This window comes from Narcine bancroftii, unplaced genomic scaffold (assembly GCF_036971445.1).
Source record: "Narcine bancroftii isolate sNarBan1 unplaced genomic scaffold, sNarBan1.hap1 Scaffold_52, whole genome shotgun sequence".
Taxonomy (NCBI): domain Eukaryota; kingdom Metazoa; phylum Chordata; class Chondrichthyes; order Torpediniformes; family Narcinidae; genus Narcine; species Narcine bancroftii.
The window spans coordinates 3-72,091 of record NW_027212069.1 but is presented as its reverse complement, the minus strand read 5'-3'; the positions used below and the strand labels follow the sequence as shown (position 1 = coordinate 72,091).

At 45.7% G+C, this 72,089-nt stretch overlaps 1 protein-coding gene across 1 annotated transcript; it reads left to right on the top strand.

Annotated features, from left to right (window-relative positions):
* Positions 1–24,241: 24,241 nt before the first annotated feature.
* LOC138750979 (sperm flagellar protein 2-like) lies at positions 24,242–70,966 on the top strand. Its single transcript, XM_069913076.1, has 7 exons — positions 24,242–24,339; positions 40,609–40,861; positions 61,100–61,270; positions 62,056–62,196; positions 66,956–67,035; positions 69,549–69,741; positions 70,655–70,966. Exons 1-7 carry the CDS (start codon positions 24,245–24,247, stop codon positions 70,964–70,966), a joined length of 1,245 nt encoding a protein of 414 aa, XP_069769177.1. The 5' UTR covers positions 24,242–24,244.
* Positions 70,967–72,089: the final 1,123 nt, after the last annotated feature.

The following is a 72,089-nucleotide window of genomic DNA, read 5'->3' as shown; positions in this document are numbered from 1 at the left end:
GTTCTTGTCAAAGCCTTCCTAAAGTCCATGTAGACAACATCCTCCTTTCTTTCTTTCATGAACATACGCGTGTAACCTCCCTCAAATAACTATAAGATTGGTTAAACACAACTTGCCACGCACAAAACCACATTGACTGTCCCTAATCAGTTTATGGCTGTCCAAATAATTGTATATTCTGATATCTTTGAATGCTTTCAATAATTTACCTACTACTGATGACAATGTCACTGGCTTATAATTTCCAGGGTTACTTTTGGAGCCTTTATAAAAATAGAACAATCTTCCGGTACCACGCCCGTGCCTAAGGCCTTTTTAAATATTTCTGCCTGACCCTCTGCAATTTCTACATTAGCCTCCCACAAGGTACAAGGGAATATCTTATCAGGCCCTGAGACTTATTTGCTTTAAGACTGCAAGCACTTCTTCTTTTAATCTGTATAGGTTCCATGACCTCACTGCTTGACTCTGCCCATTTCCTGAGTGGAATACTGTGCCATCTCCTTTGGCTCTAGACAAAGTCAACCACTCTGATCTACAAGGGGATCAATTTTGTCCTTATTATCCTTTTACTTTTAATATACCTGTAGAAAACCCTTAGGATTTTCCTTCACATTGTCTGCCAAAGCAGCCTCTCGTCTTCTTTTACCCTTCCTGATTTCTTCTTGAGGATTTTCCTGCAGTTTTTAGACTCCTCAAGTAACTTCATTTGCTCCGTGTTGCTGATACCTTTTATACCCCTCTCTCTTCTTCCGAACCAGATCCCCAATATCCTTGAAAACCAAGGTTTCCTATACCTTATAACCTCGCCTTTAATCCTGAGGGGAAACATACAAACTGTATTCTCAAATTTCACCTTTGAAGGTTCTCCACTTACCTTGCACATCCTTTCCTGTAAACAACTTATCCCAATCCACACATTCTAGATTCTTTTTCATTTCCTCAAAATTAGGTTTTCTCCAATTTAGAATCTCAACCCGAGGCCCAGACCTATCCTTCTCCATAATTAACTTGAAACTAAAGACATTATGATCACTGGACCCAAAATGCTCCCCTACATTTTCTTCTGTCACCTGGTCCCTGTCCTGTTCCCTAATAGGAAATCCAATATTGCACTCCCTCTACTCGGTGCCTCTATATATTGATTTAGAAAACTTTCCTGAACTCATTTGACAAACTCCAAGTCATCCAGCCCTTTTACAGGATGGGATTCCCAGTCAATATGTGGAAAGTTAAAATCCCCGACGATCACACCCTTATGTTTCCTGTTACTGTCCACTATCTCTCCAGATTTGCTCCTCCAATTCTCACTGATTATTGGACAGTCTATAATACAACCCCATGAGTGTGGTCATACCCTTCCCATTCCTCAGCTCCACCCATGTAGCCTCAGCTCCACCCATGTAGCCTCAGCTCCACCCATGTAGCCTCAGCTCCACCCATGTAGCCTCAGCTCCACCCATGTAGCCTCAGCTCCACCCATGTAGCCTCAGCTCCACCCATGTAGCCTCAGCTCCACCCATGTAGCCTCAGCTCCACCCATGTAGCCTCAGCTCCACCCATGTAGCCTCAGCTCCACCCATGTAGCCTCAGCTCCACCCATGTAGCCTCAGCTCCACCCATGTAGCCTCAGCTCCACCCATGTAGCCTCAGCTCCACCCATGTAGCCTCAGCTCCACCCATGTAGCCTCAGCTCCACCCATGTAGCCTCAGCTCCACCCATGTAGCCTCAGCTCCACCCATGTAGCCTCAGCTCCACCCATGTAGCCTCAGCTCCACCCATGTAGCCTCAGCTCCACCCATGTAGCCTCAGCTCCACCCATGTAGCCTCAGCTCCACCCATGTAGCCTCAGTAAATGAGTCCTCTGGTCAGTCCTGCCTGAGCCCAGCTGTGATATTTTCCCTGATGAGCATGCCACTCCTCCCCCTTTCATTTCCCCCACCACCCAACCCATTCTATCACGTCTAAAGCAACGGAAGCCCAGAGCATTGAGCTGCCAGACCTGCCTCTCCTGCAACCACGTTTCTCTAATGGCTACAATGTCATAATTCCACGTGCCAATCCATGCTCTAAGCTCGTCTGCCTTTCCTACAATACTAATTGCTTTGAAATAGATGCACTGGAGAACATTTCCACCAAATTCAACCCATTGACTTCTAATGGTGCAAGCAATTTTCACATCATCCTTTACTCTCCTCCACTCCTATCTGCTCTGGCCCTCTGGTTCCCCTCCCCTTGTAAATCTAGATTAAACCCACTGGAGCAGCACTACCGTACCTTCTCGCAAGGATATTATTCCACCTCCAGTTCAGATGCAAATGGACCTGTCAGAATAGGTCCCACCTTCCCTGGAAGAGAGTCCAATGATCCAGAAACCTAAAGTCCTCCCTCCTGCACCATGTCCCTCGTCATGTGTTAATCAGAATCAGGATTTATTGTCATGAACAAATCATGAAATTCAGTGTTTTATGGCAGCGTCACAGTGTAAACATGCATATTATAACCATCTTATGACATTATTATAAAATATAAAATAAAAAAATAATAAAAATAATAATGCAGGAAAAGTAAGGGGTGTCTTTGGTTCATTGATCATTCAGGATTCTGATGGCAGCGGGGAAGAAGCTGTCTTTGTGCCACTGTGTGCTCATCTTTAGGCTCCTGTACCCTTTCCCCGATGGTAGCAGAGTGAAGAGGGCATGGCCTGGGTGGTCGGGGTCTTTGAGGATAGAGGATGCTGACACAGCCTCATGTAGATAAGCCCTCTGGAGTTTATTTTTGTCCTGAGAGTTGACGCTTCCATACCAGACAGTGATGGAACCAGTCAGAATGCTCTCCACGGTACACCTGTAAAAGTTGTAGTGCGCACAATACGGTGGTGCTGTGCAAAGCAAGGAACGCATTTGCACAAAGCTGAATGAACCAGTAACTGACTCTATTCAGAACCCACCCACTGCGCTGGCTCATGGGAGTGACATTGGCGCACAGTCTTAGGAGCAACTCTCACTCCTGCAGTCTGCTCTTTAACCCTGGTGCTCCTCCTCAGTGAGGAGGTGGTCTCTGTGCCATTGTGTGCAGGCTGTGTGCTGTGGCAATTCAACCCCTTGTGCACGGGGCCGGACCAGACTGCGACACAACCTCCCCCCCTTCAGAACTGCAAACAGTTCTCATAGACTTTGTTTTAGAATCCTTAGGGGGGGGGTCTCTATGGCCGCAACTGAGGGGCAGGGAAAGATCCATAGTGAATATGTCCTGTCTATCCCCAAAGTCTGAGTAAAAACCACCCCATCCCTCTTAAGCACTTTAAAAGGTCCATTGTAAGGGCATTGTAAAGGGGTTCCTGGCTGGCGCCTACAAATGAAAATAAAATCCGCCTTTTTCAAATCTTCTGTGGCATGACAGGGTGGTGTGCCATGTGTGGTAGTAGGGAATTGGTGTGGGTTGGCTGTGCTGTTCTTTAAACGCTGCAGGACGTCCATGCCATTGGATTGAGGTTCAGTGGAGCTGAAATGGAGATCACCTGGAATGGCGAGTGGCGTCTCGTAGACTATTTCAGCTGACGAGATGGGGATCCTTCTTTGGATGCGAGCAAGACCTTTAACCAAATTGACTTTAGAGAAGATTCAAGTTCCCCAGAGTCGAGCAACGAAATCTTGCAATTTGGTATTGGATACCGGTCTGGCACTTTTGCATCAACCACCGGGTAGTCTCCACACGGGGACCACACTCCAGAGTTCTTGGGGACCATATGTAGGGGGGAGGCCCAAGGGCTGTTCGAGTGGTGTATGTTACCCAACTCCTCCATGGTTGCAAAGTCAGTTCTGTCCAGGAGGAGCTTGTCCTAAGGGAATTGTCTTGCCCTCGCGTAAACTGGTGATCCGGTGGTCTCAATGTTGTGCTGCACACCGTGTGCGGGTTCCACATTGTGAAAATCGGCTAGTGGTGAGGTGTACTCATTCAGGTTGGAGGTGTGGACTCCCATTGGCTAGAAATTTCATTGGCATACGGTGAGGGGAAAAACCTGGAAGATTGCTGCGTTCACTGGGTGGCACCTGGTCAAATCCTCCAGCCATTTGTTAGCCTGTAGAAAGTCTGCCCCAAGGAGGGCCTGACCTATGGAGGCGACTGTGTACTCCATCAGAAAACTGTGTCCTTGATGTGGATAGTCACGAATCGAGTTCCGTAGCTGGGGATCGTAGAACTGTTGGCTGCCTGTAAGGGGAATCCTTGGGGGTTGTTTCTCTGCTCGAAGAATATGGGCGGTATGAGGCTGATCTCGGCACCAGTGTCCACTAGGAACAGTCACCCAGTTTTAAGGTCCCATGGGTACAGGAGCCCTTTACTGGTGCAAATCACTGAGGCCACTAACAATGGCTGGCTTGCTCATTTCTCAGCGTCGAGCTGGGTGTGGATGTAGGGAAATTACAGGGGGTGACGCAACATCAGGCATTATGGCCCCATCGACAGTGGTAGTAGCAGTAATCGAGGCTAGACATTGATTGAACCTGGCTGAGGGGCTCAGAAAAGCCAGTTTGCTTCCTTGGCCACGAGGTCCGGGTGAGCAAAGTCCACATCAGAGATGGCTGAGGCAACATGGACTGGCAACTTCGACCAGAATAGGGCTTCAAACAGGAAACACTTGGTGTGTTCGTCTTTTAACACCACGAGCTCCTACATAAGGTCGGAGGGGTTGCGGTCCCTTAGGCCTGTGAGTTTATGCGAACTGCACGTTCGTGCTGGCTGAGTTTGAAAGAGTTGAGTAAGAACCAGTGTTCCATGGGTGGGTGGTTCACAAAAAAACTGACTAATCTTGCTGCTGTGACTGGGTCTATGGCATTGATAACGTGCCAGAATTTGGTGACTTCAGTGTTATGCCTCTTAGCATGAACTGTGCATCAGCTAATTGCAGCCAGCTGTGTGGGTGGTTGGCCCAAAATGGCAGCAAGTGGATGCCTACAGTGTTCACTGCAGCCGGGGCGTGGGCAGAAATGGTCGTACCTGCGGCAGGTTCGTCGCTGGCAACTTCAGGAGATACTGAAAAACTGGTAGGGTCGATGCTGTGTGCTCAGTAGGTCTCAAACCGTTGAAACCTATGCGGGGTCACCACTGTAGCACCCACAATACTATGGCACTGTGAAAAGAAAGGAACACGTCTGCACTGAGCTGAGTGAACCAGTATCTGACTCTTTATTTAAACAGGCTGATCTACAAAAGCAGTACTGCAAAATCCCCACCTGCTGCATTTGGTCATGAGAGTGACGTCAGCGCACATTCTCAGGAGTCCGCTCTTTAACCTTGGTGCTCCTCCTCAGTGAGGAAGTGGTCTGTGCCATTGTGTGTAGGCTGTGTGCTGTGGCGATTCGGCCCCTTGTGTATGGGGCCGAACTGGACTGCTTTAAAGTTTACAAGAGTCTTCAGTGACACATTGAACCACCTCAGTCACCTCGTAAAGTACTGCCTCAACATGGAGACTCCAGGACAGATCCTCGGAGATGCTGACCCCCAGGAATTTGAATTTCCTGACCCTCTCTGCTACTGAGCTCTTGATGAAGACTGGGTTGTGTTCTCCTGACTTCCTCCTGAAGTCCACAATTATATCCTTGGTTTTGTTGATGTTGACCCCAAGATTATTGTAATTACACCATTCAACAATTTGATGTCCCCCCCCCCCACCCCCTGTCGCTTCCTCATCGCTGTTTGTGATTCTTCCGACAACTGTGGTGTTGTAGATGGTATAGGAATTGGGTCTGGCCACACAGTCGGGTGTATATCAAGTAGAGCAGTGGGATAAGCAGGCAACCTTGAGGATATAACCACATTACAGCACAGAACAGGCCAGTTCGGCCCTACTAGTCCATGCCGTAGCAAATCCCCACCCTCCTAGTCCCACTGACCAGCACCCGGTCCATATCCCTCTAGTCCCCTCCTATCCATGTAAAGATCCAGTCTTTCCTTAAATGTAACCAATGATCCCGCCTCGACCACGTCTGCCGGAAGCTCATTCCACATCCCCACCACCCTCTGCGTAAAGAAATTTCCCCTCATGTTCCCCTTATAATTTTCCCCCTTCAATCTTAAACCATGTCCTCTAGTTTGAATCTCCCCCTTTCTTAATTGAAAAAGCCTATCCACATTTACTCTGTCTGTCCCTTTTAAAATCTTAAACACCTCTATCAAGTCCCCTCTCAATCTTCTACGCTCCAGAAAAAAAAAACCCCAGTCTGTACAACCTTTCCCTGTAACTCAGACCCTGAAATCCTGTCAACATTCTTGTGAACCTTCTCTGCACTCTCTCTATTTTGTTTATATCTTTCCTATAATTTGGTGACCAAAACTGTATGTCAGAAGTACAAATTCTCACACATGAGTCTCTTTAAAGTTGGTGACACGACAAGCTTTATTTACAAATCTGCAGAGTTGGACTCAACTGGCTTCTCGCCAAGTCAAGCCCCGATACATACAGTGCATTGATTTTTATACCTTTTTTGCTTGTCCTTCCCCTCCTCTTTAACACTGTTTTAATTGGTTAGTTTGTGCAAAATCATTCTAAGTACACTTGCATTTGTAATTATCGTGTTAGTCACGTACACTACGAACTCTGCACACACTAAATTCTGTTTTTCACTCTTTTATCAATCTTTGGCTCCTACATGTCTCTTTGTGACCATGAAAGATCTCTGTTTGTTATAACATTGTCCAGCTAAACTTTTATGGTAAGCTCCCTGTCTATTCGGGCTTCCCCTTTTATGATTAATCATCACATTTTAACTTAAGCCATTTTTAACCTAAATTCTCTATCTATAACAATCCACCCCTTTCTTTCTTTAAAATCTGTGTACTATTTCTGAATGGGGGCCTTAACCCAGGGAAGAGAACCATCTTCTGATAAATCAATTTTGTGCTGAAGTAAAATTCTAACTGGGTCTCCCAGGCCCCCTGGCTGCATGGTCTGCTGGACCATCGAAATCACTAGGCTGCGCAGACAGGGAATAAGACAGGGTAAAACAAGCAGGAGGAACAAAACACCCCCAATGACCCACAATAAGGTGCGCCACCAGGTTCCTCCAAACCATTTGTCCAACCAATTTAATTTTGCGAAAGGATGCCAGGTCTGGACTGGTACATGGGACAAAGTGCGAATATTATCAGCGATTTTGCGAACGGCTTGGCCATTATCATCAATCTTTAAGCAGCAGTTAGTCAAATTAAGCTTTCCACATACACCCCCTTCTGTGGCCAGCAAATAGTCCAGGGCCAGACAGTTCTGATAGATGGCAGAGCGCATCTGACCCTCCTGGGATGCAAGCAATTGCAGGGCTAGAGCCGTTTGGTTTGTAACAATCTCAAGGACCGCCTGCAAGCGAATAATGCGATTTAGCATATAAATAGGAGTACGGTAACCCCAGGATCCATCTTGGGCCCATGTAGCGGGACCATAATATTCAATTATTCGTTCCGGAGGCCAATCATCTCCCCACTGTCCCAAATGCACCGTGCTGGAGTGGGGTCGACGGTGTAATGCATCAAAAACCTTCACTCCCAATCTATGACCGTGATCGTGGGGTAGGAAGAAAAATTCTGGGCGGATTATTCCCAGGAAACAAGTTCCACTCCACTGCAAGGGGAGGCGGGTATACGCTTTATCACCAAACACCCAGAATAACCCATTTGGGGAGACTCCATATCCCCGTTCCCAAACCCTTTTAAGGGTGGGGTTTGATTGGTATGGTCCTGTGATGGTGGAGCTGCTACAATTCCAAAGCTGAAAACTGCTATTAGACAGGGGTAGGCAATCAGTCTTAAAAACAGTGGATAGGAACCAAGTCAGAGGTTTAGGAAACCAAGTGAAATTACCAGGCGAAATGCGGATCCATACAGCCTTGCAGGGACTTTTTCTTACCGGGTACTTGCCGGCTCGTGAGAGGCAATAAAAACCGGAGGGGACGTTGGAAAGAGACCAATTCTCCCTTGACCTTGTTCGATTAGTGGTCCAAACCCGGGAGATCATGGTCCATGGGTCGAGGGACTCCCCCCACCAAGGCCATTGCTCTGACATCCGTGGACCTCCGCAGACCCAACAATTGGTTACATTAAAAGTTCCTGCAATTCTAGTTGCAAGATCAACAAAAAGGTTGTCTCCCCCAACTGCGTGGCCAAAACTTTCATGGCCATTTGGATGGACCCGAACCAAGTCCGGATGCCCCAAAGGGGCAGGCACTCCCGAGTGTGGAGTGGGACTCTCTACTGGAACAGTACGCTGGTGTATGCAGAACCAGAGTCCATCAGGGCATGGTGGGCCTGACTCACCCTCCCAGGGCCAACCGTTAAGAGGGAAAGGAGTACTATTAGGAATCTGTATATAATGACCCACACTACTTCCCTCATTCTCCGTACAAGGGCTATATGGATGTTGGGTGGTATTTTCTGCCCAGCATTTCTTAGGAACTGAGGTATGGCTAATGAAACTACCCTCCTTTCTTTCCCAAGTGCGGTCCTGAAAAAGGACTACTGTGTCTCTGCACTTCTTACACTTCAGACCTGACAAAGACATAGGCAAACCAAGAAAAACCAAAACATATAACAATAACATTGTCAATCAAGTCTTCCTGCGAAATCGCAAAGTAAGAGGTTTGTCTCCAGGAACACAAGTCCAATCTGAGTCCGTATCAGGGTCCTGAGGCGCCTCTACAGGTCCCTTAAATCTGGATGCGTGCGTCCACCCCTTCTCTCTTGTTCGTACTGCAGCCTCTGTAGTCAAGAGAACTTGGAATGGACCTTCCCACTGTGGCTTGAGTTTTTCAGTTTTCCAGGTTTTGATGAGAATCCAGTCTCCCGGTTCCACCTTGTGTAAAGTCTAGAGGTGGTGTTTGTGCCAATAGTCCCCTCTTTCGTAAATCTGTAAGAGAGCGTGACAGTGCCTGTAAATAGTTCCTAACAAAAATATCCCCTTCCCCCAAGGTGGGACACCCCTCAACTGTACTCCAGAAGGGAAACCCAAACATCATCTCATAAGGGGACACCCCCACATCCCTGCGTAGGGCAGTACGAATTCTCAATAAGGCCAGGGGCAGACACTTTATCCAAGGCATTTTAGTCTCCACCATTAATTTTGTCAATTGCGTCTTTAGGGTTCCATTTATACGTTCAACCCTCCCTGAGCTTTGTGGATGCCAAGGGGTATGCAATTTCCAAGAGACCTGCAATGCATCACAAATCAATTGCTGGACTTTGGAGCAAAAATGTGGACCCCTATCCGAGTCTATAGAATCCATTATGCCATATCTGGGGATCACCTGCTCTAGGAGGAGGCGAGCTACTGTGGAGGCTGTAGCTATTAGACAGGGATGGCTTCCACCCATCGAGTAAAGTGATCTATCACCACCAACAGATACTTCCATCTTTGGACTTGAGGTAACTCCGTGAAGTCAATCTGGATTCTTTGGAAGGGGCGTATGGCCAACGGTTGACCTCCCACGGTACTCGTCCTCATTACCTTCTTATTAATTCTTGTGCAGATGTGGCATCTACACCAACAGATGTGGCATCTACACCAACAGGAGGTGTTGGGCCAAGGTGTAGATCCCCTTACACACATATTCTCGAAGCACTGTGTCGCACAAGGCCTGGGTGCCCCAGTGGCTCTGATGATGCAGGTGTTTTAAAATATTGCGAGTTATTTCCTTATTTAGAACCATTCTTCCATCCGGTGTCTTCCATGTTCCATCAGGCAGCTGGCTTGCGCCCACCTGAGCCATGTCCTTTTCTTCCTTAGCAGTGAAAATGGGAGCTTTTTTTATACCTTGTCTTATTGGGATTAAGGTCAGCAAACGGACTTCCTGTTGCATGGCCGCCCTTTTGGCCTCTTCATCAGCCAGTCTGTTCCCAATTGCGGTCGGGGTATCTTCCCTCTGATGGCCTGGTATGTAGACCACTGCTATTTCCCGGGGTAATGTCAGGGCTTCCAGGGTCAGAGTAATCATCTGTTCGTGTGCTAATTCCTTTCCTCTTGATGTAATCAGACTGCGCTCCTTCCAGATCTTACCAAAGGTATGCACTACCCCGTATGCGTATTTGGAGTCAGTGTAAATTGTTCCAGTTTTCTCTGCCAGTACTCTGAGGGCTCTCTGCAAGGCATATAGTTCGCAGGACTGTGCCGACCAGCTTCTGGGTAGCCTCGCGGATTCTATCACTTCCCAAGCATCTCCTTCTATTATGGCATACCCGCTTCTCCTCATTCCGTCAACACATCTGGCGGAGCCGTCAATGTAGAATTCATATCCCTCTCCCAGGGGAGTATCGCAAAGGTCCTCTCGGGTCTTGGTCTGGAGATCTGTCAACTCGACACAGTCGTGCTCCACTTCTTCCCCTGTTTCACCGCTGTATAAAAACTGAGCTGGGTTGCAACTATTATTCTTAGCAAACTGTAGGTCTTCTCCGACCATTAAAATGGTCTTGTACTTTAATATGCGGGAATCAGTCAGCCATCAATGGACGGTTTGTGCTAATAGAGCACTCACAGAATGGGAGGTGTACATAGTCATCCTTCCTCCAAAAGTGAGTTTGCGTGCCTCCTCCACCAACAGAGCAGCAGCTGCTACTCCCTGGATACACGTCGGCCATCCGCGAGACACTGGGTCCATCATTTTGGACAGGAAAGCCACTGGGTGTCGCTGACCGCCTTTTTCCTGCGTCAAAACTCCCACAGCTGTTCCTTGGTTATGAGTGACAAACAGCTGGAAGGGTTGTTTTAAAGAGGGCAGAGTGAGTACCGGGGCCCGCGTCAGGTGATGCTTCAAGTCCTTAAACCATCCCTTCTCCTCCTGGGTCCATTTCAATGGATATTCATCTTCATTTGTCAGCTTTTCATACATAAACTTCACCAACGCTGAGTAGTCCTCTATCCATAACCTACAGTAACTTAAGAGCCCCAGGAATTGTCTTATTTCCTTCTTATTACGGGGTAACGGCATTCTGTTGATTCCCGCAATCCGTTCAGGGGTAATCCGTCTCTGTCCTTTACTTATCTGGTGTCCCAGGTATACCACAGTCCTCTCAACGAACTGTAACTTGTTCCTGGACACTCGCAGACCCTTTTTCCCCAGATAATTCAAGAGTCTAATTGTATCTCCCCTCATTTCCTGTTCCTTGGGTCCTGATAACAGCAGATCATCCACATACTGCATCAGTTGGGAATCATCGGACCGTGGATAGTCCGCCAAGATCTGTTCTAGCATTTGTCCAGACAGGTTCGGAGATTCAGTGAACCCTTGGGGCAATACGGTCCACCGAAGCTGCCTCCGTCTACCTGTCCATGGATTCTCCCATTCAAACGCGAACATATCTCTACTTCCCTCTTCTAGTGGGCACGTCCAGAAGGCATCCTTCAGGTCGATAACACTAAACCATTCATGGTCTGGGGGAATCCGACTCATGATAGTATAGGGATTGGGCACCACCGGGTGGCGGGTTTGAACAATAGCATTCAAACTTCTCAGATCCTGAACTAGACGATAGGATCCATCCGGCTTCTTTACTGGGAGTATAGGGGTGTTATAGGGTGACATGCATTCCTCCAAAAGTCCGTCTCGTATTAGGGTCTCAATTACCGGCTGTAGCCCCTTCCTCCCTTCCAAAGAAATAGGATACTGACGTTTCCTTACCGGCTGATGACCTGGTATTAATGTGACATGTAAAGGTGGGATGTCCAGACCTCCTCGATTTCCCTTCTTATACCAGACTCTCTCGTCAATCTGCTGTTCATCCTCCTCCTTCAGAGCACAGAGGTGGACTCGCACTTCTCCGTCCACGGGGAGAGCACCCAAACCTAGGAGAGCCTGTAAATCTCTTCCTAGGAGGTTAAATCCGGCCGACGGTAACAACAAGAGGTCCTGTACCCCTTCTCTCCCTTCCAGCTTCACTGTGACTTGGGGAATTATCGATACCGTTCTGGGAGCCCCTTCTATCCCAGAAATTTTCAAATTGCTTTTTACAGGCTCGGTCCCAATCGGCACAGTTATTACACTACTTCGTTCCGCTCCCGTGTCCACCATAAACACCACCTCTTCTCCCTGGGGACCAATTTTCAGTTTTACCAAGGGTTCCCTCTTATACTTGGACCCCAACACCCGGAACCCCTGACCCCCCTAATCTTCTTCCATGAGTTCGAGGGTCCGCACTTCCCTCTTATATCGGGGGCATTCCCTCTTGAAGTGTCCTTCCTCGTTACAGTAATAGCACTTAGCGGGTCTCCTGGGTCTCCCCTCTCTTGGATATCTTGGGTTGCTTAGAGGAGGGTTTTGTTTCCTTTCCCCTCTAGACTCGGCATTTATCTGTCAGATAGTCTGTACCATAATCTTCGCTGCCCTCTTTTGACCTTCCTCTTCCCTCTGCACATATACTCTTTGCGCCTTTTTCAACAGGTCGCTCAAGGGTTTTTCATTCCAGCCCTCCTCCTTTTCTAGTTTCTTCCTAATGTCCTGCCACGATTTGGACACAAATTCAATTCGAATAAGCTGTTCACCCATTGGTGTACTAGGGTCCACACCCGCATACTGTTGGACATTCTTTCTCACCCTCTCCAAGAAATCAGTAGGGGACTCATCTTTCCCCTGGTGGTTCCCAAATGCCTTGGCGAAATTGTGACCCTTTGGCACAGCCTCCCGTATTCCTTTAATCGTCCACTCTCTGTATTGTCTCATACTTGCCAATCCCTCGGGTGTACGTTTGTCCCACCTGGGTTCATTCAGGGGATATTTTTGTTCATGGGGTCTGGGGTCCCCAGGTTGTTCACGTTCCCACATGAGGAGGGCAGCCTGTCGAATCATCTGCCTCTCCTGGGGTGAGAATAATGTTCCCATTATTGCGTGCATCTCTTCCCAGGTATATGTGTTTGGTCCCAGGAACTGGTCGAACTGTTCGGCCAGTCCCATGGGATCTTCCAATAGACTTTTCATTTCCTTCTTAAATCCCCGCACCTCAGTACTGGTTAGGGGAACGTTTACATATCCCGTTCCCCCTCCCGGTCCTCCCATAGGAACTTCCCTCAGGGGATTTAGGCTTACTGGAGCCTTCGATGGTCCTGGACCAGTCTGGGATCTGGTCCAGGGTCGGTTTACCGGTGGAAGTTAAGGGTCCGACTCCCTTAATTCATCCCTTCGTTCCCGGCCCCTTCCGGGACAATCAGATTCATCACCTTTCCCCTCCAGCAGCGAGCTTCCCTCGGAACATAAGGAGGGGGGAGGTTGTCCAAAGGTTCCCACTTCTTTTCTCCCGCTACCCTCAATTTAAAAAATTTTGTTAAGGATCCTGGCCAGGGAACCCAACAAAATGCATACGCCGACTCTTCTTGATTCACCTTTTGTCTCGAGTTTACATATATGTTTAATGCTTGTCTAACCCAATCCTCATCAGATCCAAATTTCGGCCACCAGACCGAGGAACCTTTGATAGGCTGTTTCGACCAAAGAAGACAATATTGAACCATCTTTTTCTTGTCTTTGTCTCGATATCATTTACTATCCCAATTTTCAAACATTCTCCCCAAAGGGCTGTCAAGGGGAACCCCCGGGAAAAGTCCTGATCTTTCAGACGAGCCCTTAGATTTTGATCCTCCCATTTTCCCGCCTAGATCCGTTTATCGTTGCTGAGGACCCCTCCGTTCGGGACCCTACTCCCTTTCGTCTCGGACGCCTCGTCGGAGGTACTATCCCTCCGCCAGTTCCTGCCGAGGTTTCCCTGGGGTCTATCCTAAGGTCCCACGACAGGGTCCTCACGCCACGACAAAGGCTCTACACCTGATTTATCGTTTTATATTTTTTAAAATTCCGTCATGACCGTTACCTGGGTGGTCTCGTCCGTCAATCCCCACACCACAATCGTAAGTCGTCACTGTCTTGGGTAAACTTGTACCTTTCACTTTGTTCGTTTTAGATTGGTCACAGTGTTTGAGCTACCGAAAGAAAATAGAGACACACACCGAGAGCAGTTCAGTCTACACAAATGTTTATTACAAATATAAAGCAGGTTTCAAACTACAATATGCAAGCCTGCCTAATCATACTTAACAACGCCTGGACTGGTCCCAACTGCCGAAGCGAGGCAATGACGGCACACTTGTAGTAGGCTGCCGGGGCGCCGGTAGCAGCTCCTTCACCTCCCCCGACTGGGACGTTGCTCGGACTCTAGCTGTTCTTCCTTCTTGATAAGGGATGTTCCTATCCCTTGGAGAGTCTAAAACTTCAGCAGCAGGACCACAGACTTTTATACCCCAAAAACGATTAATCATGCACCCACTCCCTCTAACATTTGTCAGTCAAAATCAAAGCTGAGCATACTATTCTACAATTAAAAAAGATTAATTATTATGGAGCAGGATGCTATAATATCCTGGTTTATCTCGTAGATACAAAGACTTATTGAAACTTCTAAGGCTTTAGCAATACCGTGCCATCCTGCGTTTAGGGGAGAACAATTAATCATGCACCCACTCCCTCTAACATTTGTCAGTCAAAATCAAAGCTGAGCATACTATTCTACAATTAAAAAAGATTGATTATTATAAAAAAGATTGATTATTATGGAACCAGGATGCTATGATATCCTGGTTTATCTCGTGGATACAAGGACTCATTAAAACTTCTTGAGCAAGACAGGTTGTGACCAATACGTCAATTTCAGAGTGTCGTATTTGACAACTGCTTTCCCTGGGCCTCACGGTGGAATTCCATTTCAAAGTGTATCTTCAGATAACTCCCCATGGCTGAGTTTAATTACATCTGCTAATCCTGAAAGTAAGGTGACCTGAATGTGGCCCCAGTGTTGTTAGTTTCAAACAAGCAAGGAAGCATCTGAGCACATGGTTTTAACCCTTCATTACATTCCACCCCTTGGTCACAATCTGTCATTTGCGAGGCCCAACCAGTATTCGAGTACAAAGGGAGCGAAAAAGAGAAATTAAAACAACAACAATTACAAAGATAAGCAATGATGCGAGCAACCAGCGGAGGATAGTGTGGCCCACTCCCCCAAATGTAGCAGTCAGCCATGAGAAAGGATTCCACCCGAAGCTCATACTGTCCATATGGGCCACAGTACCCAGACGCTGAAGCTCACGAACAGATTTGGAAACATGCTGAACAATATTAGAAACATTACTGGATACATCAGGGACATATGAGCAACATTCAGAGCCAACAACGGCGCATGTGCCACCTTGTTTTGCTAAAAGGAAATCCAGGGCCATACGGTTCTGTAAAGCCACTGTCCTAACTGCAGAAAGCTCGTGGTTAAGGTCATCCAGGCCCCGGTTGACAGATGAAAGGGCAAAGGATGTCTCATTGGCAATAGAGCTCATTAGATTATATAATTTATGAACCTCTCGGGAAAGGCGAACAACGCCGTAACCTGGGATCAGGGCGCCAAAGAAAAGTTCGGCACCTGAAAGGGCACGCCTATGCCGCAGGACAGAGGACACACGCATAAGGGAGGGATGGTTCTGTAAACGGGAAATATGATGCATGTAGGGCACAGCATATGCCAGGTAGCAGCAACCACCCCAGGTAAGGGGTAACCATGCGTAGGCGCGGGACCCACACACCCAATATGTTCCATTCATCGGGTGCTTGGAAATAAAAGAGGAATATGCTGGACAATCGCTGTATCCCAAAGCATCAGCAGACCTGTTAGGGAACTTACAGAAGCAGACAGAACCCTTCACATGTTGAGAAACGGTAAAATGGGGGGGTACCATATTATAAGGAGGGGTCGGAATATGCCATCCTTGAAAAATACCCAGAATGTCACGTATATTAAAAAACTGGGCCTCCTCAGGCGCAGTCTCAGTTTTATCAATTTCAACCCTGCCTGTGGAGGGATCAAAATATTTCCATGCAGCAACCTCCTTCCGGGTGAAAGGGATGGGGATCATGGGAATACCTGAACCGGAGTGCAAAGGGCCTATGGTACAAACCCAACAATCAGAAACATTCAATCGGTGAGCGTACGCATAGGAAACATGAAGAAAGGAATTGTCGGATAAATTTGGAGGAATGTTTGATGATGAAGGCCACCAATCCTTCACGGACCCGGAATCTGCCCACCATTTAGTTACAGACGGTGCAGAGGCATTACACGATGCAAAGTGGATACATGCACGATCATCACAGAAGTAGGGGGCGATTCCATCAGTCGGTCCATCCACAAACAAAACAAAGGAACCGTGATCGGCAATAACATATTTATACAAGCTGCACTTAAGGCGGGTGACCGAGGACTTCTTTGGTGTAACGCATTGGGCCGTGTCCCCCACAGGCAATTCCTTGGGAACGTCTTCCACATTGCAAATCCAATTACTGGCACCAAAGCAGCTGTTAAGCCAGATCAACAAGAACACAGGACAGAGAACCTGGAACAAAGAATTCTGACACAAGTCACTCACGACGCCGTAAGCGTTCAGTATTTAAACACATCAAGTCATCCTGTCCCGCAATAGCAACCCACCGAGTGTTACCCTGGGCCGGTGTCACTATTTCCCCTTTTACGGGAGGGCCACTAACTGGTGGTGCCACCCATACTTTTTGTCCGACGTTCTCTTGTTCGGGGGTGGGGGAAGGAGGCACTGACCGTTCCTCTGGAATAGGCTGTAGTTCAGAAGCGTGAAGAAGCCGATGGAAAGGTGTACCTCCCTTTAAAGGGCGATGATTCAAATTGTCGACTGCCTGCTGCAGCACATGGTACCACCCCTTCAGAGTTCCCTGTGGTGTTAACAAACGAATTTGTTCCTTCAATAAGCCGTTCATCCGTTCAACTAAACCTGCAGCCTGTGGGTAATAAGGAATATGATGAACCCATAGGATATCGTTGTCATTTGCCCAATCACAGATTGTCTTCCCGGAGAAGTGGGAACCATTATCAGACTGAATTTCCTCTGGTACATCATAACGAGAAAGTAGATGGTTTAATCCTTGAATAGTGCTAGCTTGGTCAGCTGTCTTGGTGGGAAAAGTAAAGACCAAGCCCGAAAAGGTGTCAACCATTACCAGGACGTAACGCTTACCCATACATTCTGGCAGGGGACCTATATAGTCAATTTGCCAGACGGCAGCAGAGCGAGCTCCCCTACTTATTCGGCCATGCGGACCAGGCGGAACGGTGCGGGACTTTGCTAGCTGGCAGGCTGGGCATGTACGTACGACCTCGCGGACATCATCCTGATGGACGGGTAAGGCATGGGTACGGGCCCACATAGCTGATCCCTTCTCCCCCAGGTGGCCACTCTGTTCATGCGCCCATCGAGCCAGGGGAACAGTATCGGTGCGACTGATCGTGGCAAGCTGATCTGCCACCGCATTATGTTGGGCCATGTTTGTCATCGCAGTAGTATGGGCGTCAACGTGGTATACAGTTATCTCCCGATGGTGGGAGGCATCCCACAACAGCTGCCACAGTTGTTTGCCCCATACAGGACGGTCATGTATCAGCCAGTCATTCTGCTGCCAATCAGACATCCATACCACAAGTCCATTGGCCACAGCCCAGGAATCGGTATACAGGCGGAGAGGGTGGTCATAGGGGTCTAGTGGTAGGGTGACCGCCTTCAACTCGGCATACTGGCTAGAGCCACCATCCCCTTCCTCCGATAAGTGAGTTCCTGACTTGGGGTGGTATGCTACTGCCTTCCACTTCTGCTTTCCTTGCACCCACCGGCTGCTACCATCAGTAAACCAGGCATCCTCTTGTTCAGCTGGAGTGAGTGAATCATATGGTTTACCCCATTGGACTGGTGAAGGGGGTAAAGGAGGGGGCAGGGCGGGTTCAATGTCCTCACGAAGAGACGGAAGTTCAGCCACCTGTTCGTGTATGTGGCTCACCCCTTCAGGCCCACTTGTGGCGCGACTCTGAATGTACCATTTCCATTTAACAATAGAAGACTGCTGAGCCCGTCCAATCTTTAAATTAGCATCATTAGCCAGGACCCAGTTCATTATGGGGAGCACAGGTCGCAACTGAATACCTGCATCGCCCGTCATTCTTTCCGTTTCCAGCAGGGCCCAGTAACAGGCTAGTAGCTGTTGTTCAAAAGCAGAATAACGAGTGGCAGCCTCGGGCATAGTTCGTGACCAGAATCCCAGCGGGACTCGGCGACCCTCTTGTTTCTGCCAGAGGCTCCAGGATGCCACCCGATCAGTGACGGAGACCTGTAGCTCAGAGGGGGTATTTGGGATGCGGGGGGAGATGGGCAGGGCCTGAAGAATAGCCTGCTTGGCGGACTGGAATGCCCTCTCCTGATCGTCACCCCATACAAAGTCTGTTTTCTTTCGGGTAACCTTATACAGGGGGCGTAAAAGCAATACCAAGTGTGGAATATGACGTCGCCAGTATCCCAATAACCCCAGGAAACGCTGGGTCTCCTTTTTATTCGCAGGCCTGGCTAGGACTGCGATCTTATTGCGAACCTTATCAGGAATCACCTGTTCTCCAGCATGCCACTGAATACCAAGGAAAATAACCGTCTGGGACGGGCCCTGTATCTTGGTAGGGTTAATGGCCCACCCCCTCTGCATCAGGGCACCTTGGACATTCTCCATACCTTCTCGTACCATCTCTTCTGAGGCGCCTTGGATCATCACATCATCAATATAGTGGTGGATCGAGAGGGAGGGCGGCACTGGTACTGCCTCCAAATCACGAGCAATTAGGCCGTGGCAAATAGTGGGAGAGTGTACGTAGCCCTGAGGGAGGCGGGTGAAGGTATACTGGCGCCCCTTCCAGGTAAAGGCGAACTGATCCTGTGAGACTTCGTCTATAAGAATACTGAAGAAGGCGTTAGCGAGATCAATGACAGCATACCATGTGCCTGAGTTCCCAGTAGCAATGTTTTCAATAAGGGTAACAATGTCCGGAACTGCCGAAGCAAGTGGTGGGGCATGTTTATTTAAAAAACGATAATCAACCGTCATTCTCCAGGAGCCGTCCGGCTTCTGGACAGGCCAAACAGGGCTATTGAAGGGCGACGTTGCAGGCCTCACTACCCCTTCTTCTTTCAAAGCATCAATGGTGGCGGTAATCTCCTCCTGCCCTCCAGGGAGGCGATATTGCGGAATGCATACAGGTTTTGAGGGGGGTGGCACCACCACGGGATCCCACTTGGCTTGACCCACCACTAATCTTTTTGTAATAGTCCGAATTCCGAATGCAAACCCCCCTTGGCTAGTATTAAGGGCTGTACCGGTCAACATATTAATACCCAGAATACACTCGTCAGTGGCAGCTACCAACGCATGTAACCATATGGGGGAAGGGCCATCACCCACCGTGGCACGGACTTTTATTTCCTTTGCCAGGGTGATTGCCCCTCCCATTCCTTCTATTCGAAATGTGGGTCCATTCCAGAGGTCAGGGTTACCAGGAATCACCGAGTGCTCTGCACCGGTGTCAACCAAAGCCAAGTATTGTCGATCATTACCCCCACCCCAGTGAATTGTTAATGGTATGTAGGGCCGCGGATCCCCGTGTGTGCGCCGTGTCTCGATGGAATAGACACGGGAATCCTGCCCACACCTTCAGGCTTCAGAAGGGTTCGGGGGTTTCCAGGACCACATGCTATTGTTATCCTTAAGAGCCTGTTTAACCCATTGTTGTACCTCATCACGGGTAACTGGGGCAGGAGAAGCCGACTCAACAGAAGCAGCAGTGGGAGCAGAAGGCACAGCTGGGCCGGGAGGACCCAGCATCTGGGGATGATGTTCCCCTGCCTTCCTCTTATAAAGGGCATACAAGACTGCAGTAGGTTTCCCATCAATATCACTTTTAGGTACGCCTAACTTTAACAAAGTTAGAAAAAGCTCTTTTCTGGTCAGTCCATTATTAACAGCAGCCCCTCTCCTTTCATCCTGTCTGTCTGCTTTAACCTGGGTTGTACGTGAGTGGATTTTACCTCCCAACTCCAGTTCTTGGAGTCCAGATAGGGCGAGCACTGCCTCAGATACGAGGTGCCCAATTAGCGGACTAGTTACAGACAGGACCAGTCCCCGTATAGTAGGTTGGGCTGAACGAACCAATCGGGTATGCATTCCAGCTGTGAATAATTCTTCATCAGGGCTCCCCCCATGCATCCACAGCCTCAGGCGCCCCGCATACAGAGCAGAGGCCACGGCTGTTGGCGAATCACTGCTATACCCTCCTCTGGTGTGCCCCAATGGTTCTGCAAATGCAGATCCCAATCTACTGATGACGGATACACCCGTAACAGGGCTTCTCCTAGAGTAACAAGTAAATAGTCTACATCTCTCCTTCTGCCACGTAATTTGGCAGTGACTCGAATATCAGTAGTTAATGATCCTAACCCCAACAATTCCTCAGGGGTCAGATATATGCTACTTCCCCCTTGCTCCCAAACCCGCAGAAGCCAGGCCGCCAAAGTTTCTCCTGTCTTTTGCCTAAAACGATCTCCAATGGCGGCCAGCTCTTTTATAGTAAAGTCACGTATTGTTGTTGACTGCTCCCGACCCCTGTTACCACTCTGGCACATGGGAGGCTGCTGAGACCATCCCGTTGAGGGGGGAGCCCACCTAGCATAAGCAGGGGTTTGGGAGCCTTCCCCTGGGTCCGCCTGGGAGATCGGAGCACCGGTCCCTTCAGTTTCTACACTTACATCATCCCCCCTCTCGCCTTCATCTGCTTGGACAGTCCGCTGCCTTACGGGGCGGGCTTGAACAGCGGAGGGAGAGGGGAGTATGCCAGGCACATGCCGGAGGGTATCTGCATTATTACCATTATCATCATACCAGATATTCCCGTCCCAATCATCAATTACATCAGGATCATTGCCATTCCTTATCATGGCACGAATACGGTGTGGATCAGGTTCTACCCCTTGCTTTTCCTTATTCGCACAGAGCTGTTGCCGGAGTTTAATATTACGGCAAATTGTTTGAACATGCTTATCCTCCCATTCTTTGGCTCGATCCTGACTGGTGCTAACAATTTCGCTCATCATCGAGCAGCGCTGTCGCAGAGTCTCTACTTCCTCCTCTAGTTGTTTTCTCTTATGCTCAGACTTTACCTGCTGCTGAACTAATTCAACTTCACGCTGAACGGAGCGGCGTAAGGCTGTGGCCAGCAGCCAAAAACCGTCTGTCAGCGTCCCCCGTTTTTTTGGAAATTTACTTTCTCGGAGGAGAGTGGCAACCCGCTCTCCCAGAGGCACACTTAAGGGTTCTAACCTTTCATCCCAACTGATGGGTGGTCCCAACAAAGACAGGGTATTAGCCAGCATGCCAAACCCATCATCTTTGGAAGTCCATCCCGGAATCAAAAACTGCTCAGGGCTCACCTCTTTCTTTCGGCGAAACATCTTGAGACCAACCCTGCTCGCTGCGCCAATTGTCTTGGGTAAACTTGTACCTTTCACTTTGTTCGTTTTAGATTGGTCACAGTGTTTGAGCTACCGAAAGAAAATAGAGACACACACCGAGAGCAGTTCAGTCTACACAAATGTTTATTACAAATATAAAGCAGGTTTCAAACTACAATATGCAAGCCTGCCTAATCATACTTAACAACGCCTGGACTGGTCCCAACTGCCGAAGCGAGGCAATGACGGCACACTTGTAGTAGGCTGCCGGGGCGCCGGTAGCAGCTCCTTCACCTCCCCCGACTGGGACGTTGCTCGGACTCTAGCTGTTCTTCCTTCTTGATAAGGGATGTTCCTATCCCTTGGAGAGTCTAAAACTTCAGCAGCAGGACCACAGACTTTTATACCCCAAAAACGATTAATCATGCACCCACTCCCTCTAACATTTGTCAGTCAAAATCAAAGCTGAGCATACTATTCTACAATTAAAAAAGATTAATTATTATGGAGCAGGATGCTATAATATCCTGGTTTATCTCGTAGATACAAAGACTTATTGAAACTTCTAAGGCTTTAGCAATACCGTGCCATCCTGCGTTTAGGGGAGAACAATTAATCATGCACCCACTCCCTCTAACATTTGTCAGTCAAAATCAAAGCTGAGCATACTATTCTACAATTAAAAAAGATTGATTATTATAAAAAAGATTGATTATTATGGAACCAGGATGCTATGATATCCTGGTTTATCTCGTGGATACAAGGACTCATTAAAACTTCTTGAGCAAGACAGGTTGTGACCAATACGTCAATTTCAGAGTGTCGTATTTGACAACTGCTTTCCCTGGGCCTCACGGTGGAATTCCATTTCAAAGTGTATCTTCAGATAACTCCCCATGGCTGAGTTTAATTACATCTGCTAATCCTGAAAGTAAGGTGACCTGAATGTGGCCCCAGTGTTGTTAGTTTCAAACAAGCAAGGAAGCATCTGAGCACATGGTTTTAACCCTTCATTACAGTCACTTACCGGTGTCTTCCTGGGGATTGAACCGTCACCCCTCTCCTTTTCGTCTTGTCGTGTCACCTTGTCCGGATACCACTCGCTCAAGACGCCCGAGGCGACGAGCAAGGGACTAGGAGCCGCTGAACTCAGCGGGGTGCACCACCTCCGATGTCCCCCTTTCTCGCCTCCTCCCACTGCTGGAGTGTAGATCCCGGACGAGCCCCCAGTTGTCAGAAGTACAAATTCTCACACATAGGTCTCTTTAAAGTCGGTGACACGACAAGCTTTATTTACAAGTCTGCAGAGTTGGACTCAACTGGCTTCTCGCCAAGTCAAGCCCCGATACATACAGTGCATTGATTTTTATACCTTTTTTGCTTGTCCTTCCCCTCCTCTTTAACACTGTTTTAATTGGTTAGTTTGTGCAAAATCATTCTAAGTACACTTGCATTTGTAATTATCGTGTTAGTCATGTACACTACGAACTCTGCACACACTAAATTCTGTTTTTCACTCTTTTATCAATCTTTGGCTCCTACATGTCTCTTTGTGACCATGAAAGATCTCTGTTTGTAATAACATTGTCCAGCTAAACTTTTATGGTAAGCTCCCTGTCTATTCGGGCTTCCCCTTTTATGATTAATCATCACATTTTAACTTAAGCCCTTTTTAACCTAAATTCTCTATCTATAACACTGTACACAGTACTCCAAATTTGGCCTCACCAATGCCTTGTACAATTTCATCATAACCTCCCTACTCTTGAATTCAATACTCCGATTTATGAAGGCCAACATTCCAAATGCCTTCTTCACCACACCATCTACCTGAGTATCAACTTTGAGGGTACGATTTACCATAAGTCCTAAATCCCTTTGTTGCTCTGCACTCCTCAATTGTCTACCATTCAATGTATATGACCTATTTAAATTTGCCTTTCCAAAATGTAGCACCTCACATTTATCTGCATTAAATTCCATCAGCCATTTCTCAGCCCACACCTCCAGCCTTCTTAAATCACCTTTTAATCTACGGTAATCTACCTCACTGTCCACAACACCACCAATCTTTGTGTCATCCGCAAACTTGCTTATCCAATTCTCCACCCCTACATCCAGATCGTTAATATATATAACAAATAATAGTGTCACTGAAGACTCTTTTACTTTTAATGTACTTATAGAAACCCTTTGGATTTATTTTTTCACTCTGTCAGCCAAAGCCTCTTCAGTGAGGAGGAAATGTTTCCAATTTGTACTGACTGTGGCCTTCTGATGAAAATGTCAAGGATCCAATTGCAGAGAGAGCTGCAGAGGGACGTGAGCACTGAGGAAATAATGGTGTTGAAGGCCGAGGTGTAGTCTATGAAGAGCAGCTCTGTGAACGAATTGCTGTTTTTGAGGTGATCCAGAGCTGGGTGGAGAGCTGACGAATTGCAGTGGGTCCAGATCTTTGCTAAGGTACATGTTAAATCTGGCCATGACCAGCTTCTCGAAGGATTTCGTCACAGCGGAAGTTAGTGCTCCTGGACAATCATCATAGAGGCAGCCCACTCTACTCTTTTTGGGCACCAGTATGATTGATGCCCTTTTGAAGTCAGTGGGAACCTCTAACGGCCACAATGAAAGGATGTCCATAAACACTCTGGCTAGTTGGTTGGCATAGATTTTCAGTACCCTGACGGTTCACCGTCAGGCCCTGATGCCTTGCGAGGGTTTTATATGTGATCACTAGATAGAGCTCAGCAGGTCTTGCAGCAAATAATAGTTTGGTACTGACTAGAAGAGCCAAAAGTTTTATTTTTCTGTAGTTCTACGGTTCAGTAGAGCCTTAATGGTTTGCCAACTGTTTGGGATTGATTGTCTTTTGCCTTTTTCTAGAGCCCAGGATGTTTGCAAAGGAGTTTTCCACTGGCTATCTGATTGGAGAGATTCTGTACAAACATCGACTTCAGAAGGATTTTGATCAGTTCTCCCAGGGCAGGTGAGAAAATGTTCAGAAATTGAATACATGAAAAAAACACAAATGGTGTCACACGGAGTATGGGCTGGCAAGGATTGAGAGCTTTGCCATTTTGAACAGAGTCAAAGGCTGTGGAAGCAGAAGAAATCCTCATTCTATTGCAAAGAAATGGATGGGAGGTCAATCCATAGGCGTGGCAGAGAAGATCACTGGAGTCTTCCCCCCCCCCCCCCCAACCCCCATCGATGTGATCAACCGGGATCACTGTCTGAAGAAGGCGCACAAACTCATCGAGGACCCCTTCCACCCCGCACACAGCATGTTCCAGCTGCTCCCGTTGGGGAAGAGATCCAGGAGGATCCGAACCGGCGCCACCAGGCTGAGGAACAGCTTCTTCCCACGGGCAGTGAGATCGCTGAACGATGGATGAACTGCTCATACAAAGACTCTGTGACTCGCCTATTTATTTAACACAATAATATTTATTTATTTAATATATTTACTGTGCCGTTGTCATACCCACACTCCTGTTCGGCTCCGAATCATGGGTCCTCTACCGGCATCACGTACGGCTCCTAGAACGCTTCCACCAGCGTTGTCTCCGCTCCATCCTCAACATCCATTGGAGCGCTTTCATCCCTAACATCGAAGTACTCGAGATGGCAAAGGTCGACAGCATCGAGTCCACGCTGCTGAAGATCCAGCTGCGCTGGGTGGGTCACGTCTCCAGAATGGAGGACCATCGCCTTCCCAAGATCGTGTTATATGGCGAGCTCTCCACTGGCCACCGTGACAGAGGTGCACCAAAGAAAAGGTACAAGGACTGCCTAAAGAAATCTCTTGGTGCCTGCCACATTGACCACCGCCAGTGGGCTGATATCGCCTCAAACCGTGCATCTTGGCGCCTCACAGTTTGGCGGGCAGCAACTTCCTTTGAAGAAGACCGCAGAGCCCACCTCACTGACAAAAGGCAAAGGAGGAAAAACCCAACACCCAACCCCAACCAACCATTTTTCCCCTGCAGCCGCTGCAACCGTGTCTGCCTGTCCCGCATCGGACTTGTCAGCCACAAATGAGCCTGCAGCTGACGTGGACTTTTACCCCCTCCATAAATCTTCGTCCGCGAAGCCAAGCCAAAGAAAAAGAAAAAAGATTTATTTATTTAATATATTTACTGTGCACGTGTATTTGTCTGGCTGTGTCTTTAATATATTTATATGTTTACTGTGCACGTGTATAATTTGTCTGGCTGTGTCTTTAATATATTTATATGTTTACTGTGCACGTGTATTGTTTGTTTGGCTGCGTCTTTAATATATTTATATGTTTACTGTGCACGTGTATTTGTTTGGCTGCGTCTTTAATATATTTATATGTTTACTGTGCACGTGTATTTGTTTGGCTGTGTCTTTAATATATTTATATGTTTACTGTGCACGTGTGTTTGGGTGCGTCTTTAATATAGTTATATGTTTACTGTGCACGTGTATTTGTTTGGCTGCGTCTTTAATATATTTCTATGTGTACGGTGCACGTGTATTGTTTGTTTGGCTGCGTCTTTAATATATTTACATGTTTACTGTGCACGTGTATTGTTTGTTTGGCTGCGACTTGAATATATTTATATGTTTACTGTGCACGTGTATTGTTCGTTTGGCTGCGTCTTTTTTAAAACATTTTTATTTTTCACACTATAAACCATATTGATCAAGATACATAGATTTTCCTTCTCAAATATATTCAGTGTCATTTTCTCCCACCACCTTCCCTCCTCCCCTCCCTCCCTCCCTCCCTCACCTCCCCTCCCATTTATTTAAAGTTCAGAATATAAGATACATTAAGCCCGTCAAACAATGTTGTCACTTAATAAAAATAAACAAGAAATTCCACCGAGTCAGTTCTTTTCATTATCTTCTCCTTCTGTCATTTTAGGTGGTAGATGTCCACGGTAGGTTTTCTCTATTGTGTTTCATGTATGGCTGCCATATTTATTCAAATATTGTAATGTTATTTCTTAAATTATATGTTATTTTTTCTAATGGAATACATTTATTCATTTCTATATACCATTGTTGTATTCTCAAGTTGTCTTTTAATTTCCAGGTTGACATAATACATTTTTTTGCTCCAGCTAGGGCTATCATAACAAATCTTTTTTGTGCTCCATCCAAATCGAGTCCAAATTCTTTGTTTTTTTATATTACTTTGGAGGAAGATCTCTGGGTTTTTTGGTATATTGCTTTTTGTGATTTTATTTAATATCTGGTTTAGATCTTCCCAAAATTTTTCCACTTTCTCACACGTCCAGATTGCATGAATTGTTGTTCCCATTTCCTTTTTACAGCAAAAACATCTGTCTGATTCTGTTGGGTTGAGGTGTAATGTATAGGCTGTGTATCCAGTTATATTGTATCATACGTAACCTCGTGTTTATTGTACTTCTCATAGTTCTGGAGCATAACTTCTCCCATGTTTCATTCTTTATCTTTATGTTTAGATCTTGCTCCCATTTTTGTTTAGTTTTACCATTTGCTTCCTCATTCTCCTTTTCTTGCAGTTTAATATACATATTTGTTATAAATCTTTTGATTATCATTATATCTGTAATCACATATTCAAAATTACTTCCCTCTGGTAACCTCAGACTGCTTCCCAATTTGTCCTTCAAGTAGGATCTCAGTTGGTAGTATGCCAACACTGTATCGTGAGTTATATTATATTTATCCTTCATTTGTTCAAAGGATAGTAATTTATTTCCTGAAAAACAATTTTCTATTTTTTTGATCCCTTTTTTCTCCCATTCTCTAAAGGAAAGGTTATCTATTGTAAAAGGGATTAGCTGATTTTGCGTCAGTATTAGTTTTGGTAGTTGGTAATTTGTTTTATTCCTTTCTACATGAATCTTCTTCCAAATGTTGAGCAGATGATGCAATACTGGAGAATTCCTACGTTGTACCAATTTTTCATCCCATTTATATAATATATGTTCAGGTATCTTCTCCCCTATTTTATCTAGTTCTAATCTAGCCCAATCTGACTTTTCCCTTGTTTGATAAAAATCTGATGGGTATCTTAATTGTGCTGCTCTATAATAATTTTTAAAGTTTGGTAGTTGTAAGCCTCCTTGTTTATACCATTCTGTTAATTTATCTAGTGCTATCCTCGGTTTCCCCCCCTTTCCATAAAAAATTCCTTATTATTTTCTTTAACTCCTTGAAGAATTTCTCTGTTAAGCATATTGGTAATGTCTGAAATAGGTATTGTATCCTTGGGAAAATGTTCATTTTAATACAGTTTATCCTTCCTATCAGTGTTAGTGGTAAGCCTTTCCAATGCTCTAAGTCGTCTTGTAATTTTTTCATTAGTGGATAATAATTGAGTTTATATAGATGGCCGAGGTTTTTATTTATTTGTATACCTAGGTATCGCATTGCTTGCGTTTGCCATCTGAATGGTGATTCTTTCTTAAATTTTGAGAAATCTGCATTATTCATTGGCATTGCTTCACTTTCATTTGCGTTAATCTTGTAACCCGACACTTCTCCATATTCCTTCAATTTCCTATCTAATTCTTTTATTGATATTTCTGGTTCTGCTAAGTATATTATAATGTCATCTGCAAATAGACTGATTTTATATTCCTTGTCTTTTATTTTTATCCCTTTTATTTTATTTTCTGTTCTTATCAGTTCTGCTAGTGGTTCTATGGCTAACGCGAACAGTAAGGGAGATAGTGGGCATCCCTGCCTTGTTGATCTGCTTAAGTTAAATTGTTTTGATATATATCCATTTACTGTCACTTTCGCCAATGACCCCTTATATAATGCTTTAATCCAATTAATATATTTCTCTGGTAAGCTGAATTTTTGTAGTACTTTGAATAAATAATTCCATTCTACTCTGTCAAAGGCCTTCTCTGCATCTAAAGCAATCGCTACTGTTGAAGGTTTATTTCCTTCTACTGCATGAATTAAGTTAATAAATTTACAGATATTGTCTGTTGTTCATCTTTTTTTAATAAATCCAGTTTGGTCTAGATTTACTATTTTTGGTACATAGTCGGCTAATCTGTTTGCTAATAGTTTAGCTATTATCTTATAATCTGTGTTAAGTAAAGATATTGGTCTATATGACGCTGGTGCGAGTGGATCTTTCCCTGTCTTTGGTATTACTGTAATTATTGCTGTTTTGAAGAATCTGGTAAGCTTTGTGTTTTATCAATCTGGTTGATTACTTCCAGAAGGGGAGGAATTAATAAATCTTTAAATGTTTTATAGAATTCTATTGGGAATCCATCCTCTCCTGGTGTTTTATTGTTCGGTAGTTTTTTTTATTATCTCCTGTATTTCTTCTATTTCAAATGGTTTTGTTAATTTATTTTGTTCCTCTGTAATTTCGGTAGTTCAATATTAGTTAAAAATTCATCTATATTGTCTTCTTTCCCTTCATTTTCAGTTTGATATAGTTGTTCATAGAATTCTCGGAAGTTTTCATTAATCTCCGTTGGATTATATGTGATTTGCTTGTCTTTTTTCCTTAATCCCAATACCATTCTCTTAGTTTGTTCTGTCTTAAGCTGCCATGCTAGGATTTTGTGCGTTTTTTCTCCTAGTTCATAATATTTCTGTTTTGTCTTCATTATGTTCTTCTCCACCTTATATGTTTGTAGTGTTTCATATTTTATTTTTTTATCTGCCAATTCTCTTTTAGTTGTGTCTTCCTTCATTGCTAATTCTTTTTCTATATTTGATATTTCCCTTTCCAGCTGTTCTGTTTCCTGATTGTAGTCCTTCTTCATCTTAGTTACATAACTTATTATTTGTCCTCTGATGAACGCTTTCATTGCGCCCCATAGTATAAACTTATCTTTCACTGCTTCCGTATTTATTTCAAAGTACATTTTAATTTGTCGTTCAATGAATTCTCTAAAATCCTGCCTTTTAAGTAGCATGGAGTTTAATCTCCATCTATACATTCTTAGTGGGATGTCCTCTAACTCTATTGTCAATAACAGGGGTCCAATAATAGTCTAGCTTTATATTCCGTTTTCCTAACTCTCTCTTGCATGCGAGCTGATAACAGGAATAGGTCTATTCTTGAGTATGTTTTAAGTCTGCCCGAATAATATGAATATTCCTTTTCCTTTGGGTGTTGTTTCCTCCATATATCCAAAAGTTGCATTTCTTGCATCGATTTAATTATAAATTTGGTTACTTTGTTCTTTCTGTTAAATTTTTTTTCCAGTTTTATCCATGTTTGAATCCAAATTAAGGTTGAAATCCCCTCCTATTAGTATGTTCCCTTGCATGTCTGCTATCTTCAAAAAGATATCTTGCATAAATTTTTGATCTTCTTCATTAGGTGAATATACATTGAGTGAATTCCAAAACTCTGAATATATCTGACATTTTATCCTTACATATCTCCCTGCTGGATCTATTATTTCCTCTTCTTCTATTTTGATTGGTACATTTTTACTGATTAATATAGCTACTCCTCTAGCTTTTGAATTATATGATGCTGCTGTTACATGTCCTATCCAATCTCTCTTTAATTTCTTGTGTTCCACTTCAGTTAAGTGTGTTTCTTGTATGAATGCTATATCAATTTTTTCTTTTTTCAGTAAATTTAGCAGTTTCTTCCTTTTAATTTGGTTATGTATTCCATTAATATTTAAAGTCATATAGTTCAACATAGCCATTTCAAACTTTGTTTATCTTTCCTTTCCGTTTCCTCATCATCACCTTTCTTTCTTATCCATTTCTGCTTTCTTTTTTTGAACACATTATAAGACAACATTTCTAAAACATAAATAAAAATATTTCCATTATTCTCCTATCTAAAATTCCTTTAACCCCACTCTCCCCTCCCCTTCCTGAGTTGCCCTTTGTCCCTTGTCAGGCAACCAAATCTCCCCTCTCCATTTGGATTTGCGAATTCACTCGCAAGCGTCAACTTATTTCTCAGTAACCGTAACTCCTCCCCACCCAGCCCCCCCCAGAAAAGATTTTAATCTTCATATATAACAAAGGTCACTCTCTTAATTCCCCCCATACTTCCTTTCTTCCCTTCTTAGTTCTTACCTATATTCTATTTTTTTTATGTATACATACACACACATATATATTATATATATATAATATATGCAAATAGCGCCTTTGGAAGACTACACAAAAGAGTCTGGAAAAACAACCAACTGAAAAACCTCACAAAGATAAGCGTATACAGAGCTGTTGTCATACCCACACTCCTGTTCGGCTCCGAATCATGGGTCCTCTACCGGCATCACCTACGGCTCCTAGAACGCTTCCACCAGCGTTGTCTCCGCTCCATCCTCAACATCCATTGGAGCGCTTTCATCCCTAACATCGAAGTACTCGAGATGGCAAAGGTCGACAGCATCGAGTCCACGCTGCTGAAGATCCAGCTGCGCTGGGTGGGTCACGTCTCCAGAATGGAGGACCATCGCCTTCCCAAGATCGTGTTATATGGCGAGCTCTCCACTGGCCACCGTGACAGAGGTGCACCAAAGAAAAGGTACAAGGACTGCCTAAAGAAATCTCTTGGTGCCTGCCACATTGACCACCGCCAGTGGGCTGATATCGCCTCAAACCGTGCATCTTGGCATCTCACAGTTTGGCGGGCAGCAACCTCCTTTGAAGAAGACTGCAGAGCCCACCTCAGTGACAAAAGGCAAAGGAGGAAAAACCCAACACCCAATCCCAACCAACCAATTTTTCCCTGCAGCTGCTGCAACCGTGTCTGCCTGTCCCGCATCGGACTTGTCAGCCACAAACGAGCCTGCAGCTGACGTGGACTTTTACCCCTTCCATAAATCTTCGTCCGCGAAGCCAAGTCAAAGAATATATGATATTTTATATATATATATATATATTTTTTTTAATGTATATATATATATATATATATATATATATACCTACATACACACATACATATAGTTTGTGGTCATTTTAGTTCTCATTACATGTCTTCATCTCTCTGTCTGTTTTGTAGTTGTTCTGCAAATTTTCGTGCTTCCTCTGGATCCAAGAATAGTCTGTTTTGCTGCCCTGGAATAACTATTTTAAGTACCGCTGGGTACTTTAGCATAAATTTATATCCTTTTTTCCATAGGATCGTTTTTGCTGTATTAAACTCCTTCCTCTTCTTCAGGAGTTCAAAACCTATATCTGGATAGAAAAAAAAAATTTGACCTTTGTATTCCAGTGGTTTTTTTGTCTTCTCTTATTTTCCTCATTGCTTTCTCCAATATATTTTCTCTTTTTGTATATCTTAGGAATTTTACTAGAATGGATCTTGGTTTTTGTTGTGGTTGTGGTTTAGGGGCTAATGTTCTATGTGCCCTTTCTATTTCCATTTCTTCCTGTAATTCTGGTCTTCCTCGGACCTTTTATAAATTCTCTCATATTCTTGCCTTCTTCATCTTCCTTAAGGCCCACTATCTTTATATTGTTTCTTCTATTATAATTTTCCATTCTATCTATCTTCTGAGCTAACAGCTCTTGTGTCTCTTTAACTTTTTTATCAGATTCTTCTAATTTCTTTTTTAAGTCCCCTACTTCCATTTCTACGGCTGTTTCTCATTCTTCCACCTTGTCCACTCTTTTTCCTATATCTGTCATGACCATCTCTAATCTATTCACTTTTTCTTCTGTACTTTTTACTCTTCTTTTTATTTCATTGAATTCTTGTGATTGCCATTCTTTTACTGATTCCATTTATTCTTTAAAAAATATATATCCATGTACTTGCCCTTCCCTTCATATTCCATTTGTCTGTGTTCTTCCTCTTCTTCTACTGAGCCCACTCCAGGATCTGTGTCCTTTACCTCTGTTTCTTCTGGTTTTCTTGTTGGGTTGTTTGTTTTATTTTGTTGGGTATTTTTGGTCTTCTTATTTTTATTAAAAGTGTCTTGATGCTGGTCTTCTTCCTCTGGGTTGGTCATCTGTTGTTTCTTTGATTTCTTTTTACTCTCTTCTTTCTTGTTCTCGTTATTTTTTATGTTTTCCTCTTGCTGCTTTGTTGTGGTTGTCAATTTCAGCTGTGGAGATCGACTCCTCAGCTGGTCCCCCCTCCTGTCAGTGTTAATTTTGTCTTGCGCATCGCGCATGTGCGACTCCTCACGCATGCGCGGTTGCGCACTTTTGTTTGGCTCCGTGAGCCATTTTTGTAGTCCCGAGTTTGGGGCTTCGACTGACCTTAGCGAGCGGGCTTCTCTTTCTACGGCGGGCCTCCTCGTAAAGGTAAGGCCTTCACCTTCTTCTTCCGACTTTTCTTCTTCTATTCTTCCCGTTGCTTTTGGCTTTTCTTTTTTCGCTGCCATTTTCTCCACACCTTTATTTTCACTTTATTTTGGTTTTTGTGTTTGTGCCTTTGTTTTTTCACTGTCTTTTTTTTACTTTTCCGGAGAGGGCTGGAGTTCCCCGACCGGCCACTACTCCATCACGTGACTCCCTTTGGCTGCGTCTTTAATATATTTATATGTTTACTATGCACGTGTATTGTTTGTTTGGCTGTGTCTTTAATATATTTATATGTTTACTGTGCACGTGTATTGTTTGTTTGGCTGCGTCTTTAATATATTTATATGTTTACTGTGCACGTGTATTGTTTGGGTGCGTCTTTAATATATTTATATGTTTACTTTGCACGTGTATTGTTTGTTTGGCTGCGTCTTTAATATATTTATATGTTTACTTTGCATGTGTATTGTTTGTTTGGCTGAGTTTTTAATATATTTATGTTTACTGTGCACGTGTATTGTTTGGGTGCGTCTTTAATATATTTACAAGTTTACTGTGCACATGTATTGTTTGTTTGGCTGCGTCTTTAATATATTTATATGTTTACTGTGCACATGTATTGTTTGTTTGGCTGCTCTTTAATATATTTATATGTTTACTTTGCACGTGTATTGTTTGTTTGGCTGCGTCTTTAATATATTTATATGTTTACTGTGCACGTGTATTGTTTGGCTGCGTCTTTAATATATTTATATGTTTACTTTGCACGTGTATTGTTTGTTTGGCTGCGTCTTTAATATATTTATATGTTTACTTTGCACGTGTATTGTTTGTTTGGCTGCATCTTTAATATATTTATATGTTTACTGTGCACGTGTATTGTTTGGCTGCATCTTTAATATATTTATATGTTTACTGTGCACGTGTATTTGTTTGGCTGCGTCTTTAATATATTTATATGTTTACTGTGCACGTGTATTTGTTTGGCTGCGTCTTTAATATATTTATATGTTTACTGTGCACGTGTATTTGTTTGGCTGCGTCTTTAATATATTTATATGTTTACTGTGCACGTGTATTTGTTTGGCTGCGTCTTTAATATATTTATATGTTTACTGTGCACGTGTATTTGTTTGGCTGCGTCTTTAATATATTTATATGTTTACTGTGCACGTGTATTTGTTTGGCTGCGTCTTTAATATATTTATATGTTTACTGTGCACGTGTATTTGTTTGGCTGCGTCTTTAATATATTTATATGTTTACTGTGCACGTGTATTTGTTTGGCTGCGTCTTTAATATATTTATATGTTTACTGTGCACGTGTATTTGTTTGGCTGCGTCTTTTATATATTTATATGTTTACTGTGCACGTGTATTTGTTTGGCTGCGTCTTTTATATATTTATATGTTTACTGTGCACGTGTATTTGTTTGGCTGCGTCTTTAATATATTTATATGTTTACTGTGCACGTGTATTTGTTTGGCTGCGTCTTTAATATATTTATATGTTTACTGTGCACGTGTATTTGTTTGGCTGCGTCTTTAATATATTTATATGTTTACTGTGCACGTGTATTTGTTTGGCTGCGTCTTTAATATATTTATATGTTTACTGTGTACGTGCATTTGTTTGGCTGCGTCTTTAATATATTTATATGTTTACTGTGCACGTGCATTTGTTTGGCTGCGTCTTTTATATATTTATATGTTTACTGTGCACGTGTATTTCTTTGGCTGCGTCTTTAATATATTTATATGTTTACTGTGCACGTGTATTTGTTTGGCTGCGTCTTTAATATATTTATATGTTTACTGTGCACGTGTATTTGTTTGGCTGCGTCTTTAATATATTTATATGTTTACTGTGCACGTGTATTTGTTTGGCTGCGTCTTTAATATATTTATATGTTTACTGTGCACGTGTATTTGTTTGGCTGTGTCTTTAATATATTTATATGTTTACTGTGCACGTGTATTTGTTTGGCTGCGTCTTTAATATATTTATATGTTTACTGTGCACGTGTATTCGTTTGGCTGCGTCTTTAATATATTTATATGTTTACTGTGCACGTGTATTGTTTGGCTGCGTCTTTAATATATTTATATGTTTACTGTGCACGTGTATTGTTTGTTTGGCTGCGTCTTTGCACCTGAAGAACCAGAGAATGTTGTTTTATCAGAATCAGAATTTATTGCCGTGAACAAGTCATGATATTGTGGCAGAATCACAGTGCAAACATTCATATTATGAACCATCTTACAATAATATAAAAAATAAAAATAACAGTACATGAAAAGTAAGGCAGTGTCTTTGGTTCATTGATTATTAAGGAATCTGATGGCAGAGGGGAAGAAGCTGTCCTTGTGCCGCTGAGTGCTCACCTTTAGGCTCCTGTACCTTTTTCCCAATGGTAGCAGAGTGAAAGGACATGGCCTGGGTGGTGGGGTCTTTGAGGATAGAGGCTGCTTGTTTAAGACACCGCCTCCTGTAGACGTCCTCGATGGAGTGAAGTCTGGTGCCTGTGATGTCACAGGCCAAGTTAACAACCCTCTGGAGTTTTTCCTTGTCCTTAGAGTTGGCACCTCTGTACCAGGCAGTGATGCATCCAGCCAGAATGGTCTTCATGTGAGGTGTCTCCTCAGACACCTCGCAAAGTACAGCCTCTGGCGAGCCTTCTTCATGATTGCATCAACATGGAGGCTCCAGGACAGATCCTCGGAGATGTTGACATCCAGGAATTTGAAGTTCTTGACCCTCTCCACTACTGAGCCCTTGATGGGGACTGGGTCGTGTTCCTCTGACTTTCTCCTGATGTCCACAATCATCTGCTTGGTTTTACTAATATTAAGTGCAAAGTTGTTAGCATGAAATCACTCAACGAGCTGATCTATCTCCCCCCCCCTCCTATTCGCTACCTCCTCACCGTTTGTGATTCTACCGACAACTGTGGTGTCATCAGAAAACTTAGCGTTGGAATTGTGTCTGGTGTGAAGGATCACATCATATTTTATATTGTATATGTTTTTGAAGGAGACAGATTGTGGGGGGTTAGAGTGTAGGTCACAAACAAACACAAACACTTCACAAAACAGATCTCATTTAAAATGTAAGAGCTCTGCTCAAGCCAGACAGTCCAGGCTCCATGCCTTTGAAAAAAACCTTGAAGAATGCCTATAGAGACTTCACAAAGGAGGTGTTAATTGGACATGCTGTGGAGTGATGGATTATTGTTTTGAAAGCAACAGATGAACAGACTCAGATCCAGTTTGCTGTTGTAAGAAGATCATATGATTTTGCAAGCAGAGAGAGTGGAACCAAACAGGCTTTCTGTGAGAGTGAGTGAGAGGGAATTGGTTTCTGCAGCGTGGCAAGCAGGCAGCTTGTTTCAAAACCCCATTTTGAAGATGAGTTGTTAGTTCTGAGTTCAGCCTGTTCAAAACCCATGTGGTCCATACAAGAGGAAATGGCTGGCTAGAGTGTTTCACCTGAAATAAGGGAAACAAAAAGGAACTCTGTGGTGACCTGCAGAAGAAGAGGTTATCATTTGGAAAAGCCTGATGGGGCAAGTTTCTTTGGCAAGACACTGAAGTGTCTGATTGGAGGGAATCGGTTTGTGGGTGTCCAATGAGCAATGAATCTCTCTCTGAAAACCAACAAGAACCTTCCTGAGTGGTAACCATTTAACCGTTTTCACCAGAGCTTGGTGAAAATTCATAAATGTTAGGGATAAGTTTTTTTAAAACTGAGTTGTGGATGCCTGGAATGCTTTGGCAGGGGTGATAGTGAAGGCTGAAACATTAGTGGTATTTAAGAGGCTCTTAGCCACATGGATGGAAAAAAGATAGTGGGTTATGGGGTTGGGAGGGTTAGTATTTTTTTAAGGAATATATAGTTTGGCACAACATCGAGGGCCAAAGGACCTGTACTGTGCTGTGGTTTTCTATGTTCTATGACTGTTGAATTCCATTCCCATACTGTTGAAGGCCACCATATCAATGTGTTGTTTAAAAACATCACCGAGACTAATCGTGATGAAGAGAGATGCAAGCTGAATTGAACTGTTTCTTGTGACATGTATTAAGATATTGTGAAACTATATCCTGCGTGCTACCCAGGAAGGTCAACCCACAATTAAGTACCAAAAAACAATCTGCTGGAGGAACTACATGGGCTGAGCAGAACTAACCATATATAACCATATAACCACTTACAGCACAGAACAGGCCAGTTCAGCCCTACTAGTCCATGCCGTAGCAAATCCCCACCCTCCTAGTCCCACTGACCAGCACCCGGTCCAAACCCCTCTAATCCCCTCCTATCCATGTAATGATCCAGTCTTTCCTTAAATGTAACCAATGATCCTGCCTCGACCACGTCTGCCGGAACCTCATTCCACATCCCCACCACCCTCTGCGTAAAGAAATTTCCCCTCATGTTCCCCTTATAATTTTCCCCCTTCAATCTTAAACCATGTCCTCTAGTTTGAATCTCCCCCTTTCTTAATTGAAAAAGCCTATCCACATTTACTCTGTCTGTCCCTTTTAAAATCTTAAACACCTCTATCAAGTCCCCTCTCAATCTTCTACGTTCCAGAGAAAAAAGCCCCAGTCTGCACAACCTTTCCCTGGAACTCAGACCCTGAAATCCTGTCAACATTCTCGTGAACCTTCTCTGCACTCTCTCTATTTTGTTTATATCTTTCCTATAATTTGGTGACCAAAACTGTACACAGTACTCCAAATTTGGCCTCACCAATGCCTCGTACAATTTCATCATAACCTCCCTACTCTTGAATTCAATACTCCGATTTATGAAGGCCAACATTCCAAATGCCTTCTTCACCACACCATCTACCTGAGTATCAACTTTGAGGGTACGATTTACCATAAGTCCTAAATCCCTTTGTTGCTCTGCACTCCTCAATTGTCTACCATTCAATGTATATGACCTATTTAAATTTGCCTTTCCAAAATGTAGCACCTCACATTTATCTGTATTAAATTCCATCAGCCATTTCTCAGCCCACACCTCCAGCCTTCCTAAATCACCTTTTAATCTACGGTAATCTACCTCACTGTCCACAACACCACCAATCTTTGTGTCATCCGCAAACTTGCTTATCCAATTCTCCACCCCTACATCCAGATCATTAATATATATAACAAATAATAGTGGACCCAGGACTGAACCCTGAGGAACTCCACTAGTCACCGGCCTCCAATTGGACAAACAATTTTCTACCACTATTCTCTGACACTTCCCATCCAACCACTGCTGAATCCATTTCACTACCACTTTATTTATTCCTAATGCCTCCACCTTTTTTCCTAACCTCCTGTGGGGAACTTTGTCAAAAGCTTTACTAAAGTCCAAATAGACAACATCCACAGCTTTCCCTTCATCAACCTTTTTTGTAACCCCCTCGAAGAACTCAATCAGGTTTGTCAAGCATGATCTACCCCTGACAAAACCATGCTGATTACTCCCTATCAATCCCTGTACCTCCAAAAATTTGTAAATGATGGGAGAAAAAGAACTGAGAGTGACTGACGAAGTTCCTCTCGCATATTGTGCTCCAAATTCCAGTATCCGCAGTCTTTTATGTCGCACACGCATACATACAGCAGATAAGGAAAGAATAAAATGCCGGGTGTAATGTTGCAGAAAGTCAACTTCTGCAGGTTATTGCAGCGATAGGGAGGGGATGGTATAAAAGGAGACTGAGAAAGGAAATTTGGAATTGAGAGTGATGATTGGATCAGTCACAATTGCTCAAATGAGATGGTGGAGCTCTTTGAGGGGCCGAGTGGCCTAATGCTGACAATCGTATTTTTGGCCTTTAGTGAATTGTGTCATGGATATTCATCAGGATCCATATTCACCAAGGGGGCTGTACCTGTTTTCCCAGGGCTGGGATTTCCCCATCCAGTGACAGGAACACTTCTTGACAATTTAGCTTGTCATTGGAATTTCATCATCACCAGGTCAAAGCCAGTCACTAGGCCCTTTCATGCAGTGAAAAAGCCCGACTGTAAAGGTGGAGATTCTCTGCCCTTATGTTGGGCCTATATGAATGCACTGTGGCCGGCTCCAAGGTGCCGACTGTATTCCCTTCCGGGGAAGGATCATCGGTGGAGCGCTGTGGTCCACCGCCTCACGTGAATGTAATGTTGCTGAAATTGGCTGTCTAAGGGCAGACTGATGATGTTGTGATGCTGCCGTCAGCCCGCGACCCATTTCTCCTCTCTCCCACCCACTCTCCCTCCATGATCTTCTCAGGGCAGGGGCAGCCAGCGGGGGCCATCAGGGGCAGATGGGGCTGTAAAGGTTAAAACCTTGTGTTTTTGATTCTTAGTTAATTTTGTGCCTGCTCCAATTGTTGTTTCTTCATTTCAGGTTCCATATCCTCTAAAGCACACATGTCAAACTCTGGCCCGTGGGCCAAATTTGGCCCGCGATATAATTATATTTGGCCTGCAAGATAATTTCAAAAATGTATTAAAGGTGGCCCGCTGGCCGCCACGCCAGTATAGCGCATGCACAGTAATACAACAAATCCCAGAATGCATTGGCGTCAGCCTGCTAATCACCCCCACCTCCTCTGTTTACGTTGCAGGGTCTCACCGTGGATTCTGGTTTTGGGGCCTGGCCGGTGTCAGGGGAAGCCAAGGCCGCTTCCCAGCGCCCGGAACCGGAGGCCTTGGGCCTGACCTCGCCAGGACCTTTGCCCATTCCCCCTCCCTGCCGCAGGCCGACCCGCGACTCACGGTGACGGGGCTGCTGATCCGCCGAGATGCCGCCCTGCAGCGAGAGCCGATGCCCCCGCACTGTCGTTGTCCAACCCGATCGCCCGCAAACCCCGCCCTCCCGCACACAGGCCTGAGTAAGTATTATGAACTTTAATCTCAGGATAAAACGATCTTCCAATAGTTTCATGTCACAGTGATAAATATATTCCTAGTTAAAAATGGTCCTGCACCTGGATACAAGCTCATTCGGCATAAAACTTGAAAAGTGTGTAAATCAAAGGATATCTGTACCAATGGAAAAAGGGCATGGCAAATAAGCCTGCTAGAGTTCATGCCCACAATCGGTCACCCATTTGATTGTTTCAGGAATCATGTTATTCTCCCACATTCTCAATAGCCCTCAGATTTTACTATTCGACAGCACACGAGCAACATTTGACAAATCCTCTATAGAGAAATATTATTTATTGAATATTTCTCATTTGTTAATGCTTCTGGAAAGAGTTTATCCAAAACTATTATTAAACATTTATTTTAATAAGAAAAAGTTTAACATTACATATGTTGAAAGAAGAGAAAACATGCAGATGTTGTTGAAAATTTTCAATAAATATTTAGTTCGGCCCTCGACTTAGTCCAAGTTTTTAATTTTGGCCCTCCGTGAATTTGAGTTTGACACCCCTGCTCTAAAGCATATCTTTTCTTTGACCACTGTAGCCAAGTTTGCTTGCGCCTTAGCATGTGTAGCTGATGTGCTTGAAGCTGTACTTGCTCTAGATGCCTTTGAAGACTTTGAAGATCTTCCTGTGCTCATCACCTGGGAAATACGATGATCAGGATTCACATCTGAACTTTCAGACACCGCTAATTGAGTCTCTATCTTCTGTATTTTGCTCGGTCCAGCACCAGTGGACTTTGCAACATGCATTCATCTGTTCCAGTTCACTAACCTTTAAGCCAGCTAATGAGGCCTCTTCTTGTTTGGTAGTTGTGGATTGACTTCCGAATCATTTCTCCACAGCCACCGTCACACTGTGATGCAGCTATCCAGGACGCTCTTGATAGAGCTTCAACAGAAGGTTGAGTTAATGGTGGCAGGTAGCCTTGCCCACTTCAGTCTTCTCAGGAAGTGCAGTCCAGCTCTTGTGCAATGCTTACCAGCTGTATGCATCAGCAGTATGTGGCATAATCCCAGTGAGTGCTGTGATCCCATCCCACCAGTGAAGAGTATCACCCAGTAATCATGGATTCTCCCCTCTTTCTCTCTCCTCAGAAATGCAGTTTCTCAGCTCAATAACTTCCAGCGCCTGTTTCCCACGCTTCAGCTCCTGGGGGTGACGTTCACCGACAACGTGGTGAAGGCACTTATTGAAGAGCAGTGCGGAGTAGCCACACGCCTCCTGTATCAGATCTATATTGCTCTCCGTCGGAAAGAGAAGGCCCAGCTCTCCAAAATGGCCTTGGAAACCATGAGGTCACCTGCAGCGGCCAAGCTTGCAAGCATCAGCACTGAGATGTACAAGCAGGTGAATGGGGAGCAAGTTGGGGGGATAGACCAAGAAGAAGGTAGGAAAAGAGGAGTCAGAGGAGGGTGAGAAGGATTGTGAGAAAATGTACCATTGTTTAGAACCGACCTGAATATTGTCCTGGGTTTACTTTAGAATCCGATTCAGATTTTATTGTCATGAACAAGTCAAGAAATTCATTGTTTCGCTGAAGTGCCCCAGTGCAAACTTTTATATAAACCACCTTGAAAAAATAAAAATAGTTCATGAAAAGTCAAAGTGAGGCATTGTTTTTGGTTCATTGATCATTCAGGAATCTGATAGCAGCGGGGCAGAAACTGTCCTTGTGCCACTGACTGCTCGTCTTTAGGCTCCTATAAATTTTTCCCGATGGTAGCAGAGGGAAGAGGGCATGGGCTGGGTGGTGGGAGTCTTTGAGGATAGAGGCTGCTTTCTTAAGACACCACCTCTTGTAGATGACCTTAATGGAGTGGAGTCTGGTGCCTGTGATGTAGCTGGCCAAGTTAATAACTCTCTGGCGTTTTCTCTTGTCCTGAGAGTTGGTACCTCCATACAACCAGCCAGAATGCTCTCTACGGTACATTTGTAGAAGTTTTTGAGAGTCTTCGATGACATACTGATTCTCACCAAAAACACCTCATAAAGTATAGCTGTTGGTGAGCCTTTGTGATTGCGTAACAAGGAGTCCCCAGGACAGATCCTTGGAGAGGATGACACCCAGGAATTAGAACTTCTTGACCCTCTCCCTCCCATTACATGGAGGGAGTGCAGTGAAGATTCATTAGCCTAGTTCCATGGATGGTGGGTTTTGCTGTATGAGGAGCAATTGATTCAACTCGGGCTGGATTCTCTAGAGTTAGAAAGAGAGAGATCTCATTTGAGTATATAGCATTTGATAGTCTATATAAGACATTAAGATATGGGGTGGAGAAATAGGCTATTCAGCCCATCGTCTGCCCTGCCGTCAATCATGAATTAATCCATTTCCCACTCAGCCCCATTTCCTGGCCTTCTCCCCATAACCTATGATGCCCTGGCTAATCAAGAACCTGTCAATCTCTGCTTTAAATACACCCAATGACCTGGCTTCCGCATCCACCTGTGGCAACAAATTTCACAGATTCACCACCCTCTGGCTGAAGAAATTCCTCCACATCTCTGTTCTAAACGGATGCTCTTCAATCCTGAAATTTTACCCTCTTGTCCTAGATTCTCCCACTGTGGGAAACAACCTTTCGACATCTACTCTGTCCATAACTTTCAACATTCGAAATAGGTAGAGTGAATTGTATTAAAATGAATATTTTTCCAAGGATTCAATATCTTTTTCAGTCTATTCCTTGTTTAATACCTCAAAATTAAAAAAAAAAGATCTTAATTCAATTGTTAGAAAAATTTTATAGAAAGGGAAAATTAGGTGGCTTACAACTTCCACATTTTCAGAATTATTATAAAGCTGCACAATAGAAATTTATTTGTTGAATGTTTGACTGAAATAAATCTTCCGTTTGGGCAAATATAGAGTTAGCTAAAATTGATGAGAAAAGTTTGCAAGAATTTATTTATAAATGGAATTCAAAATTGTTAATTGGTAGAGATCCACTCATATTGAAAAATTTAATTGCATTATGGAATAAAATTGATTGAGATAGGTGGAAAAGGTAAGATTTCATCAAAAATGCCTTTATATCAAAATAAGCTTTTTCTCTTTACTGTTCTAATCAGTTTTTGAAGATATGGAATCAATTGAGGATTTAAAAAGTTGAAGATTGTTTTGAAGTGGGAAAATTTATATCTTTTAATCGAATGAGGGAAAAACTTGTATCCCTAGAAATATATTTTTTGTTATTATCAAGTAAAAGCTTTTTTAATTGAAAAGTTAGGCCATAGTTTAAAATTACCTAGACAATCTGCTTTAAAGTTATTACTTGCTAAAGGAGAAATTTACAAAATTTCTGAAATGTATGTTATTACAAAATAAAATGTTTAAATCAAATATTAATAATCAAGATTAAAACGGAAAACTGATTTGAATAGGAAGATAGATGACAATGTTTGGAGGAATTTATGTAAAGATATATGATGAGGTTATAAATGTAAGGTATAGATCAGTACAATATAATTTTTTACATCAATTATACTTAACCCCTCAAAAGTTAGAGATTTAATTTCAGATTTATGTTTTAGATGTGGTGAAGAGATAGGTACTTTTTTTCATTCGATTTGGACTTGTTCTACAGTTAAGACCTTTTGGATTCATGTTAAATTATTTTTGGAAAAAGTATTAAAAGTTGAACTTCCATTTCATCCAATGTTGTCTTTATTAGGAGATATTAAGATGATTGTTTTAAGATTAAGATTGACTATGTATCAAAATGAATTTTTACATTTTGCCTTCGCTGTATCTAAAAAATGTTTGGCTATTACTTGGAAATCTGATTTAGCTTTAGGAATGAAAAGATGACACACTGAAATGAAATCTTGTATCCCTCTTGAAAAGAAAATGTATAATTTGAGGGATAAATATCATTTTTTTGTAAAATTATGGAGCCATACTTAAAAATTGTTGGATTGAAGATTTGAACTCTCATTGCGTTCTGGTATGGCATCTTGGTTTTCACAGCCGAATAGTTGAATATTTGTTTAATTAATGATCTCCTTTCTTCTTTACGGGTAGATATAGGGGAGGAAGGTTAGGGTTAACCCTAATGTGCAGTATTAGTGGGGATGGAGAGGCAGGTGGGGGGGGTTGTTATTATCCATAAATTCTCTGTACATGAATTTATTATAATCTATGTTATTATGGTGTGTTAAAAATTTTAAATAAAATATTAAAAAAAGAGAAATATTTCAACGAGATTCCCCCTCCACCTATTCTTCTGAATTCCAACGATAACAGGCCAAGAGCTGTCAAACACTCCTCATGTGATAACTGTTTCATTCCTGGAATCATCCTTTCAACCCTCTCCAACATCAGCATGTCCTTTTTCAAATGAAGAGCCCACAATACTCCAAGTGAGGTCTCACCAGTACCTTATAAGCCTCATCATCACGTCCATATAACCATATAACAATTACAGTACGGAAACAGGCCATGTCAGCTCCTCTAGTCCGTACCGATCTAAGTGATTTCCTCTAGTACCACCTACCTGCAGTTTACCAATACCCACCAATCCCCTCCCATCCATATACCTATTCAACTTTTCCTTAAATGACAAAATTGACTTTGCTGCGACCACCTCTTCCGGAAAGTAATTCCTCTCAGCCACTATTCACTGAGTAAAGTTCCCTCTCATGTTAGTTCTAAATTTATGCCCCCTAACTCTTAACTTGTGGCCTCTTGTTTGAATCTCACCTATCCCCAAGGGAAAGAGCCTATTCACATCTACTTTATCTCCCTCATAATTTTAAATACTACTATCAAATCCGCCCCCCCCCCCCAACCTTCTACGCTCCAATGAATAAAGACCTAATCTTCTTAATCTTTCTTTGTAATCTATTTTCTGAAATCCAGGCAACATTTTAGTAAATCTTCTCTGCACCCTCCTCTCTATCCTGCTCTTGTATTCTATTCTTCGTGAAATATATTGGCGAAATATTTCCTTTTGTCAAATCAGTGGTCACAGGAACCCCCACCCCCATGTGGAACTGAGGTGGAGAGGTGGTGAATTCTCCTGAGAGCTGTGAAGACAAAGCTCATGGCATCACATACTGAGATTCTTTTTCCTGCAGGTCAGGCTGTTATTGATTACTGTAAACTGTACTTCACTGACCACCTTTGCTCTGTCTGCACCAGTGTCAAGGATCTCCCAGTGGCCAGCCATTTCATTTCTGCATCCCACTCCCATGTCTATTCATGGCCTTGTACTAACCCACCAAAACCACCCTGTAAAATGGAGAAATAACCCTTGATTTTCCACCTGGGCACTCTATTACCAGATGGCATTTGATGCACCATCAATTACTTGAAAGACTTTGAGAAACCAGTAGGCCATTATTCACTTAAGAACAATGGTAGATCCATACTGTTTGATTGTCTTGCACTGAGAGGGGGCTATGGAGCCATCCTCCCTCCCTTGCTTGCTGGTATGCCCTCCCTCCCTTATCCACCTTTTACCTCCTTCATGTGGAACCATGCTCTTCCCTCTAACCTCCCCCCCCCCCCACCATTTAATTTGGATGCTTGCCGACATTTTTCTGTACCATGATGAAGGGATCAAGCCCGAAACTTTGGTTATGTATCTATACCTTTGCTATTATAAAGTATAAAATGTGTGACTTGCTGAGTTTCTCCAGCATTGTTTTTTTTTACTTCAACCTCATTGTCTGCATACTTTCATCTTGTGTTTGTATGTGTGAGTTCTTAGACAACGCATGGATGAAGGAAAAGGTTCTTTGCTTTAAAATTGATATAACCAGCACATGAGGCAGACCATGAGGCTGCAAGTCTCCATTACAGATCTGCATTCTGTGTGTCTCCTGCTCTGTGTCAGCCCCTGGTGGCAGCCAAGTCTAATCAATCAGTAAAACATTGCTAGTTGCCATGCAAACATGATCACTATCATTACATCTCCCTTTCTTAAAACAAAAGTAGCTTACTTTTAACTAACATGTTTTCTTTGTATAATTCTGCAACTTTAACATCAGGAACTTACATTTTCATTAACAACATTGTTAACATTTTTAAACTTGTTTTGTGTGTTCACCTTTCCATACACTAAAACTTGAAGAGCGAATAAGAGAGCACCACTTCATTTTATAACAGGAGACTTCAAATTTGCTCAGTGAGTCACTTAGGAGGATTCCCGTGTCTTGACAATCTCCTGATTGATTAACCTTGAATCTGAGTTGTTGCCTCAGACGATATCTTCTCAGGTGTGTATTCAGGTTTGACAGTATCCGTCTTCCCATCTACAGTGGCTGGTCCCATTTGAAGATCTTGATGATTTCTTCACAGAACAGCACCTTCATCTGTGTGAATGGTGTATGATCTTGTCTGGACTTCACTAAAAACAGTTCCCTTCTCTGTCCATAGTTCATTTTGTCTTTTAGCCAGACTTGGTCACCAGTGTTGAGTTCCGGTAGATTTTTTATTCTTCTGTCAAAGTAATACTTTTGCTTTTCTTTCTGTTGTTCTTTGAACTTCCTCACCTTCTCCCCCTCTTTTGTTCTTAGGAGGTTCTCCTGAATGGGTAGGTTTGATCTTAGCCTACGTCCCATAAAGAGTTGTGCTGGTAACATACCACACTTGAGTGGCGTTGTGCGGTATACTAGCATGCTCTGGTAGAAGTCCATTCCACTGTCTTTTGCCTTGTTTATCAGTCTTTTCACTGTCTGCACTGATTTTTCCACTAGACCATTGGACTGTGGAAAATGATGATTTGACATGGTGTGCACAAACTCCCACTCTTCGGCAAACTGTCGAAACTTTGAATTTCAAAACTGGGGGTCCATTTGTCTATGAATGCCTCACTTGCCACGCCATATCTGGAGAATATGGCTTTCGTACCTGTTATTACAGGATCTTAAGTGGTGGTATTCATTCTACACACTTCTGGATACAGGGAGTAATAGTCTGTGACTACAAGATAGTCCTTCCCTTGACATTCGTATAGGTCAGAGCCTACCTTCTGGTAAGGTCCGTATGGTGCTGGATGTGGCTTTAGTGGTTCTGCAGGATTGCTTGCTTGATATTTCCGGCATATTGTACAGTTTGACACTTCATTTGTTATATCATTGTTGATTCTTGCCATGAGTTCATCATAGACGGTCTCTCCTTTGCTTTCCAGAACGAGGACTCTTTTTACCAGGTTCATTTTCTCACAGGCTGTTAAACCTAGTATTGCCTGTACCTCCTTTGGTACCACGATAAATGGTAGCATGTGCTCTTTGTCCTTGTGTTTCACTTTGACCCTGCATTCTCCTTGCACTTCTATATTGGTACCTGAATATACTGTCACCTTCATGTTTTTTCCATACATCTTTGGTCTTGGACTAATCTTCTTAAAATCAGTCTCTGATATTACATTAATTAGTGCTCCAGTATCCAATTTAATTGAAATGTATTTGTCATTCACTTTTAATCTCAACATCCAGTCTCTATTTTCTTTCTTGTTTGCAGTGACAACATCTACATAGAACTCCTCGATCTCCCTTTCATCTACTGCATGAACCTTGCTTTGTTGCACAGCAAAGGGCACCTATTGTATGTTTTGCCATATGCTGGACACTTTTTTGGTAGGTGTTGTGCACCGCATCGGCAACATGGATTTCAATTGTCGCCATCATTTTTGTTTGCTGGCCACGCCTCTCTTTCCATTTTGGCATACTTTTTGTTAAACAATTTATGTCTGTTCTTGCTGGAATACCACACACAAGTCCGTCTTTTATCAGCAAGTCGGTCAGTCCACCAAATTCACACGTTTTGCTTATGTTTCTCAATTCAGTCACATACTGATCAATGCTTGCTTCCATTTTCTGTACACGTGAAAACATCACGTAATGTTTAGGTATGCAGTATGCCTCAAACTGTCCCATTATTTTTTCAAGTTTCTATTTGTCTCCTTCAGCAGAAAATGTGAAGTTATTATTCACCTCCAGGGCTTCATCACCCATGATATGTAAGAAAACTGGTGCTTTCACTTTATCACTTTTCTCATCAGCTCCGAATTCCACTAAATACAATCCAAAACATTCTTTGAATCTGTTCCAATTTTCAGCCACATTACCTGTCAGCTGAAGCTTCACTGGTGGATGTAATCCTTCCATTTTTCTCTTTGTTAGCTTCTCTTCACTGATCAGTTGCTGACTTTAGATTTTACCTTTTAAAGTATTTCCTTCATCCCACTTCTGACACCATGTTTCATCTTGTATTCATATGTGTGAGTTCTTAAGACAACACATGGATGAAGGAAAAGGTTCTTTATGTTAAAATTGATATAACCAGCACATGAGGCAGGCCATGAGGCTGCAAGTCTCCATTACAGATCTGCATTCTGTGTGTCTCCTGCTCTGTGTCAGCCAAGTCTAATCAATCAGTAAGACATTGCTAGTTGATTTGCAACCACAATCACTATCATTAAACACGTTTTACTCAAGAAAGGGATGCACGTACAAAAGAGAGAAGTGCAAACAAACTGCAATATGTAAAAAATAAATATTCAACAGGAAAGGAAGAGTCTCTGATTGAGGTTGTTGTTGGGGAGTCTGATAATGGAGAGGTAGGCACTGTTACTGAACCTGGTGGGGTGAATTTTGTGGCACCGACACCTCTTTCCTGATGGCAGCAGCGAGTTCAGTGCATGTGCTGGGTGGTGGGGTGGATCCCTGATGATTGCTGCTGCTCTCCGACAGCAGTGTTCCCTATAGATGTTCTCGACAGTGGGGAGGGGTTTGCCTGTGATGTCCTGGACTCAGTCCACTATGTAACAGATTATATTGTATTTTATATTGTAGAAAGATATGTTTTAAAGGAGATAAATTGTGGCAGTTTTTTTTAGTGTAGGTCATGTTCAAACTCTTCAAAACAGATCTCATTTAAAATACTGGAGCTCTGCTCAAGCCAGACAGGCCGGTTCCGAGTATCTTTGCAAAAGCTTCGGGGAGTGCCTATAGAGACTTCACAATTGGATTGTTGGTTTGGAAATCAACAGATGAAAGAATTCAAAGGACTTGGTCCGAAGCTACAGGCTATCTGAGTGCAGTTTGCTGTTCTAAGAGGATCATGTGCTTTTGCAAGCAGAGAGTCAAACAGGCTTTTCTCTGGAAGTGAGAGAAACAATTCATTTCTACAGTTCAGCAGCAGCAGATAGGGACTGGAACAGGACAAGCTGGCAAACTTGTGGAAAAGCCCCATTTTGAAGACGGGTTGTGAGTTTAGCCTGGTCAAATCCCTTGTGGTCCGTACAAGAGGAGAGGACTGGCTGCCTAATGTTTCACTTCCTACAAGCTCAAAGGACCCCAAAATAGCAGCAATAGACATTCACCAAGATGAGTGGTTTTTAAAACAAAACAACTTAAAACATGAAAATAGAATCAAACTTTAACCTAACTCTATACTTATACTTAACTATATACTAACCCAAATTAACCCCCTTCTAATTATAAGTGTACATGTATGCAATATATCTGTAAATTCAAGAAAAGTTCTTTGGTTCACAGTTTAAACTCACTTTTCCTTCTTCCAAGTTCTCTGGATGCAGGCAATTCTTATACTCTGAACAGAATTTAACCTGTATAAATTTCACCAGGCTTTTGTGCTTGAAAGGTAAATGTTTACCGCTCAGGAAGGTTCTTGTAGGGTTTGCAGAGAGATTTGTTGTTCCAGTATTTCCACAACTGAGGTACCACCATTAGTCCCCTCAAGGTCTCGCTGATTAAACTTGCCCCATCAGGGTTTTCCAGATGGTAACCTCTTCCTCTCGGCCACCACAGAGCTCCACTCTGTTTCTCTTATTCCAAGAGAAACATCAGTCAGATAGCACTTCCAGCCATCCACTGCTTTTGAACTTTTCATCAGTTCTTTCTGGATTGCACTGTTCAGTGTCCCACACACACTGACTGAGAGAGCTTCTCTTCTCTCCCTCCCTCTTTCTCCAACTGACTTTCAGAAAGCCTCATGTGACTTTCAAAACCACCACCTTCTCCAGCAAACAACATGAGTTCTTTCTTCTGCTCAAATTGTTATCTTAAGTATAAACAAAACCAAGGAGTGACCTTTCTGTGAGCACTGCAGAAAGGGCACTTCCAAACAGCCCGACTTCAGCAAGACAATGATCAAACATTTTATGGGCCATTAACACCTACTGGTGAAATAACAGAGATCCTGCAATGTGAATTCTTCAGTCTTTCAAATAAGATCTGTTTTAAAATGTGTATATGTATGTATGTAATCTACTCTAAATTTTTACCAAATTCCCTAAAATATTATAATAATTACACACTTGAAATAAGAGAAACAAAAAGGAATTCTGTGGTGACCTGAAAGAAATAGGTTATTACCTGGAAAACCCTGATGTGGCAAGTTTCTTCAGCAAGACACTGACATGGTTGATTTGAAGGACTCAGTTTGTGTCCAGCGAACAACAAATCTCTCTCTGAAAACCAACAAGAACCTTCCTGAGCGGTAACAATTCACCTTTCAAGCACCAAAGCCTGGTGAAATTCATAAATGTTAAATTCTGTGCACAGTATAAGAATTGCCTACAACCAGTAAACTTGGAGGAATAAGAAGGGAAATTGGACTGTGAATTAAATAACTTTTTTGAACTTTCGTACGCACGCAAAGAATCGGGGGGGGGGGTCAGTTAATAGTAATAAGTTAAAGTCTGATCCTGTTTTCATGTTTAAAGATAATTAAAAGCAACTTTTGTTTAAGTCACCATTTATCTTGGTGAATATCTACTGCTGCTGGGTTTTGGGGTCCTCTGGGCTCATAACAACTACATTTTTCAGGGCCAGGGCTTTCCACTCAGGGTTATTAGTGTTGTCATACCAGGCAGTGATGCAGCCGGTCAGCATACTCTCCACTGCACATCTGTAATTAATGAGTTCATTCAGTACCAAGGGTCAATTGAGAGCTAGTGAGGAAATTAGAGCTGCTGGGATTAACATGCTCTGCTGCTAGTTCATGTGTCTTGCTGCACAGAGATGGAGGGTGCTTCATAATATGAGGAGTTGTGAATGGTTCAGAACTTAGTGTATTAGCCAGAAAACACCCCACTGTTGATCTTGGGTTATAAGACTTAAGTTCATAAGTTACAGCATAGTACAGGCCCTTTGGCCCTCGATGTGCTGACCTATCCAAAAAAATGTACTAACCCTCCCTACTCCATAACCCCCTATTTTTCTTTCATCTATGTGCTTGTTTAAGGGTCTCTTAAATGCCCCTAATGTTTCAGCCTCCACCACCATCCCTGGCAAGACCTTTCAGCCACCTTCCCTGATGTCTCCCCTGAACTTCCCTCCCTTCACTTTGTATACATGTCCTCTGGTGTTTGCTATTCCTGCCATAGAAAAAAGGCACTGACTGTCTACCTATCTTTGCCTCTCAGAATCTTGTAGACCTCTATTAAGTCTCCTCTCATCCTTCTGCACTCCAAAGATAAAGGTCCCAACTCTGATAAGCTTGTCTCATAAGACTCGTTTTCCAATCCAGGCAATGTCCTGGTAAATATCCTCTGCACTCTTTCCATAGCTTCCACTTCCTACTTATAATGAGGTGACCAGAACTGAACACAATTCTCCAAGTATGGCCTTACCGGATATTTGCAGATTTCCAAAATGACCTCTCGACTCTTGAACCAATATTCCTATTAATGAAACCCAGCATCCCATAGGCCTTCTGAACTATCCTTTCAACCTGTGTAGCCACCTTGAAGGATGTATGGATATGATCCCCAAGATCCTTCTGTTCATCCACACCCTTAAGTAATCAACCATTTGTTCTTCCAAAATGCATCACCTCATCCTTAACAAGATTGAAATCCATTTGCCACTTTTCCACCCAACTCTGTCTATATCCTCTTGTAACGTTTGACAACCCTCAGCTCCATCCACAACTCCTCCAACATTTGTATAATTTGCAAACTTACTGACCCATCCTTCTGTCTCTTCATCCAGGTCATTTATAAAAATCACAAAGAGCAGTGGTCCCAGAACAGATCCCTGCGACCCCTCCACTAGTCACAGACCTTCAGGCTGAACACTTCTACTACTACACTGTTTCAACATGCAAGCCAATTTTTTATCCACAAAGCCAAGGTTCCATGGATCTCATGACTTTTAAATGAGTCTCTCATCGGGGACCTTGTCAAATAACTTGCTAAAATCCATATGGACCACATCTACCGCCTTGACTTCATCAACTTCTTTTGTTACCTCCTCAAAAAACTAAATTAGGCTCATGAGGCACAACCTTCTCTTCACAAAGTCCCTTCCCACCAAAGAGTTAATGAGAATTGGAGGAGCAAATCTGTAGAGAGATAGTGGACTGGAGCAGGAAACAAGGTTGTGATAGTAGTGTAGCAACTGTGTTGCAGTGCAAAATGAAGAACGAGAAAATGATCAGACATAGTCGAGTTGAAGATCAGTAAAAGTCATTTACTCAAACAGTCACATGCAGCTTTTTAAAACCCCACGCATTCCAAATGACGTCATCACATTGCAATGTCATGATGTGACTCAGAACCTCCTGGGCCCGTTTGATTAAGCCTTCGGTGTGCTGATACGTGGACCCCCCACCCCAGATGGGAGGATAAATCTCTGGTGCCATTACTGTCCACTGCTCTTAGCTAGTTGTCCACACCTTCACATCAGGGGTTGTGGCAAGGGCTGATCAAGGTAAAGATGAGCTGGCTTTAGTTGGTCAATCATAAATATCTCTGGATGCCCCCCATTGTCCAGTACACAAGTTGTCCGATTGTCTCGTAGAACTCTGAAGGGGCCCTTCTACAGCCTCTGTAAGGGTGGCCCAAACAAACATAAACTCACAGACCTGGAGTATCTTTGGGATGAATGGTGTCATTGTTCCATTCCTTGACGTGAGAAGTGGGGCCAGTTTTCTAAGCCGTTCCCGCAGTGTGCCTAAGAATACAGTTGGTAGCACCTCCTGTCCACATGCCGCAGACATGAACTCCCCGGGTACGATGAGCGGGGGTCCTTAAACCAACTCAGCTAATGAGGAGTTGAGATCCTCCTTTAGTCCCAGTCATATTCGCAGGAGGATCCAGGGTGCTTCGTCCACCCAATCAGATCCCTGGAGGTGGGCCATCCATGTAGCCTTCATGTGCCTATGGAACCATTCCACCAGGCCATTCGACTATGGGTGGTAGGCTGTCATGTGGTGGAGCTGTATTCCCAGCAGTCATGACAAAATGTCCCAGAGTGCAGAGGTAAACTGTGGGCCTGTCGGAGGTGATATGTGTGGGTAGGCCGATCCGAGATACCCAGACAGAAATAAAAGCTCTGACGCATGAATCTGTCTGAGTCTGTCATAGGAACTGCCTCTAGCCAACTAGTGAATCTGTCGATGACTGTTAACAAGTACCTAGACCCTCGTGACACCGGAAGCAGGCCGACAATGCACGTGACCAAATCTGTGCTGAAGCGATGTATTCACGTGCCTTTGCACTTTAGCAGATTGGCCATCTGTGCACGTCTTTGCCCAATACGAGACCTTTTTGAGTCCATGCTATACAAACTTGTTGGCTATTAGGTAGTCTTTCGCTCAAATGGAGGGGTGGGACAGTCCATGAATAGCATCGAAAATGCAACTTCTCCACGCAGCAGGGACGTTAGCTCGAGGCTGACCTGTGGAAACATTGCACAGATGCGGCCCAAAGGCTATATCTTTGAGTTGCAGGCTCGTGACAGCAGTTCTATAAACCGGGAGTTCATCATCCTGGCAGTGAGCTTTGGAAAGCACCATGTAATCTACACCTGGAGGGGAGAGGGTAGCAGCTTCCATTGTCCATTGGTGTACTGTTCCAAGACCCTGCTTACTGCCGCATTGGATGCGTCTATTGTCAAGGTAGTTGGTACATCCATTTGTGGATAGGCCAGCAATGTTGCCTTCTTTAGGGCTTCTTTGGTCTACTGCAATGCTATCATCATATCCTTTGTCCACTTGACATGAGGTTAAAAAGAGGTTTCATAATATGAACTGCAGAAGGTAGAAAGCAACGATGGAAAATGACTGTTCCCACAAATTCCTCGAGTCCTTTGATGGTATCAAGCCTCTGGAATTTGAGGATGGCTTCCACCTCGCCAGGTAATGAAACGACCCCCAGCTCCTGACCTAATGTCTCAAGAACTTGATAGAGGACTGCCGGAAATTGCACTTGGCAGGGTTCAGGGTTAATCTAAACTCCTGTAGGCGGCGGCAGAGTAAACAGATACTGCAGGTGTTCTTTGTTGGAGTGGTTGGGGATGAGTATGTCTCCCAAGTATATGAAAAGGAAGTCCATGCCATGCCCCACTGCGTCCATTAATCGCTGGAATATTCATGCAGTATTTTTGAGCCCAAAAGGCATTCTTAAATATTCGAAGAGGCCGAATGGTGTTATGATGGCCATCTTGAGCAGATCTCCAGTTTTACAGGTGTTCAGTGGTAACCATGCACCAAGTCAATTTAAGAAAATATCCTGGCTCTGTGAAGATTAGCTGTAAAGTCCTGCATATGGGGCACAGGGTAGCGGTCTACAGTGAGCATCGTTGAGATGTCTGTAATCCCCGCAAGGTCTCCAGTCTCCTGTGGCTTTTGGCACCATATGTAGTGGGGAAACCCATGCACTATCAGACCTACGTATGATTCCAAGTTCTTTCTTTTTATGGAACTTGTGTTTTGCAAGTTACAACTTGTCGAGTGGAAGGCGTCGGGCTTGGGGATGTAGTGGAGGTCCTTGGGTGAAGATGTAGTGTGCAGCGCCATATTTGGGTATGACGGTGGAGAACTGGGGAGTGACAGTGTCCGGAAACTGCAAGAAATTTGGCGAATTCGTTGTTCGAGTACTCCTTGGCGGCTAGATGCACACCGACTGGCAGGTCTTAAAGGATTGCTCCTAGTCAGACCAGGTCATTCTGGACTGGTCGACCTATTTGTGATATGCTCCAGTCTTTTAGTTAATAAGAGCCTTGGTTTGGATCAACAAGTCTTTGGTTCTTTCAATGTACACTACAACGTCGTAGGACTACTGTCAATCAGCCAAGGGATGATCATCCCCAAGCAAACGGACTGATGGGGCACTTTCACTGCCAGAGGACATCTACCTCTTACTAGTAAATGAGGATTTCTCTGACCCGCGGAAGATGGCTGCGCATATGGACGTCCTGTGGCGCACAAAAAGAGACAGGGGAACAAGTGTCAGAATTAGTGTTGCATCACGACCAAAGGCCCAGCCAACCTGCCCTCTGGTCGAGAAGTCAGCAATGCCCACACCAAGAGATGACAACAGCTCTGAGTCTTGGTGTTTCTACCATCAGAGGTGGGAATCTGGGGCCTGCTGATACCGACCGCCATGCTCATTCCAGGGAAATGACAGGGCCAGCCATCGCTGATGGCTACGGCGACTGGCCAGTGGGGTAACCTCCAGTATGCCTGGGACAGACACCCCGGGCGCAGGTTCCTAGTAGAGACAGGAGCAGAAATCAGCGTCCTTCCGCCCTCCGAGCCAAGATACCAGGACTAAAAGGGCTGGACTGGAACTCACGGCAGCCAACAGCATCACCATCTGCACCTACGGCATACATGCTACCCCTTTACAATTCGGTTCCAGCTGATTCACATGGACGTTTACACTGGCTGTGGTGTTACAACCATTGTTGGGTGCAGAGCTGGTGGACCTGAAAAGCTGATGGCTGGTTGATGCAAAAATATTTCAAATCTTTCCCCTCAGTGAGGCCAGATAACGGTCTCTACACTTGGACTCAGTCAAGTGTTCAGACAATTAATTTACCAGAGTGTTATTGGAGTACCCAGTCCCACACATCCAGGACTTCACGGCCAACCTGCATGGGGCACGCATCTTTTCAAAGATAGACCTGGTGCGAAGGTTTCATCAAGTCCCTGTCCACTGAGATGATATCCCAAAGACAGCCATCATAACCCGATCAACCTTTTTGAATTCCTTAGAATGCTGTTCGATCTCAAGAACGCAGTCCAGACCTTCCAACGTCTCATGGACACAGTAGGGCGGGACCTGGACTTTCTGTTCAATTACCTGGATGACATCCTGGTAGCCAGCCATTCTTGCCAGGAATACCTAGCACACCTAGGCCTACTCTGCCGCCGCCTCAGTGACTACGGCCTGGTGGTCAACTTTGCCAAGTGCCAGTTCAGCCTACCCACCATTGATTTCTTAGGGCACCAGATCAACCATCATGGAGCTGTTCCCCTGCCAAGGAAAGTGGAGGCCATTCACAAATTCACAAGGCCCAACATCAGTCAAAAGCCTGCAAGTGTTCATTGGGATGGTTAATTTTTACTACTATTTTGTCCCCTCAGTGGCCCAGATCATGCGCCCTCTGTTCGGCTTGATGTCTGGCAAAACAAAGAGGTAGCTTGGACAGAACAATGGCGGTTTTCCACCAGGCCAAGGACGCTCTAGCAAACGTCATGTTCCTTGTCCACCTCTGGTTAGACGTTCCCATGGCCCTCAGGGTAGACACCTCCGAAGCAACAGTCAGTGGCATACTTGAACAGTTAATCGACGGCTAATGGAAGCTGCTTGCCTTCTTCAGCTGATACTTGCATCCCCCAGAGATCAAGTACAGCACATTCAACAGAGAGCTGCTGGCCCTATATCTTGCCATTCAACACTATGGGTATATCCTGGAAGAGTGGGAGTCACAATCTTCTCCGATCACAAGCCCCTCACCTTCGCCTGCCCATCAGCAGTGAGACATGTTCTTATCCGAATTCACCACCATGATCAAGCATATTTCAGGGAAGAGCAACGTTGTGGCCCACATGCTGACCCCAATGTCCATCCAGTCTGCCTTGAGAATGTACTAATTGGGCCCAAAGGTACCAAACTCCTGTGCGACACTTCCACCGGGCAACCATCTGCCCACTTGGAGGCACTGGATCTTCAACACTTTGCATGGATTAACCCATCCAGGTGACTATCCAGCTCATCACAGATAGCTTCACGTGGCATGGCCTACACAAGCAGGTTGACCACTAGGCCAGGATGTACATACACTACTTGATCTCCAAGGTCCAGAGGTACGTAAAAGACCCCGCTGCAACCTTTCCAGCCAACACACAAGAGGTTCGAACATGTGCACGTGGACACCGTCAGCCCACTGCTTGTCTCGAGAGGAGCAAGGTACCTATTTACAATGGTGGACTGATTCACGAGGTGGCCGGAAACCATTCAAATCACTGACACAATGGCAGAGACATGCATCAGGTCACTGATCACAACCTAGGTGGTGAGGTTCAGGCTCCCTGCCCACATCACCTTGGACAGAGGGGCACAGGTCACCTCGGCTCTGTGGTCAGCATCAGCGCAGCTTCTAGGAACCCAGCTCCACAAGGAACTGGGCCTCTGTTTGTTGAAACCAGATGAGGGACTGAGTGGTCCAGAAAGTTGGCAGTTTAAGCAAAACTGCACATGGGAGGTCTTCCTTGGAGGACATAGGCAAGCTCATCCACCCAGTTGGGTCTGGTCAAGCAGGCCATGAGTGCTGTCTTGAGGTGGCGGTGGAAGCATTCCACCAGGCCGTGGGACTGTGGGTGGTAGGTGGTTGTGTGGTGGAGTCTCATGCTGAGGAGGGAGGCAAGCTGTGTCCACAAGGCCGAGGTGAACTGTGCTCCCCTGTCAGTAGTCATATGGCCCAGGATCCTGATCCGGGATATCCAGTATGTGAGGACTCTGCGAAAGTGTCTTTGAGGGGAATGGGCTTGGGCCACTGGTCAACTACCGAGAGGAGATACCAGACTTTCGGTGAAACGGGCAGAGGACCCATGATATCAAAATGTATGTGGTCGAATTGCTGGCTGGGTGGGTCGAAGTGCTGGACGGGGGCTTTTGTGTGTCTGTGTACTTTGGAAGCCTGGCAGTGTGTACAACTGCGGGCCCACTCACAACCTGTTTGCATAGGCTGCGCCATACAAACCGTGCAGTGATCAGGCGTGCTGTGGTCACGAGGGACAGGTGCGAGGGGTCGTGGATGGAGGTGAAAACCAGTCATCTCCATTGTCCGGATGACTGGTCTAGGTTGGCCGGTGGACATATCGCAGAGCAGGGAGCGGGTGCTGTCTGGCAGGGGAACGTCCTGTAAGTGGAGGCTGGTGATGGCTGTTCTAAAAGCCTGGGTCTTTGCATTGTCTTCTTGCGCCTGTGTAAGCTTGGAATAGTTGAGGCCTGGTGCCAATGACTAGTTGGCTGACCTGAAGAGAGAGTTTGCGATGACGTTCTCCTTGCTGGAGAGGTGCTGGATGTCAGTGGTGAATTCTGAGATGTATGCCAAGTAGCGCTGCTGGCATGCTGACCAGGGGTCTGAGACCTTTGAGAAGGCGTAGGTAAAGGGTTTGTGGTCGGTAAACACAGTGAAAGGCCTACCCTCCAGGAAATAATGGAAGTGCCTGACTGCGAGATGGAGGGCTAGAAGTTCTTGGTCAAAGGCACTGTATTTTAGTTCGGGAGGCCGCAAATGGTGGCTGAAGAAAGCCAGTGGCCTCCAATGTTTGTCGACTGCTCAAGAATGTCCCTATCACTGTGGCCGATGCGTCAACTGTCAGGGAGGTGGGAACATCTGTTCTGCGATGGACCAGCGACATGGTTTGGGCTAGGGCCTCCTTGGTCCTTTCGAAAGCTGTGGCTGCCTCCTCAGTCCAGTCCAAGTCAGTCTGTTTGGAGGTCATCATGGCAAAGAGGGGGCGCATGGTTGGTGCTGCGACAGGTATAAGTTGGTTGTAAAAATTGACAATGCCGATGAACTTTTTAAGACCTTTGACTGTTTGAGCCTTGCGAACTGCTGATTGGCCTCCACCTTCTTGGGCAATAGTGTCACTCCATCCCTGGTGATCCTGTGGCCTAGGAAGTCGATCAGCTGCTGACTGAACTGACACTTTGCTAGGCCAAATTCAGTCAGGCTGGAATAGAGCTTGCATAGGTGGAAGGTGTGCTCCTGGTGGATCCTGCTGGCAATGAGGATATCATCCAGGCATATGGAAACAAAGTCCCGGCCTCTGCCCACTGGGTCCATGAGATGTTGGAAAGTCTGTGCTGCGTTTTTAAGTCTGAAAGGCAGGCGCAAGAACTCAAACAGTCTGAAAGGCGTTATGATAGCTGTCTTCCCGATATTGTCTGGGTGGACGGGGATTTGGTGGTAGCCATGTACCAAGTTGACTTTGGAGAATATGGTCACACTGTGCAGGTTTGCTGTAAAGTCCTGTATGTGGGGGACTGGGCAGTGGTCTGGGGTAGTTGAATCATTGAGGAGCCAGTTGTCCCCACAAGGTTGCTAGCCCCCTGTGGCCTTGGGTACCATGTGCAGATGGGAGGCCCATAGGCAGTCAGACCTGTGGATGATCTCCAGCTCCTCCATATATTTGAACTCATCCTTGGCCAGTGGCAGCTTGTCAGGGGGAAGGCGTCTGGCCCTCCCGTGGATTGGGGGGGGGGGGTTTGTCATGATGTGGTGCTGCACACTGAGTCTCAGCATTGTGGATGTGAACTGGCACCTGAGGATGGAGGAAAATTCAGCTAAAATGCAGCTGTACCTGTCAGTGAGAGTGGTGACACTGGCCATTTGGTGGTTCCTCGCACTGGTAGCAGTGAGTTGATCATCTGGAACATCTAGGCATGCACTAGGTGCCTGGCCTTGAGGTCACGAGCAGACTTTGAGCTCAGAGGAAGTCTGTGCCGAGGAGTGGCTTCTCCACCATGGCCAGCATGAAATCCCAGCAGAAAGTCTCACTGCCAAGGTGCACCACCACTCGCCATGTGCCGAAAGTCTTTATGGCAGTGTTGTTGGCTACCCACAGGGTCGTCTGCGGGTCTTGAATGGCATCAGTGGGATAATGCTGAATTTGGCTCCCGTATTGATGAGGAACCAGTGGCCTGTGGTTTTGTCTGTCACATCCAATAGGCTGTTTGCTTGGCCAGGGGTATACTTGGGGTATATCGCATCCGGCTCCGGGGACATCAATCTAAATGTTTTTAAGATGATCCAATATTTCTTCCTCAATTTAAACTTTGTCCAGCACAAACTACTGTCAGGCTTTTAACCATATAACAATTACAGCATGAAAACAGACCAATTTGGCCCTTCTAGTCCACAGTGATCCAAGTACCCTCCTCTAATCCCACTAACAAGCACTCTGCCCATAACCCTCCATCCCCCACCCATCCATATACTTATCCAACTCTCTCCTAAATGACAAAATTCACCCTGCCTCCACCACCTTTCCCGGAAGCCCATTCCACACAGTAACCACTCTCTGAGTAAAGAAGTTCCCCCTCATGTTACTCCTAAACCTTTGCCTCAACTCTCAACCCATGACCTCTTGTATCCATCTCTCCTACTCTCAATGGGAAAAGCCTTTCTACATCAGCTCTATCTATCCCTCTCGTTATCTTAAACACCTCTATCAAATCCCCTCTCAGCCTTCTACGTTCCAAGGAATAAAGACCTAATTTGCTCAATCTCTCCTTGTATTCCAGATGCTGAAACCCAGGCAACATTTTTGTAAATCTTCTCTGCACTCTCTCTATCTTGTTAATATCCTTCCTATAAATTGGTGACCAGAACTGCACACAGTACTCTAAATTTGGCCTCACCAATGCTTTGTACAGTTTCATCATTACTTCCCAACTCCAATATTCTACACAGATTTATTTCGGCAAGCATACTAAAGGCCTTCTTCACCAACATGTCAACATGCATTCCTACCTTCAGGGAACCTTCCACGCACAAATCCGTATTGAGTGTCCCTGATCAGACCCTGTCCCTCCATCTATTTATATATACTATCTCTAAGAATGCTTTCCATCAATTTACCTACCACAGACGTCAAACTTACAGGCCGATAATTTCTAGGCTTGCTCCTCGAACCCTTTTCAAACAAAGGAACCACATGCGCAACACGCCAATCCTCCGGCACGATACCTGTCTCTAATGACATTTGAAAAATCACTGCCAGAGCCTCTGCTATTTCCTCACTAACTTCTCTCAAGGTCCTGGGGTGAATCCTGTCAGGACCTGGAGACTTATCCACCTTTATATGTTTCAAAAGCTCCAGTACTACCTGTTTCTTAAACACTATAGTCTCCATATTTACGCCCTTTGCTTCCTTTACCCTGCACAGTTCAATATCCTTCTCCTCACTAAATGCTGAGGAAAATAAATTGTTCAAGACCTCCCCCATCTCTTTTGGCTCCACACACATTTGTCCTTTCTGATTCTCTATTGGACCAATTTTGAATGGGCCATCTCCAGCTCCACAAAAAGACACACTCCACTATTGAGACGCTACTTTTTCCTTCAACTCTGACTATTTATCTCTCTAATATGTATGATAATAAACTCATTGACATTATTATTTACAAAAAGTTGACATTTTGGGCCCTGATGATGGATTTCAACCCAAGACACAGGCATTTCCTTCTCCCCCCAATGATGCTGCTCAAGCACTGGGTCCTCCAGCAGATTACTTTTTGCCTTTAGTAATGAACTGCACTGGTTCTGTAGTTCCTGGTTAAGTTTTCCTTGTCTGACATCTGTTTCTAGCGTCTGAAGTCAGTGATTCCACGTAAAGTCGATGTGGTCCTGCGTAGCGTTTCTAACTGCTACGAGGATAAAGATGAGGAGACTGAGCTGGCGGTGACCCTGAAGGATGAGCATGGGGTACAGAAACCACCCAGCATTCAGGAAGAGCAGCAGGCCCAAAACCTGGCAACGGTGGGTCTCCAGGGAAATCAGGATTTTGGTGACTCAGGAAAGGGACAGGGAATGAGAAATGGAGAATAACAGGGACTCAAAATAACAAGAGACTCCAATTAAAGTTTGAGATGAGCAAAGGGCTGGGATTGAGTAGGCTTTGCAAATGATTTAAGACCATAAGACGCAGAAATAGGCCTTTCAGCCCATCAAGTCTGCCCCACCATTTAATCATGAACTGATCTATTTCCCCACTCAGCCCTACTGCCTAGCTTTCTCCCCATAACCTTTGATGCCCTGGCTAATCAAGAACCCATCAATTTCTGCCTTAAGTACACTCAGTGACCCAGCCTCCACAACCACCTGTGCAAACAAATTCCACAGATTTACCACTTCTGGGTGAAGATATTCCTCTGCATTTCTTTTCTAAAGTGGACACCCTTCAATCCTGAAGTTGTATCCTCTTGTCCTAGACTCTCACACCATGGGGAAAAACCTTTCTATATCTACTCTGCCCACGCCTTTCAACATTTGAAACGTTTCAATGACATCCTCTCCTCATTCTCCTGAAGGCTGAAGGAGAGCAGGGATTAGTGGCATGAAGCTGGAATAGAAGAGGGATTTGTTAGGCCTGAGACTGAGCAGGTGGGCGGGGGGGGGGGTGCGGGGAAGGGAGGCTGAGCAAAGGAGAGAGATGTTGGCAGAGATTATGCTGCAGGTTGGAAGGCACTGAAGCATGGTCACTCTTGTGCAGGATATTCCAGTCCAATCCCCTGTCGAGCCTTCCCTTATTCTGCTTGTTTCAGCTGCGTCGAGCAAAGTGGAAGAGCAATGAATTGATGGGAAAGATCCAGGCGTCGGCCATTCCCCTCCCGAAGAGGGCGTCACAAGAAATGGCAAAAGCCACCCTGAAACGCAAGCAAGAGCTGAAAAAGAAGGAAGCAGAGGTAGAGGGTGGTGACAATGAAGAATTTACTCCTTTTCTCTCCCACAGATGCTGTCTGACCGCTGAGTACTTCAAGTATTTGAGTTTTAGTTCTACATCATGGTGGCATGGTTAACGTAGTGGTTAGTGCAACACGGTTACAGCACCAGCGATCAGGACCAGAGCCTGAATCTGATGCTGTCTGTAAGGAGTTTGTACGATCCTCCCGTGTCTGCGTGGGTTCTCCCTGGGGGCTCCTGTTTCCTTTCACCATTCAAAATGTACTGAGGGTTGGAGGTCAATTGGGTGTAATTGCGCAGCACAGACTCATGGGCCGAAAGGGCCTGTACCTGTACTGAATGTCTCCATTGAAATAAAACTTTACATGGAGCATTAAGCATTGAAAACAGATTTACTTGTGTTGGATCTGAGATATGGGCTGAGATTCTATTCCAGGACAGAGAGTGAAGAGGATTGGATACAGGAGAATAATTAGAGGTCAGAGGGTTGGCAGGATTAGAGTGGGAGGGGAAGGGAATACAGGTAGGAGGAGGGTGCACGATGATGGAGGAGCTCTTGGTTGGCCAGGAGATGGATGTTTTCGGCTTCAATGTCAAATAAGTATTGGTTAAAGGTTGCTGCTGCCCTTCAAAGTTTGGTTGAAGTTGCTGAGCAGCCTTTCCTTTCAACCCAGAACTGTTGAACCCTTAATAATCAAGGACCTCTGCTTTAAATACATCCAATCCACTGATCTCCACAGCCATCTACGACAACAAATTCCACAGATTCACCCGGCTCTGGCTGAAGAAGGTCCTCCTCATCTCGAAAGGGACATCCTTTTATTCTGAGGCTGTGCCCTCTGGTCCCAGACTCACCCACCACTGGAAACATCCTTTCCACGTTTACTCTATTAATATTCAGTAGGTTTCGATGAGATTCCCCACCCCCACCTCCCCCTCCCATCCTTCTAAACTCCAGCAAGTACAGTCCCAAAACCACAAAACATTTCTCCTACATTAACCCTCTCATCCCCAAGGACAGTGTTGTAAAACTTTTTCTGGACTCCCAGGGAGATTGTTGGCGAGTGCTGTTGGGGAAGGTTTAAACTAATGGGGCAGGGGGATGGGAACCTACAAAGAAAGAATGAGGAAGGTGGTACAGAGACCAAAGCTAGAGTTAGGAAAGAGAAAAAGTAAACTAGAGGGCAGAAAACTCAAAAGCAAAGGATGCTGAGGTCATGAGATTCTAAAAGGGCAATGAGATTGGGCAGGGCTCTTTATCTGAATGCCCTTAGCATTAGAAACAAGGTTAGTGAACTTGAGGCGCAAATCAGACTCCAGGCATATGATTTAGTGGCCTCACAGAAACATGGTAGCAAGGTGGGCATGATTGGGAATTAAATATTCAAGGGTATCAGGTAGTACGAAAAGATAGACAGGAAGGTAAAGGTGGTGGGTGGCGCTCTTAATCAAGGATGAGATCAGGGCAATATTGAGAGATGATAGAAGATCTAAGGAGCAGAATGTTGAGACCATCTGGGTAGGGATTAAGAATAGTAAAGGGAAAAAATCACTGGTGGGAGTTGCCTATCGCCCACCAAATAACAATAGCACAGTAGCATAGGCCATTAACCGAGAGAGAGCTGAGGCATGTAGAACGGAACGGCAGTTGTCATGAGGGACTTTAACTTCCACGTAGATTGGGAAAATCAAGTTGGTCGAGGGAGTCTGGAGGATGACTTCATAGAATGTGTCCGTGATAGCTTTCTTGAGCAGCATGTTAAGGAACCTGTGGTGATATTTTGTTACACCACTAGGCCACCAAGGGTCATCCCAGTGACCTTGTCTAGAAAGCAGTCCAGAGCTACAGTCTAGCCTTCCAGGTTCGTCTTGCAGAGAGACAAGACCCTCTTAGTGTACGTATTAGTTTATTAAAGCTGTCTTATACTCGCACTGCTGGTGTGGTTATGGTCAGTACAGAACCAACAAGGGAGAATGCTATTTTAGATCTAGTATCATGCAACGAGATAGGTAAAATTAATGGTCTAGTAGTTAGGGACCCTCTTGGAAAAACCGATCATAGTACGATTGAATTTCTCATCCAGATGGAGGGTGCAATAGTTAGATCTAAACCTAGAGTATTGTGCTTGGATGGGGAGACGACAACAGGATGAGGGAGGAATTGGTCAGTGTGGACTGGGAGCACAGGCTGGTTGGCAGAACAGTTGAGGAACAGTGGAAGACTTTCAAAGAGATTTTTCACAGTGTTCAACAAAAATATATTCCTGTTAAAAATAAGGACAGTCAGAGAGGGAAGAGTCAGCCTTGGTTAACTAAGGAAATGAAGGAAAGTATAAAATTAAAATCAAAGTAGCCAAGAGTAGGATGCCAAGAGAAGGATTGGGAAAACTTTAAAAGGCAACGAAGGACAATTAAATGGGAAATAAGGAAAGGGAAGAAGGATTATTAACACAAAATATAAAAACAGAAAGCAAAAAATTTTATAAATATATATAAAAGGGAAGAGGGTGACTAGAGTCAAAATGGGTCCCTTAGAAGATGAGAAAGAGATTTATATTGAGCAATGAGGAAATATTTTGTGTCAGTCTTCACGGTGGAAGACACGTCCAGCATGCCAAAGAGTGGTGATAGGGGAAAAGAGGAACATTTAAAGATAAATCACCTGAAGCCAGCCCATCTGGACTTAGAACCACTGGTCACCTTGCAACCGGCCAAACATCAAGGCACAAGACTGTAGTGTCTCTGAACTATGGGGACACTATCGCTGGTTCTGATGGGTGGGGTGGTTGAGTGGGGACCCACACACTTGGTGGTTGGGCCAACTGGCTCCGAATATAATGCAGGCGCCATCGGAGAAGCCATGGCCAACAATGGTGCCGCATGTCCTTCTCCTGTTAAGAGCAAGGAATCCTCATGCACACATGCCCCATGCTTACGTAGCCTTGACTTGACTTCTGGCATGGGGGGCAGGAGTTTCAAGCACCTTAAGAACGCTGCATGTGAGACAAAATAAGCTCACGAGTTCTGGACGAACCCGCTGACTTCAGATCTCATCTTTCACTCTGCTAGCACAGACGCTACAATCACTAGGACTCCGTTTATACACAGAATGTAGACCGGTTACAGATCTGGGTAGAGAAATGGCAGATGGAGTTTAATCCAGACCAGTGGATTACTTTGGTAGGGGGAATGGAAGGGAGCATCTGCAGTTAATGGCAGGACTCTGAAAAGCATTGATGTGCAGAGGGATCTGGGGATCCAGGTCCACAGCTCATTGAAAATGGCCACACAAGTAGACATGGCGGGAAAGAAGGCGTGTGGAATGCTGGCTTCAGTGGGCGGGGCACTGGGTTAAAAATAAAGAAGTCATGTCGCAGCGAGATCAAACTTGAGTTAGGCCACACTTGGAATTCTGGTTGTCCCATTACAGGAAAATGTGGAGGCTTTGGAAAGGGATCAGAGGGGATGGGTTATGGTGAGAGATTGGACAGACTTGCGTTGTTTTCTCTGGGGAGTCGTAGGCTGAGGGATAAAAGTGTCACACACTAGAGAACATTTGTGAAGAGTGAGTTCAAGGGAGATGTGCAGGGTAAATATTTTACCCAGAGGATTGGGTGCCTGGAATAGGGCTGTCAGGAGTAGTGGTGGAAGTTAAATCATGGTGTTTAAGAGGCTTCTCGACAGACACATGAAGAAGGAGAGGGGTATGGATCAGGTACAAGTGATGGGTTAGTTTGATTTGGGCATCACGTTCAGCACAGATATGGGAATGTATAGGGGGATTAGGTGCAGCTGTGGGTGGGGCAGGTAAGGCTGGGGAACCAGGCTGGTCAGGGGTGGTGGTGGGGAGCCTGAAGGAGGATGATGGGGTGGGGGGCGGGGGCAGGTAATGCTGGGGAGCCAGGCTGGTCAGGGGTGGTGGTGGGGAGCCTGAAGGAGGATGATGGGGTGGGGGGGGGGCAGGCAAGGCTGGGGAGCCAGGCTGGTCAGGGGTGGTGGTGGGGAGCCTGAAGGAGGATGATGGGGTGGGGGGGGGCAGGCAAGGCTGGGGAGCCAGGCTGGTCAGGGGTGGTGGTGGGGAGCCTGAAGGAAGATGATGGGGTGGGGGGCGGGGGCAGGTAAGGCTGGGGAGCCAGGCTGGTCAGGGGTGGTGGTGGGGAGCCTGAAGGAGGCTGATGGGGTGGGGGGGGGCAGGCAAGGCTGGGGAGCCAGGCTGGTCAGGGGTGGTGGTGGGGAGCCTGAAGGAGGATGATGGGGTGGGGGGCGGGGGCAGGTAAGGCTGGGGAGCCAGGCTGGTCAGGGGTGGTGGTGGGGAGCCTGAAGGAGGATGATGGGGTGGGGGGGGCAGGCAAGGCTGGGGAGCCAGGCTGGTCAGGGGTGGTGGTGGGGAGCCTGAAGGAAGATGATGGGGTGGGGGGCGGGGGCAGGTAAGGCTGGGGAGCCAGGCTGGTCAGGGGTGGTGGTGGGGAGCCTGAAGGAGGATGATGGGGTGGGGGGGGGGCAGGCAAGGCTGGGGAGCCAGGCTGGTCAGGGGTGGTGGTGGGGAGCCTGAAGGAGGATGATGGGGTGGGGGGGGGCAGGCAAGGCTGGGGAGCCAGGCTGGTCAGGGGTGGTGGTGGGGAGCCTGAAGGAGGATGCTGGGGTGGGGAGGGGGCCGATATGAAAGTGAGTGGGCTGCAGGGTGGCCGAGGAAGAGGGAGCTGTACTCAGCTGTCGTCCTGGGCCTGGCACCAGTACACTCACTGTGCTGTGTGATTTCAGATGTTCACCAGTGAGATTGCCAAGTTTGCGGAGATACTGAAGAAGTTGACGCCTGCAGGAGGCGAGGAGGAGAGCAGGAGGTGAGTCTCCATTGCTGCAATTCAGCCATTTGCCCACTCACAGTGCCAGACATAGACCCAGCCATGCGGGGAGACGTAGATGTGGGCACGTGCTTCAACAGAAAGGCAGATGTGGACGCTCTGATTTCTCTACAGGAATCCTTTTGACCCACTAAGTGCACAGTGGCTCATTCTAAATCTCATTCATCCCATTTCTGAGTGTACCAGTTAACCTGTAGAGACTGCAAATTAGACGCAATACACAGACTCACAAAAAAAGGTGTTGACCTTTATATTATTCAAGAAACATCAACCTCTTTTCTTTCCCAGAAAGCACCTCACCATATCCCCCTGCCTTTTCCATCGGCTCTAAACCACACAGGTGACTGTAACACTCCTATTCTCCTCACAAGATCCCATGCTTGCATGTGGACCACCACGTTGTTTGCCTCCCCCGTTCTGACCCGCGTCTATGCACTACCTCTCTCGTACATCGCCACCGGTGGTGACTGGCTCCACTCCCGTCCCATGTAAGTACGTGGCCGCGACAAACCCATGCAGCCTTGGAATATGGGAGAAAAAGGAGAGCATCCAGGGTAAACCCACACAGTTACAATGGGAATGTGAAAACTCTGCACAGACAGTAGCCAAAGTCAGGATCAAACTTGGTTCTTTGGAACAGAGATCTGTGGGCTCGGGCACACTCAGATGCTGCCTGATGGAGATACACTCCTGATAGTGAGAACCAAAGGGACCTGGCCCTGATCAAGGTATGCAGAGTGTTTGCCAGAGGTCAATGTGTATTCAAGGAATGAGACACTTACAAATTTCTCTGAAAGTCCTGGAAATGATCTCGATGGAAGAGAGGAGAAGCATAATTTCTTTCTGGAGCCTGAACTTGATTAAAGATTCCTTTATTGTCCTGGAATAGTACATAACATGTAATATTATGTGAAATTGCTTCTGCCTGCTGTAAGGCAGACAATGAGTCACCATTAGTGTCTCCTGGCATCCCCTTACTGTCCGAGAAAGAGAAGCAAAAGAGAGTGTCCCCTCCCCGAGCCACCAAGTTGTCAATTCACCTCCAGCGCTCCTGCAGCCTCTGTAGCCGCACAAACTCCTGTTCGATCCATCGGCTGCCCGAGGCTCCAGATCCAAATCTGGATAGAGGGGAAGCCACATTTTCTGAAGAAGGAGGACATCTCAGATATCCTGGCATGGAAGACCTTATCCTGGAGGAAAATATTATGTAAATTGAGGGATTGAGAGGAAGGAATAGATTCTTAGCAGTGAATAATTTTATAGTCGAAGTAGCTGTGGGAGTTGGGAGGTTTGTAAAAAAATCTGTAGTGTTTATCTCCTGAAATGGAGAGAGAGAAATCAAGAGAGCGGAGAGAGTTACCAGAGGTGGACCAAGTGAATTTGAGGTTGGTGTGAAAGTTGACAAGGTCATCATGGGTGCACAAGGCAGCATCGATGTAGTCATCAATGTAGCAGAGGCAGAGCTGAGGAGCCTTGCCTGTGTAGGCATGTAGCACAGATTGGTCCACCTATTTAACTATAAGATGGGCATTGCTGGGGACCATGTGGGTACCCATGGCCGCCCCTTTGGCTTGGAAAAATGTGGGATGAGCCAAAAGAGAAGTTATTGAGGGTGAGAACATGTTCTGCCAGCCGGAGGAGGGTGGTGGAGGAGGGGGACTGGTTGAGTCTGTCAGTAAGGTAGAACCAGAGAGCCTTGAGCCCTTCTTTATAGGCGATGGAAGAGTATAGAGATTGGATGTCCATCGTGAAAATGAGACAGTCCAGCCCAGGGAAACTGGAAATTGTTGAAGTGATGGAGAGCATCAGAGGTGTCCTGGATATTAGTGGAGGGGACTGAGCCAGGGAGACGAAACGGAGTCGAGGTACAATGATACAATTTGGTGGGGCAGGAGCACATGGAGACAATGGGTCTACTGGGACAATTGAGTTTGTGGATCTTGGGTTGGAGATGGAACTGGGTAGCTTAGAGTTGGGAAACAATAAGGTTGGAGGTTGTGGGAGGATTGATCAGAGGTGATGGGGTTGTAATGGTATAGGAGACAGTGGCTTGATGTTGCTTTGTGGATCCTGTTCAAGGCGTAAGAGGAGGTGCCTGGGAGCTGTTGTCTGGCCTCGGAAAAGTTGATGTCGATGTCAATGCACCAGACCACAACAGCATCTCCCGAGTCTGTGGATTAGATGGTGAGGTTGGGATTGGTGTGGAGAGAGTGGAAGCAGTGTGTTCCCGGAGGCTGGGTGATGGACATTGTTGATGGAGAAGTGCAGTTGCACAAATCTTGTAAACAATAAATAAGAATAGTTTGCAGTGGCAGGATGGTGGTCATTGCGGGTTGTGGGTTCGTGGTGTCAGAGATGCAGTGGTGTCAGGGGGTGGTGAAGAACAGAATTGTTCTTTGAAGTGGTGGCGTTAGCAGATCCAGTGGATGTGAGCAGCTTGTGTGTGGGAGAGAGGCAGGGAGTAACCCCCACACCTCCCATTCTGTGTGCAGCACCTTGCAGCCGCTGGAAGGAGCTGCCCCCCGAGATGAGCCAGGCACCCTGTGCGTGAGAGTGGAGGAGGGGAAAAGCTTTGTTGATAATGTCCGCAGGCGGCTCAAAGAGGATGCACAGGCTCGGAAGGAGAGGGCGAAGAGGCGGCGCAGGGTGATGTTGGAGCAGCTGATGGCACACGAGGCCCAAGAGGTAGGAGGGGGCGTGAGGACAGCCGAACCTGGCCTGGGCAGTTCGGGATACACAGGCAGTGGAGAAGGAAGGGGGGTGTGGGAGATGCTCAGGGAAAGGGGTGGAGAGAGGAGAGGGGGTGGAGGTGGGGGATACAGGGCGTTGGAAGACAGGGGAAGGGATAAAGGTGGGGGTAAAAGGGGCAGGGAGAGAGAAGGTATAGGGTGTAGATGTGTAAAGAAAGGATGGGGTCGGTGGATAGGGTTGGTGGGGTGGGATGAGATGGGCAGGGCAGGATGGGGAGGGGTGAGACGAGATGGTGAGGGGAGGAGTGGGATGGGTGGGTTGGGGAGGGGTGGTGTGGGATGGGGAGAATTGTGTTGGGGTGAGGTGGGGCGGGATGGGGTGGGGAGGAGTGAGGCGTGATGGGGAGGGGTGTGTTGCGGCAGGATGGTGAGGGGTGGGATTGGGATGGGTGGGTTGGGTGGGATTGAGGGGTGGGGCGGGGTGTTGAGGGGTGGGATTGGGTGGGGCAGGGAGGGGTGGGATGGGGAGGGATGTGGTGGGGCAGGATGAGAGAGGAGGGGTGTTGCGGCATGGTGAGGGGTGTTGTGGGGTGGGATGGGAAGGGTGGGCGGTATGTGGAGGGATGGGATGGGGTGGGGAGGGGTGGTGCAGGATGAAAGGGGAGGGGTGGGGTGGTGTGGGGTGGGATGGGAAGGTTGGGGCGGTATGGGGAGGTGTGTGTTTCGGCATGATGGGGAGGGGTGTGTTGGGGCTGGATAGGGTGGGATGATGAGGGGTGGGATTGCTATGGATGGGGTGGGCTGGGATGTAGTGGGATGGGTTATGGGATGGACAGCACTGGGCTGGGATGGGCTGAGTTGGGCTGGTTGCTGGTGCCTGCTGAATCTGAACCTGTCCTCTGCCGCAGGAGGTGTACAGAGAAGAGCAGCTGGTCAATCGGCTGATGCGGCAATCACTGCAGGAGCGACGAATCGCGGTGCAGCTGATGCATGCTCGGCATGAGAAGCATGTCATGGTGCAGAATCGCATCTTCCGCGAGAGGCAGTATGAGGAACAGCGACTGAAGGAGTTCAAAGAGTCGCTGGATCGAGAGGAAGTAAGTCAATTCCTCCTGCTGCGAATCCCGACCTCTGCAGCCCCCATTAGTCACCCCATAGCAGTCTCCATTTGTCCCCCCATAGCAGCCTCCACTAGTTCCCCAGATAGCAGCCTGCATTAGTCCCCCCATAGCAGCCTCCATTAGTCCCCCCCATAGCAGCCTCCATTAGTCCCCCCCATAGCAGCCTCCATTAGTCCCCCCCATAGCAGCCTCCATTAGTCCCCCCATGGCAGCCTCCATTAGTCCCCCCATGGCAGCCTCCATTAGTCCCCCCATGGCAGCCTCCATTAGTCCCCCCATGGCAGCCTCCATTAGTCCCCCCATAGCAGCCTCCATTAATCCCCCCCCCATAGCAGCCTCCATTAGTCCCCCCATAGCAGCCTCCATTAGTCCCCCCCATAGCAGCCTCCATTAGTCCCCCCCATAGCAGCCTCCATTAGTCCCCCCCATAGCAGCCTCCATTAGACCCCCCATAGCAGCCTCCATTAGTCCCCCCCCATAGCAGCCTCCATTAGTCCCCCATAGCAGCCTCCATTAGTCCCCCATAGCAGCCTCCATTAGTCCCCCATAGCAGCCTCCATTAGTCCCCCATAGCAGCCACCATTAGTCCCCACCATAGCAGACCCCATTAGACCCCCCCATAGCAGCTCCCCCAAGGCTGCCCCCCCAAAGGCTGCCCCCCCAAAGGCTGCCCCCCCCAAGGCTGCCCACCCCATGGCAGCCCCCCCCATGGCAGCCCCCCCCATGGCAGCCCCCCCCATGGCAGCCCCCCCATGGCAGCCCCCCCATGGCAGCCCCCCCATGGCAGGCCCCCCCCTTGGCAGCCGCCCCATGGCAGCCCGCCCATGGCAGCGCTCCCATGGCATGCCCCCGCCTTGGAAAAGCCCCCTTTGCAACCCCCCCTTGGCAACCCCCCATGGCAGCCCCCCCATGGCAGCCCCCCCATGGCAGCCCCCCCATGGCAGCCCCCCCCATGGCAGCTCCCCCCATGGCAGCCCCCCCCATGGCAGCCCCCCCCATGGCAGCCCCCCCCATGGCAGCCCCCCCATGGCAGACCCCCATGGCAGACCCCCATGGCAGCCCCCCCCATGGCAGCCCCCCCACGGCAGCCCCCCCACGGCAGCCCCCCCACGGCAGCCCCCCCACGGCAGCCCCCCCACGGCAGCCCCCCCACGGCAGCCCCCCCACGGCAGCCCCCCCACGGCAGCCCCCCCACGGCAGCCCCCCCCCTTGGCAACCCCCC

Bases quoted from the DNA above. Each gene is read 5' to 3' on its own strand.
- LOC138750979 (XM_069913076.1), top strand. From the start codon at position 24,245: ATGTTTGCAAAGGAGTTTTCCACTGGCTATCTGATTGGAGAGATTCTG. The intron at 61,271-62,055 runs GTGGGTCTCCAG...TGCTTGTTTCAG, and splicing joins AGGCCCAAAACCTGGCAACG to CTGCGTCGAGCAAAGTGGAA. The intron at 69,742-70,654 runs GTAGGAGGGGGC...CCTCTGCCGCAG, and splicing joins TGGCACACGAGGCCCAAGAG to GAGGTGTACAGAGAAGAGCA.